The sequence below is a fragment of the Phoenix dactylifera genome, chromosome 12, assembly GCF_051530095.1.
Source record: "Phoenix dactylifera cultivar Ajwa chromosome 12, Ajwa_hap1_PhDact_Kaust_v1.1, whole genome shotgun sequence".
NCBI classification, from domain to species: domain Eukaryota; kingdom Viridiplantae; phylum Streptophyta; class Magnoliopsida; order Arecales; family Arecaceae; genus Phoenix; species Phoenix dactylifera.
The window spans coordinates 10,083-81,510 of record NC_143201.1 but is presented as its reverse complement, the minus strand read 5'-3'; the positions used below and the strand labels follow the sequence as shown (position 1 = coordinate 81,510).

The 71,428-nt window shown below is 40.7% G+C and overlaps 4 protein-coding genes across 11 annotated transcripts in view; 1 reads left to right on the top strand and 3 right to left on the bottom strand.

Annotated features, from left to right (window-relative positions):
* LOC103696817 (guanine nucleotide-binding protein subunit gamma 2-like) overlaps window positions 1-5,461 on the bottom strand; it is a 5,756-nt gene extending 295 nt beyond the window's left edge. The window contains exons 1-4 of the mRNA XM_008778535.6: window positions 5,130-5,461; window positions 310-362; window positions 163-207; window positions 1-60 (exon numbers count right to left, since the gene is read on the bottom strand). The exon at window positions 1-60 is cut by the window's left edge and continues 295 nt beyond it. Of these exons, the coding sequence (XP_008776757.1) occupies window positions 1-60; window positions 163-207; window positions 310-362; window positions 5,130-5,318 (347 nt within the window). The 5' untranslated portion in view covers window positions 5,319-5,461. The remainder of the gene's footprint in view (window positions 61-162; window positions 208-309; window positions 363-5,129) is intronic.
* A 2,378-nt stretch (window positions 5,462-7,839) lies between these two features.
* On the bottom strand, window positions 7,840-15,927 carry HCF173 (high chlorophyll fluorescence phenotype 173). Its single transcript, XM_008778534.6, has 13 exons — window positions 15,044-15,927; window positions 14,602-14,814; window positions 14,275-14,479; window positions 13,930-14,005; window positions 13,654-13,789; window positions 13,435-13,539; window positions 13,212-13,292; window positions 11,944-12,033; window positions 11,774-11,839; window positions 8,580-8,636; window positions 8,424-8,501; window positions 8,286-8,333; window positions 7,840-8,180 (listed from the first exon to the last, which is right to left on the bottom strand). Exons 1-13 carry the CDS (start codon window positions 15,731-15,733, stop codon window positions 8,109-8,111), a joined length of 1,917 nt encoding a protein of 638 aa, XP_008776756.3. The 5' UTR covers window positions 15,734-15,927; the 3' UTR covers window positions 7,840-8,108.
* A 13,665-nt stretch (window positions 15,928-29,592) lies between these two features.
* On the bottom strand, window positions 29,593-56,449 carry HAC1 (histone acetyltransferase of the CBP family 1). Of its 8 annotated transcripts, none has more exons than XM_088709155.2 (17): window positions 55,729-56,449; window positions 54,656-55,042; window positions 52,372-52,483; window positions 51,892-52,186; window positions 51,308-51,805; window positions 49,169-51,045; window positions 43,345-43,641; window positions 42,912-43,190; window positions 39,402-39,530; window positions 39,043-39,243; window positions 38,717-38,859; window positions 38,304-38,607; window positions 37,917-38,056; window positions 33,425-33,503; window positions 32,929-33,321; window positions 30,297-30,514; window positions 29,593-30,221 (listed from the first exon to the last, which is right to left on the bottom strand). In XM_088709155.2, the coding sequence occupies exons 2-17, from the start codon at window positions 54,823-54,825 to the stop codon at window positions 30,107-30,109; spliced, it is 5,250 nt and encodes a 1,749-aa protein (XP_088565281.2). In that variant the 5' UTR covers window positions 54,826-55,042; window positions 55,729-56,449; the 3' UTR covers window positions 29,593-30,106. The 8 variants fall into 8 exon arrangements, with proteins under 8 accessions (XP_088565281.2, XP_088565283.2, XP_038973517.3 ...); XM_088709157.2 differs by having other exon boundaries at window positions 49,169-51,060; window positions 55,729-56,272; XM_039117589.3 differs by having other exon boundaries at window positions 43,345-43,665; window positions 49,169-51,060; window positions 55,729-56,234.
* Window positions 56,450-59,571: 3,122 nt separating this feature from the next.
* Window positions 59,572-66,785, top strand: LOC149751487 (uncharacterized). Its single transcript, XM_089926708.1, has one exon. It carries the CDS (start codon window positions 59,998-60,000, stop codon window positions 60,607-60,609), a length of 612 nt encoding a protein of 203 aa, XP_089782834.1. The 5' UTR covers window positions 59,572-59,997; the 3' UTR covers window positions 60,610-66,785.
* Window positions 66,786-71,428: the final 4,643 nt, after the last annotated feature.

Here is a 71,428-nt window from a genome sequence, read left to right as displayed (position 1 = left end):
TGAGAGCTACGGACCCTTTCAAACCACCGGTTCCAGGCAACGATCTCTGGGCCGCTGGTGCTGAAAATAGGCAAGCGGAACAAAGAACATCACCAAGTTACACGTAAGAAAACATCACCGTGATGCATAATCAACTATCTGATGATTTACAGCAACACTCACACAGGAAGGAGGGCGTCAGGTATGCCTTCCGTGCTGACGAGAACCCTGCAGAATACTCACGGACATAAAACACAGGCGACCAGACATTGGATTGAACTTATGGAAAGGAGCAAAACGCAAGACCACAAAACCATAATATTCACTTACTCCTTGCATGCTGCGGAGGAAGGCTCTGTTGAATCGAGTTTGTCTAGTTCCTCCTGCATGCATAGAAAAAGCAAACAAAATATACAGTTATCTTAGAATCAACTGATCCATCATTTCCCTAGTTCTAAATCAAAGGTAAGTTCATCCAAAGAAATCTCTTCCAGTATCTGTTCCCTGCTGTAAAAGATTGCCGAACCCATTTCAAGCACAGAGACAGTTTCACGACATTCCATAGATACGCAGGCTGCTTTATGTGTCAGGTTACACAGTTTGGTATTCTGGAGAGCAAGGGAACCATGTAATGCTGTGCCCAATTATTCATGGCTCTCTTTTTGCATCACTCATCCAATTTTCTTTCCTCTTTTTTTTTTCTTTTTTTTTTTTTGAAGCAGAAAGGTTGGACTCAGTCCAATCTCAATTCATTATGAGTGGCAATGCTGATGCCTGAGCTACAATTAGGCAAGCTTATAAGAGCTGACCGCTTCAGATGTTACTCATATGTTGCCTCAGAATGCTAGTTTTGTCAGGTCTATGAAAGTGGAACGTTCAGGGTAAACACCCTGCCGCAGCATCACATGGAAAATGAGCATTCTGGAACTATTACACGTCACACAAGCCTATGCACCGAAAGATGGAAGAACAAGGGCCGTCTTACTGTATCTGAAATTCTGAATAGGTATTAACGGTAGTGAAAAAAAGTTTCTTCCAAAGAAGTTTGTTATTATAAATTTAATGGGTTATGAGAGAGAGGAATTCCCGGATCTTTGACTATGATTGACATAGTATAAAACAGTAGCAGCGAAATAGAAGAAGAAATCTTTAATGTTTTAATATGGTAATTTGTGATATAGTATCAAACAGTAGCAGCGAAAAGAAAAATGAAATCTTTGATATTTTAATATTGTTTTTTTAAAAAGAATTACGATATCAATTTAGACAAATTGGTAGAGAAACGTTAGAATGAACTCTCAAGCACTTATACATTTATAGCACATCTCTCCTGTTGCTAATTCTCCAATTTGCTTTCAAAACTCTAATAGCACCAATAGTAGAAGGAAAGAAGTGTTGTTTCCCTACACCTCCCCTCCCACAATCTCTTACCATTGTAATAAACCTATGCTAAATTCACAATAGGAAGCTTCCTTCCTGCATCACATCCCTCTAACAGATTAATTCTTTGAGGAATATTAACATGATAGGGTACTTGTTAAATCAAATATTCATTTTCTAACTCATAGGTGAATTATCTGATGGATACCAGCTACACAAATTAATAGAAGCATGCAGATTGGGGTTTTAAAGAAAAGCAATTACTATGTCTTTGTTGAAACTTATGTGGCTCCTTCAACATGGCATAAATATCAGCAGAAGAGTCTACACCTAGTCTTGACATATGACTAAACTAACATCGAACTATTAGGCCCAAGCTTGACACCATTTCACGACCATAAGAAGCTATGAGGCCAAAAAAGAGCTCGAGCTAGAGGAAGATGGCGATAAGAAATCCGTATATATATAGAGAGAGGGACTATTAGTCCATTATCATCGTAGGAGAAGAACAAGCTGTGCATGTATATCGGGAGGCCAACGGGGCGGCAGACTGGGTGGCGGCGTATGTTGCGAGCCACTCAGACGGCTCCCTATGGGTTGGTGAGGATGAGTTGCCTGATGCATTCCGGGATATTTCGTATGCAGACTCTACTAGGTGTATTCGTACCCGTATAGTATGAATCATCGCTTTTAGCCAAAAAAAAAAAAAAGAACAAGCTGTACAAGGAAATAACCTATTACTTAATAAAAGGAAATTTTCACCAGTTTAATGTTGCACTCTTGCCATCCATAGCATCAGACAACTTAAGGTAGATGGGTATAGAACAACGTGTAGCTGATGAATGACACCAAAAACATAGGATAATGTTATTGACTGGGTTTCTTTTAAGATAAGGACTCTGGGAGTGGCTAGTCACAAAAAAGAGAGGCAAAGCAAGATGATATAAAGTATGGCATCATAGATGTAACTTATAGACATAATTATGCCTGCACTATATAAATTTGTGCATGAAATGCATACTAAAACATGTAGGCGCATGCGATAGGCATGTATATGAGTATATGTTTGTACGCATGTATTTATGCGCACATAGAGACACATTTAAACAGATATACACATACGCATCTGTCTGTGAGAGCATTATAACTTTTTGTGGGGTCAGCATTGTTTCAGTCGTAGATCTGTGCATTAGGGCTAGTGCCTACAAGGTTGTATACCTGTATTCTTTTAGAAGAATTAGGTATGGGTCATTAAATCATTTGCACCAAATCTATGGCCAGAAGTGAGAAAATCTCGACTCCAAAGTCACATCCTGTGCAGGGTGGCGCACTTTTCTGTTAAAGTCTTCAAAGCACTTGTTGTTAGACATGGACCCTGTCTAGCTCTAGCCAAGATAGCTAGTACCACATCCCTAAGTGGATATGATTTTGGTCTCCTACATGTCACCTGGGAAACTCGCCTAAATAAAGGCACTCTCCACTCCATTATATACAACCCTTATGATTTTATTTTACAAAAGATAGAAGCTTATCAATCAGAAGTGGAGGTGTATGATATACCTCATAATTTGCATGAATAAAAAACCAAGGGAAAATGTTTTAACAGTTGATTGGATCACATCTATGCATCAAACACTCCTTATCGAATGCGTAACATGCATGAACTCTACAATATCTTCTCATAAACGCATAGCCATGGCCACCAAAATTGCTTCACTCGGGCATACGTCCATGCGCAGCATGGCTAACAGAACCTAATTGTCCAGTGACACCCTGCCCACACCCACCCTTTCAATAAAAACCCTTGACAGTCGGCGCCTTATTCTCCTCCCTTCACTGCCAAGCCATGGCCAAGACATTGATAAATTCAAAAGGCAATTGGTTTTCAGTTAGTTATGCTATATGCATATATGTATGTTGGCATGCATCCGCCTGCTTGGCGTGTGCCCGTGTCCACACTTCTACATAATTATATACATATGCTGCACGGGCGAACACCCGTAAAAGCAACAGTTTCAAATCCAAGTGTTAAAACCAAGCAACTCAGTGCATGCACCTGAACAAATATGAGGCAAGTGGGATGGATAAGGTCTAGGTCCTGCATGTCTTCCAACCGATACAAATCAATTTCATGCTAAGGATTTGAAGATAGACATAACCCACATGCGTGCCAACCAGCCTCTCGGCCAGCCATCTCCACCTCCTCCAGTCCTCTCCGCCCGCACCCCCTCCCCTGTTACGCTCATTCCTGCCCACCCCCTTCACCCTCGCTCCATCCCCACCTCTGCAGCCTACTATCTCCACCCCCTTCCCTTCACTTTCCCCTCCCCGCCCCAGCCCCATCCAATCCTTCTATATAGAGCTTTTCTAACTGCAGGGCCAGAAAGAATCAAAGAATGGCCAGAATTTACTCTCTGTATTTAGGATTCCACCTGCACTAGCACCACCCATAACACACAATCAAGAACTGATGCCTCTCCGAGGCCTAAGAAAGAGTCTGGTTGAAGATCTAATGTCGCATAATTCTCCATTGCTGGTTGAAATTCCAAAAAAGGTACTGTACGACATGGATAAGAAATCAGACAATGTCATCTCTCTTTTTTTCTTTTCTTCTCTTTCATATTGCATCAAGATCAATGGCCTGCAGTTGTGACTACCCTCTTGAGGAACCAGAATAGGATAACGAAACAATTCAGGACTTCAAAGTTTCATTTCTAATCCCATTTGCTCGAGTTAGTTGTTTCCTTCTATGAAGTATGATCCAAAAAGTCCGGGCGTTCTTGGATCCAAACCCAGATACCTCAGATATGCACAACGCTAGCTCCACCTCACCAACTATGCGGGCTATCTCAATCAACACTGCCTTCCGAAACCTACATTCTTCTCCCACTAATCCAACGCTATTGGGCTTCGACTCGAAAATGGAGTGGGCTATCTTTCGAACCAATCATGTGATTGTTCATTGGTCTGTGTTCCGGAAGATTCGAGGGAGTGAGAGTTATTTTATCAGCACAAGAAAGTATTAGCGTCGATGAAGGCGATTCATCGGTGTGGCTATTATATATGATGCTGTCTTGCACAGTCATAATCAAGCCAAGGAACCCTATGATCCGTATTTAGATAGTTCAGAATGCATCTCCGATGGTTCAGAAGGCTCGAGACTGGTCACATGACGGAATTTGCTATGGACGGTGAGTTTGCGGGGATAGCGATCCAAGTCCCACACGCTTCGGACAAGAAAATTGGTAGGTTTCTTTTAGATTGGCTTCAAAATAGGAACAGGCGAGCTTTTAGTTGAGGGGCCAACGATCTTCTTGCAGGTTCGCTTAGCATACTTGCTTGGTGCTTGGTTCAGCAAAGGGGGGAAGGCTCTGACAGCTGATTGGAAGCAAAGTACATGGTTCTATTCAAACATGGTGGAGGCTGGTAGCCGAGAAATATAACGAATGATGAGGACGAAAGATGCATACCGTTATGCAATCAAAAATTGGATCTGATTCTTCAAACCAGAGACACGTGGTGGATCGATCCAGCGGGGAAGTGCGTGCGTGCGGAGCGCGCGCGCAACAGGTCCCATGTGGCTGCGGGAGGAGAAAGAAGAAACAAGGAAGGAAGGAAGGAAGGAAGGAAAGAAAGAAACAGGCAGGGACTGATCTCACACCCAAGCCAACAATACATGATCCTCCCAAGATTCGTATCTAGGGGCGGGACAGAAGTAGAAGAAAGAAGTCGGTCGGCCAGGGTAAGCAGGTGGAAGAGAGAGAACGGACCTGGAGGGAGTGGATCTCTTGATTGAGGCGGTTTATGGCGGCAGACAGGCGGTGCCTCCCCAAAAAATCTCCTGTCCTCGGGGTCGGAAGCCGAGAAGACGGCCGCGCCTCCCCTTCTCCCAGACTCCCGCCCTCCTTCACGGCCGTCGCCTCCACCTCCTCTTCGCATCTCATTCTCCTCGTCGTCATCGTCGGTTCTCTCTATCTCATCTGGATCAATATGTTCTGTTCCTCGCACGTCTGCCTTTCGACCGTTCTCCGTGCCGAGTTATAGCAATAATAGCAATGGTAAAAGGATGAAAGAAGGCGAGGTGGGTGAAGGGCGAGAACTCGTGCGCCCATCATTATCATGATCTATGGGAGAAAGAGGGAGAATTGAGAGAGTAGGGTAAAAGTAGGTGAAACAGACACAGTCCAGTCAAGAAAACGCGCGCAAGTTGTTCGAGCATATTTATTGGACGCTAAACGTAGCGGGACCGCAGACAAAAACAATTCATCCATTTCATTTGCAATTTTTTATTGCCCGCGCGAATGCTGAGTGGGTTGCTGACTCGACTCTTGACGGACTGCGCGTTCGAGGAATTTTTTTTTTGTTTTTTTCGCATTTCCTTTGATTAGAGCCAGCAGGGCGGCCGACGCGGTTTGCTGATGAACATTTTCGTGGAATTCTTTTTTGTCAAAGACGAATGGGTGCGGCATGCCCAGATGGATCATCCCCCTCCTCCTCTCCTCCTCCTCCTCCTCCTCCTCCTGTTTTTTTTTTTTATTAGATTGAATGGATATAGATATATTTAATAAAATTAAAAAATACAAAAAAAATTAGGAGAGGAGAAATAGTTTCGTAGCTATTCTATAGGAAGCCACCAGCATGCAGAGCAACAAAAGAAGCAACTCAGTCAGCTATCTTATTTGCCTTCATATAAATATGAGCTGTCCAAAAATACTGTGCAATCCCTCATCAGCCTCAAAATTTCCTGCAACAACGGAGGCCCATGGTTCACCCTGCAGTGATTTTAAATCTATCCGATAACCATAGCAGAATTTTTTTAAGCTTAATGCACTATGCCCCTAAGGTGTGCCTTGCATAGGTAATGCCCTCCCAAATAATCACCAACTCTGCACCGGGAACAAAGGCATTAAAGATGCGACTGTCTCCGGCTACCACCAATCTAGAGTCAAGGTCTATGATCACAAATCCAGCTCCGCTTCTACTTCCACCATCTGATATGCTACCATCAAAGTTTATTTTGAGAAAGTTTGGAGGTGAGGACTCCCAGCAGATGAAAATCGTCCGGATTGCTGCAAGAGCTGAATGAAAGTCCCAGATGTCCCTCACAGTCACAGTATCTCCGACGGATGAATTTGGATGATCTCGGCCGCACGAAGTATTCTAATATGCCCTTCTTTGTGACGGTGAAAACAATAGATGTTTCTGCATTTTGACTTTGATCTAGACTTATGGAACTCCTACTACTCCTACCTGTAGCAATCAAGCTTTCCCCTTCATTCTTCACATAACTCTTAGATGCCTTTTTTCTTCACCTCTCAAGATTGCAAGGCATCTTTCGTATCATTAATTGAAAGAGACTCTCTATCATATATCATAGTATAAATGAAGATCTCGTAGGAGGATGGTAGTGAGCACAGTAGAACAAAAGCATGATCTTCATCATCAATTGGAGCATTGATGTCCCTTAAATCCAAGATAGCTTTATTGAATTCATCTATATAATCTTTCATGGCATATTTTCTTCCATATGTAGATGGTAGAGCCAATGCTGTAAGTACAATTTATTTGTGACTGACTTGGTCATATATCTACTCTCCAATTTTAATTATAGTTTAGTCACCATATTCTCTTCAATAACCTCTTTAAGCACCTTGTTTTGCTAAACACAACCAAATAGTAGTATATGCCTTCACCAACAGTTTCTTCTTATCTTTACTGGATGTATTATCTAGCAACTTCTCTTTACTTTTCAATGCCTTCCATAGCTCTTGTCGCACCAAAAGGGCTCGCATCTAATCTGCCCGTTGCCAAAATCGCTTGTATTATTGAACTTTTCAATTTCTAATTTTGCAGTCATTATTGCGAAACCCTAATTGAAAAGCCAGATACCAATTATTGTAGTAGGCGGAGAGAATAATGAAATAAAAAACAAAAGGAAACAATAATAAGAACACACACTATTTATGAGATGCAGTCTATCAACCTACATTCACGGAAAGCGACGATACAAAAGTTTTAATATAAAAAATTAGAGGGCAAGGCTTTTTCCTTCTACCCTACTGGCTTCGCTCACCATGCTCCACTCTATTCGCTTCGCTCACTCTACTTCTGGAAAAGATCCCTTTTATCTCTCTAGTAATTCTAAACTCAAGATATACTCAATATATTATTGATAATTTTAAATTTAAATTTCCTCTTACCTCTTATCTTAGTAGCATAGGAAGATGAAAGGCCTATTTTGTTCGAGTGCAACTAACATACTTGTGACATTCCTGATACCTCTTATAGTGTTACACATCATCGTTTTTCTAACATAAACTCAGTTGCAAATATTTTATCAATTTACCAATCAAACCTAGCCACAGAAGTGCATATCACAGTCACAAACTATATTGGCTTTGTTTTCACATTGAGGTGGACTCATCCAACTTGTTTTCACATTGTTTCCCTCCGCCCCTTCAAAAAAAAATACCAACCACCTTCCTCTGAATTGATTTTGCACTTTCTTTCGATAGTTCTGTTATTAATTTTGTGCACAGAAGAGGAAGGGTCAATCCTCTAACACAAACCACCATATCCTTCTTCCATATGCCACTAATTCTTCCCCCTACACTACCAAAATCATTGACAAGGACCATGCACATAATTACACGTAGAAATTACAGATGATTGCTTAGTAGGCAAAAATTGCCGTATCTATACAAAGGAATGGGCGTGTAGCATCAATTAAGTTTATATAATTCTTGATATCAGGTGTTCTTCTCTAGAACAGATAGAGCTGGCGCGAGATAGTTATTTGCTTTGTCAGGCAAATGTGCAACCTGCAAGAGCAGTTTGAAAACAGATTAGGAAACCAAAAATCTGAAATACAAACCAAACTGACTTATTAAAACATAAAGATTTGAACAACTTGATTCATTCATTACCAATTCAAAAAGCTCCTTCCCTTGCTCGGCGACGTACTCATAGCATACCTGACAATGATCAAATTAATTAGTTTTGGTGCTCGATAACGAAATGATAATTGTACGGCATATAGGCAGACAGAGATGCATAAATCTCACATCGAAGCTCTTATTTCTTGCTGTCGAATCATGCAATGCCTTGACGCATATATCTGCTACATCGGCGCAACTGATGCCCTGCATTATGAAGTGATGTTAGAGAGCTGGTGTAATTGTGGAATTATCGATTTTTTGGTGCAGAGGTGTCAGTCTCACCTGAGAGATCCTGTTCCCTTGATCAAAGATCAGCGCACGCTGACCGCCAGGTTCTTCCTGGAAAATATTTTTGGAATTAGGCATAAAGGTTGATACTACAAAAGATCAAAGTTCAGGACAATTTTTGCATGTGGTGACCTTCCTAGACACATCCTAAAGCAAAACTCCAATGTACTGAGCTTAGGCTTTACAGAGAATCTAGCCCCAACCATCTACAACCATGTGACGCATGTCAGAGGAGGTCTGGTCAGGGATGGCTGTGACTAAATCCACACAAGGGGTTCGCGACAGCACATGTTGAGACATCTCCCATGTTAAAAGAGTTAAATGGGTTGCTCTCTTTTAAAGCCATGATATAGCGATAATCTCATCCAACCTCAAGATTCCTATTGAACAAGAAGTTTTATTGAATGACGACAAATATTTGAAGGCAACGGCACAGAGCTGGAAATGTTGCTAGCAATGTAATTCTCTAGGGAATTGAGGAACTCTAGCCTTCATGATCTGCAGGAAGGATGACTATATTGATAAGGTAATAATATCAAACCCTCAGGCTCTTCAATAAGGTTATGTAGAGCTCAATATTAATCGTTAATATTGCAACCACCTGTTTTCAAGACTAGCAACATCCTAATCAACCACATCGAACCACAGCAATCAGCCAAGCATCAATATGAAACCAGCACCGCATCTTTTTTATTCCATGCAGTTCTATCGTAAGTTATATCCACAGTCCAAAACAGCCCTTTCAGAATCTTTCTCAATAGCAACCATCCAGATTTTCTTATTTTTTCCATTTTGGCTTTTCCATAACTCCTGAACATCCATGTTTAACAGGCATCATCTACATAGGGGTGAACAAAATATGACCCAACCCACCAATCCGACCCGTATTCGACCCGCCATAAACAGGTTTAGGTTTGGCCTAAACAAATTTGGGTCGTAAACAGATCGACCCGTTTAACCTATTTATTAATTGGGTCGGATACATATTTTAGATATCTTACCCGTTTAATATATGGGCCTCATTGGGTCTGATTTTATTCCAAATAAAACAAATGGAGTAATATATAAATATCCTTAGGCTAATGATTCCAAGATCGAATGGCTGGGAGCGGAAGATCACCAGATGAAAACCCTAACTAAAAGAAGAGAAACCCTAAAGCCCCCGGGCTCTTTCCCTCCTCCATCACTCCCTCTCTTCCCCCGGTTGCCGAGCCGCCGAAGGTCTCCCTCCAGCCGTCGCCCTTCCGTCGGAGACCGGAGCCGGCCATTGCCTCCCTCTGCCGATTGCTGGTACTCGCGTCCCCTCAGATCTGACCTTTTCGTGGGATTTGACCTCGGTCCCCTCAGATTTGGTGAACAAATGAGCGAAACAGAGGAAGAGAAGATATGGGATCTCCCTAGGTTTTGAGAGGAGGATGGGACGAAGGAGAAGCAAAAGATCCGGGGACGCCAGGCCTTCGATGATGCCAAGGAGGTCGGTGAGGAGGGACTCGACGACGACGACGGTGCCGCTGGTGTCGGGGTCGGAGGAAGGGGCCAAGGGTCGGAAGATTTCATCGAGATCCAGAGGGTCGTTGGAGAAGCGGAGGAGGGAGTGGTGGTCGCAGAGGAAGACGCTGGGGTCGACGGCCCAAGGCTTGCCGCGGTTGGGGTCGTGGAACCTTCCGAGGCGGGGCTTCCAAGAGGTGGGCGGCGGCCGCCGCCGGCGGACAGAGGGGGAGGTGGATGAAGTGGAAAAGGCGGCGTCTTTGGGGCTGGAAGGGTGAGGAAGGAGGTCTTGGAGGAGAGGGGTGAGGAAAAACAGAGAGGGAAGGGGGTCGGGTCGGGTCGGGTAAGGGTTACCTGTTTATTAAATAGGTTAAACAGGTCGGGTCAGGTTACCTGTTTAATAAACATGTTGGATTCAGGTTGTAATTTCTGACTTGTTTAATAAATAGGTCGGGTTCAGGTTTATAATTTTCTGATCCGACCTACATCTGACCTGATCTGTTTATGTCCGACCCGACCCAATTGCCACCCCTACATCTACATCATATTGGTTGACGAAACAAATTCCAGTCAATTTTTCCAATTTATCTTTCACTAGCGCTGCTCCTTATCTTTTGTTTACCACATCCTATCCAAGTAATAAGCCAGATTTGGAATCATGAGTATCTTCAAGTGTGAAGTTTCAAGAGGAAGAAAGCATTAACTGTTGGAAATGAAACTGAAAATGTAGTATTAAAGGAACTCGGAAACCTAAAGATGGAAGTAAAAGCATGCCTTTATTAGCTTGCATGGTTAAAAGACTGTGCTAGGTATTTGGTCAAGCTCCAATATAATTTAATTAATATGTTAGTGCTAGCAAAATAGAAGGTATTCCTTGAGATAGTTCCCGTGCTGATTGACTCAAAAGCACAATACTATCCCTTTTATCCATTCTGGAGCTGCCAAATAACACATCTTACAACTCATTTTATCCAGTCGCAAAGACAAGAATTATCATAGTATCTTGAAAACCCAAATAACCATTTCTAACAGCAACTTACCGTCATCCAAACCACATCCCTCTGGTAACATCTCAACCATCCACAAACATCATGAATCATACACTTATTCTCAACTATAACCTATCCTAGGATAACATGTGGAGCCTATATAACCATGGATCACATTCTAGAAGCAGTGCTCCTAGCCCTTGGATTCACCTTTTTATGAGAACCATCCATTATCTCTAATCATTGTAAAACCTAGTGAATTGAAGTGTTTAGAATCTTTATGATAAAGCAATATTTTGCAAGTTTCACGTGGGATTTAAAACATTTATGTTACTTATAATTGTTCCACTATCTCCGCACTTTTCTCTCCATGCAGGTCACAAGTTAAATGTCCAACTGCAGTGCCTCATAGCTATATAAGCACAAGAATAAGTTGGATTAAATTATATTTTGAACATGGAAGATTAACCATACCAGATTAGATTTCAATCGCGGTGTTTTTTATTTCTTTTTTTTTCATCATTATTCAAATGCTGTAGAATTATAATTCAAATGCTGTAGAATTATAATTCAAAAGTCATATGATTTTAATCAATGCTATGCAAACGCAGCCTGAATTTGCAAGTCATAAAGCAGTTATATTATATGCAATCACTAATGCTAGATCCTTTAGTGACAAGAATAGAAACACAACCATCAGTCTGATAGTACCTGCAATGGACCGGGACGAATAATGGTATATCCGAGGCCTGATCTTCTTAATGAATCCTCTCCAGCCTGAAAGAAGATAAAAAAGATTTTTTAAAAAAAACAAGATTACTTCAAGCATCAATTGGAGGACATGACATGGCTGATAAGTTACATGATTGATAAAGAAATACCTTCTTGGCTTTAAGAACCTGCTCCCTTCTGCTACGTTCAATTCCAGATCCAGTACATGAAACCAATATAAAGTCCGTTTCCTGGCCAGTCTGCAAATATCCAACATATAAAGCTGATGAGTATGATGATAAAGAGCCTCTAATTCTTTATTCTTTATATAAGTTTCATTTTCACAAAATCATTCCCCTCATAAAATCACAATAGAAGCGAATGCAAAATTGCATGAACCCAAGAAAAACAGGTCATAAAACACTGTTTTACATGCTTACATATCTTGAGATATACAAATTTTCCTAAGATGCCGATTTTGGAAGAAGTTCAAATCATGCAACATGCCATGCCCTAGAAGGTGCCCCTTTACTCTACAATTATTATTTCTAGAATCTGTCTATTTTTTTTTCAGATACTATATATGTCATCTCGATGATCCAAGAAGAAAACCAGATCTTTCATGGACTAATTTGGCCATTTTGGATAGGATTGAATGGGATTCTGGAGCAATGTTTACAAAATCCAACTATGAATCTTTTCTTCCAGATGGTATAATTTTTTCTTATATAATGTCTGCTTGCAGAATTCTCCAAGCACTAAAATGGAGCTCTATTCAAGTACTACTAGGATGTGCCCACCTCCAAGGGATTTGTCACACCTAGCTACATAATGGTTCAAGAACATTTGGGGCCCGAAAAGGCCAATCAAAGTAAACTTTCCTTTTTGGTAGGAAATTGACTGAGCATATCTTTTAATCTGGAAGTAATTAAACAATGCTATAGAAGTCAAAATTGATGTACCGGTCGAGATCTAACTCTTGGACAGATTCTTTTTCTTAACATAATGTCCTACTATTTTGGAAAACTTTTCATCTCTTTCAACTATAAGAGGAATTTGACTCAAATTCCAAACATGACTAGTACAATTAGAGGCTTTATGTATCAGTTCATAATCAATTGATGAAAGCAAAAAGGGTTAGGACCTTACTTTCAAAATTTTATTATTTTATTATTGTTGTTATCATTTTCAGTGAGAGGTTTGAGTGGAGCGGATTGACGGGATTGCTTCATTCTCTCTCCAATTGGATCACCCGTATATAGTTTTTATAACTACAGCCACAAGGCCGGTTGTAGAATTTAATGCTAAATTTCAGCATTTTCAAACTTGGAGGTTACAGATAAGTGGCAAGTTAGACAATGGGATTGACAGACAAATAACTGTTCCACTTTATCAAAGGATTGTACAAAACAAGTAATCAACTGCCAGAACAACTTACAGGCAATGCTTTTATGTATTCAATTATCAATTTGAAGCTTCTAGGGTCCTGCTTATTTCCTCCAGGTCCTTCAACAGGCCTCTGCAGCAAGCATAAGAATGTAGGAGTTACAAGATATATTAGATGCCTGATGCATCACCTGATTTTGGAGAGAAATTAATAACATTTGACACCCAAACATAATTCACAACTCTAGTTTCATCTCACTAGGAGGAGGATGAACCTGTCGTCTTGGTTCAAAACGAATGGTCAATGTATGTACAAGAAAAGGGTCTAATGGAGGATCATCTGGTTTCACTGGACGGAAAGATGAAAATGGTACTCTTACCTGCAAAAAACAGTTACAACAAGGCAGCGAGTCTTCACAAGCAGATAAGCACTATTACCAAGTTTGATGGAAATAAAAAAGATCCAATGGCTGTGGAGGTAAGGTATTCCTGACCCTGCAAAAGCCGACTTTTGTGGTCATTCGAGCAAAATACATTTTGCTTTGAGAAGTATCAGCTAGTGGGCCAGCCTCAAGTATTAAAACATATGACCTTCCATTTCCACCAACTGAGAGAAGCAAACCATCATACCTAGCCGCGATCATGTCACATATTTATGTAAATGAATAGCTTGCATTTATGAGTATGCAAAAGACAAAGCATAAGACATTGAACCTGCAACTAGCAGTGTAATGCATTTTGAACCCATTCATAGAGCAAGCAACTGGTACCTGTCGAGCGTGGAACCCAATGAAAGAGAGAGCTTTTTGGAAAGTTCCACATATCCACCTCTAGTAAAGACATATCCTGCCGGAGATAAGAGAGTACTTCAGATTACTCTACAGTCTCCTACACATGAAGCATAATTCAAACCCCATGTTGCAGAAACATCAGTTTGTTTCTGCTCAGGGTACCTTACTCATCTGATAATATGCATATAGCCGCCAAAGCGAGAATTTCTTTACAGTGTTTGCAACTCTGACAACTAAGGAATGAGGCGGACGGGCAGTTTATTTATCTATTTATTTATTTATTTATTCGAAAGTAACTCGAAGAGTTAGCAGCACGAGCATTACCTGAGAAGATAGCATCACCAGATTCTGTATACTCAAACTTTGCATCCATCCCCCCATCATACTTGGCAGCAACAACATCCTGAAAGTAAGTTCCCTGGCGAACTTCCCAGCCTTCCAATGATTCAGAAGATTTAAATTTCGCAAGCACGAGCTTGCTCTTGCTACTCTTGCCAGCCCTCAGCTGTGCTAGCTGATTGTTGTAATCCTGAAAATAAAAACAGAGCTCAGATCAGCCACCTACAGCCTGTTTGCCTGTTTGTCATAAGATCAAAAGCAACCCCCAGATCCTGGGCATGCCAGTGCATTCTTCAGAGGTCAATAGATGACCTGAAATGCCTTGGTGACGTTGCGCACCCCTTGGTAATCGACTCTGTTGAGGTCCCCCGTGATAGCAGAGCGTGCAGTGGCGCAGTAGATGATCTTGTTGCAGCCCTCGACGGCAGCTTTGAGAGTCGAAGGTTCGCCCACATCACCAACCACTATGGCCACCGATCTCGGCAGCGCATCTAGCACTTCTGGATCAGCTCTTCTCACTAGCGCCTGATTGGTGGATCAACAATGTTTCATTCAGGACCAGTAAGTTTCTTAATTATTTTCTGTTAATTGCAATAAATGTTATCAGAAAAAGCAAAAAGCCTTTTTCCCCCGTCTTCTTCATCATCTTCTTCTTCTTCTTCTTCTAACCACTAGATACCAATACACAGGAGAAGAAGGGACTAATGTTAGGATTCAGGGGCGTAGCTTGGGGGACAGAGACGGAATCGCTTACCTTGACCTTGTATCCCCTCAGCATGAGCTTGCGGACGACGATTCGTCCGATCCGGCTGGTAGCCCCGACGACGAGCACGGTGGTGTCCTGCGCGCCGGGGATGGTGAACTCGCACATGGGCCCACGGATGAGGACCGCGTCGAGGAGGCGGTCGTCGGCGGTGGGGGTCCGCGAGATCTGGCCCAGCCCCGAGAATTTGCGCCACACCTCGTCGAAGAGCTGTCGGGATCTCCGCCCCAGCCCCACCGGGTTCACGTCCTCCAGCGTGAGCGAGACCGAGGGGCCCTGCTGCTGCTTGCTGCTGCTGCTTGTCGGGGCCTCCCCTTCCTTCGCGCCGTCGCCGTTTCTCTTCTCTTCTGCTGCGACCCTTCTCTGATCCCTCGCAGTCGGATCGCTGCTGCTGCTGCTGCTGCCGTTTCGATGGGCCTTCTTCTGCTCGTCTCCGTCGCCGTCGCCGTTGATGTTGCCACCACCCAGCTGGCTCCTCCGATTTGCCAGCGCCAACGGTAAGCGTCTTGATGCGATAGGAGTGGCGCCACGAGGGATGTGGTGGTCGTGGACCTTGGGACTTGAGAGACGGAGCCCGAGGAAATTGGAGGAGGAGGAGGAGAACTGGGGATTCCGTTTCTGGTAGGTCAGTCCATGTGGACATGCTGCTGCAGCAATCCCGCCGCCGTGCCGTAGAGCCATGCGAGAGAAAATGGGTCGTAGCACCGAATAAAGGGAATCCGTTCTTGTTCTGCCGCAAGCTTCTCCTCCTCCTCCGTCTTCATGCCTCTATGGGTTGCAGCCATAGAAATGCGAGGGAGGGGGGCGACCGAGTGCGCGCGTGGCTGGAGATTGCCCGCGCTTTGCCACGACCACCAGATGTTGGTTCGGAGGACGTGGCTACCGACGGTCCACGTGCTACTTGTATACATCCCAAAACATAATCAAAACTAACTAAAAAAATAAAACTATCCATTTCAGCATCATGTCTTTTTTTCAGTATAATTAGTTATAATTAAAAATAAATAAACTTAATTGTGCATCTAATCAATATGACATTGAGACGTTTGTGTTTTCAAGAGATGTTTGCCAACCAAACGAGCTCGTATATAGTATCATGTAAAATTCTTTACTTGAGTCATTTCATAATGAAGAGAGTTAAAAAAATTTAATATAAAGTAAAGTTTTCTTCATTTCTAACAAAAAATACGATATCCTTCTTCTCCTCCGGACTCCATCCACCTCTCCAGTCACGATGAACTTTGCCATTCGTACCCACGGTTCGCGGATGGCCACCTGGATCGTTGAAAGTGGAAGGAGTCAAAAGAATCAATCTCAGGCAGCCTTCTTCACCGCCACGGTGATGGTGGTGGTGTTGGTGTTGTTGTTGGTAGTTATCATCATAGCCGCGCGGCCGGCGTGTGTTGTTGCTCCGCCCACCACCTCATCCCATGCCTGTCGCCGTCCTGCCGTCCGCCGGGAACGGGGATGGCATTTGTGGCAAGGTGGTCGGGCGCTCGCCACTGTCGCTGCTGCTGGCAGTTCCGGGGGCCGAATTCGACCGGCGCTACGCGGACGCCACAGGGTCCACGCCCACATGCCCGTCATGCTGGGCGAGGTGCTCGACGTCTTCCGCCGCTTCCACCTCTGCTCCGTCGTCGACTGCACCCTTGGCGCTGCATGCCGCTTCTTTTCATCATCGTAGCCGGCTATCTCATCATCGTAGCCGTGCTGTTCAATATATTTCCCTACGGACTATAGAGGCGCATAGAGAACTGGAGCTCCATGTCGGTTTGGATGTGCATCCTGTCGCCCATGACTAGGCTTGAGCTCGGATCGAAGACAAATGATGATTCTCCCGGCGGCAGCTTGAAAGCATACACCCACGTCCGGAATTTCAACTACAAGAAGTCCGTGCTCGGGGGCATCAATGAGAACCGGCCTGGACGGTGTAGTAGAAGGAGATGCAATCCATGCAGGTATTTTATTTTTTATTTTTATTTTTTTTGATACAACAGCGCGTCACAAAAACACAATGTATGTGGGTGCAGCCTATAAGGTCTGAAAGGATAAGGAGGTGAATGATGGAACTAAAGTGGGGTTATCTCAAATAAAACTTTCGAAATGCTAAGCGTCACTTAGTCAGTCACACTGTTTGCACTGTTTGCCTCTGCAGGCATGAGTAGCCTAATGAGAAATACGCTCATTTAAAAATAGTCAGATGCCATGAATCACCCACATCCCGCCGGCTGCAGGTATAATCCTTCCTCGTCACAAAAAAGCACGTACAGCCCGTTGGCGTGGGGGGTTGGTATTGGGGTTTTTAGGAGTCGTTCTACTTGTATCGTATTGCTAGGACCAGGAGGGCATGGTTGATTTTTCGCTTCTCTCCTGTTTGAGAGATTGCCGCCGTAAATCAAATGCCGCGCGTCCCCTGTATGGAGCAGGTGAACCATTCCGACAGGGGAGGGAGGGTGCTTGGCGTGGGCCTCTGGATATTGGATGAACCCTCTGGTGAGAGCTGCCTCTAAATTCTCTCTCTCTCCCTCTCTTCTTGATTCTGATTCGGTGCCTTTGGCGTTTGCAGCCCTTGGAGAAGCATTGACCGATGAAGCTGTGGATATGTTTTTGGGATCCAGTCAATAAGATTAAGCTCTCTCTTCTTTGCTACTTGCGCGAGTGGGTTTTGCATGGCTTGTGCCACCATTTAAATCCGTGGCCTTGGATATTGCTGTAATACTTTTCTGTGCTTATAACATGCTAATTTCATTAGATGGCTAAATAGTGTTTGCCTTCTTCTTTTTCATTGAATTGATGTACTACTGATTGTATAGTCATCTTATCTGTAATCGGATTGATTTTTCCATTAGTCTCGAATGAAGATAACCTCCCAGTTCTCATCTAAGCTTTTGTGATATAGAAAGATTTTGTAATGTTTGACCGATTGGAGCAGGATATTATGCCGGGCGACCTTGAAAGCTTAGGGCATCTTGAATTCTTGGCCTGATTAAGTGGGACGGATATTGCGTGATTGTGGAGAAGAAAGCAACTGGCCTTTACTTCGAAAACAAATTGCGGATGCTCGTGCAAATGGGTGATTGCATTCTCCAGGTCATCTAGAAGATTTCGTGAGAAGTACATCAGCCAGGTCAGGAGGTAGGTAATTTTTTATTTGGTGATTGGTAGGTTGGTAATTTGACACTGGACACATGCTAAGGTGGCATACACATATAGCAGTTACACAGAAAACACAAATGCAAACTGGATTGGATAATGGTTATCATCTGAGCAACATGACTGCAATTGAAAGAATGGATGCCCGGCGTAATCCAATAGTAACAGGCAATCTTTTTATTTTCCTTTTTCGGATTTGTATCAGATATCCAGCATGTGCTCACACTGAAGATAGTGAACTTTTAGTTAAGGATGAAAGTTATTTTTGTTGCAAATTTAGACAATGAAGAATATTTATTGCAGTATTTCATTAACAAATAGTCTATATTACATGACAAAAATATTAAAGCCACCGCTTAGTAAATATCTAGGGATAAAATATTATCCTCGCCAAAAAAAATAAAGATCCTTTTACAATGAAATATAATTTGTCACCAAATATAAAACTATCAGTGATAAAACTAATTTATCACAAAAATTATAAAACGATGTAACATACGACAAAATCCAATTAGTATTCTGCAGCAAAATTATATAAGTTGCAAATAAATTTATAATTAAAGATGAAAATATTTTCATCATTCAAAATCATATTGATAATTACCAACAAAAGCTATTTTTACCATAAATTTATACAATGAAGAAATGCATCATGATACACTATTTTGTTATTAAATCATCTGCATTATGCGATAAAAATATAAATATCATTAATAAATGAATATTTATAGATGAAATATTATTCTTGTCGAAAAAATAAAGATCCATTTACAATAAAATATGATTTTATTACCAAATATAAAACAATTAATGATGAAATTAATTCATCATAAAAATTATAAAATGATGTATACATGACAAATTCTGATTTGTTGTTAAATAATTAGTATTCTACGACAAAAATAAATTTGTTGCTAATAAATATATAATTATAGATGAGAATATCACTGTTGCTAAAAATAATATTAATAATAAGCAACCAATTTTATTTTTGTCGTTAATTTAGACTATTGTCGCAGGATTCGGACCGAGGTCGGAGCGCTACTTGGATGATTCTGGGTCAGCTGGAGTCGAGCTGAGCAGGCTGGTTGAGGCATCGGGTGCCAGTCTTCTTCGTTGGTGGCCTGTAAGAAGTTCTCTTGTTGGAAAGTTTATTTGGTGAAAAAAAGGTAGCATCGAAATAGTATTTCATCACTAAAACTGTTAAGTAAGAGATATTTTACAACATGCATTTTATTTCACTCTCTTAAGGCAATTACTAGTGACAAATTGTACTTCGTAGAAAAATGTTTTAATGCTGATTGAGTGCTTTGCTGTAGTGCCTAGACCCTAAACCCCAAATCCTCAACTCTAAACCATTAACAGTAAACCATATATCCTAAACCTTAAATCCCAAATCCTAAAATCCTAAAACCATAAATCCTAAACCTTAGACCCTAAAAATCCTAAATCCTAAAAACCTAAATTCTAAACCCTCATTCCTAAATCCTAAACTGAAAACTCGAAACATCAAAACTTTAAACCTTAAAACCATAAACACTAAAATCCTAAAACCTGAAGCCTAAACCCTAAATGCTAAACCATAAAATTCTAAACCCTAAAGCTCCAAACCCTGAACTTCAAATTCTAAACACTAAACCCTGAATGCAAAATCCCAAACTACAAACCTTGCACCCTAAACACTAAATCATAAACCCTAAATCTTAAATCCTAATCTCTATGCCCTAAACCCTAAATCCCTAAAACCCAAAAGTCTAAAACCTTGGACCCTAAAAGCCCAAAACTGTAAACCCCAAATAGTAAATTCTAAATCCTAAACTAGAATCCTAAAGTCCTAAATCCTAAAATAAAATTTGTCATCTCGGTACCAAACCATATACCAATACTATCCTACTATAATGTCGGTACATAAAATGGCCCAAGAGGATGAGACATACTAAGCATCGATAGCCTATGACATATGTACCAATTCAGTATCAGTATCTTAAAGTACGCTCATTATAGTATGGTACCGAGGGTATGGCAATCTTTGCCCTAAATCCTAAAACCTAAATCCTAAATCCCGAACCCTAAACCTTAACCCTTAAACCCTAAAACCCAAACATCAAATCTCAAAACCCTAAATCCTAAATCCTAAACCTTAAACCTAAATCCGAATACCCTAAATCCTAAAGCCCTAATCTCTATGCCCAAAACCCTATACCCTAAATCCTAAATCCCTAAAATCCTAGACCCTAAAAATCCAAAATTGTAAACCCCGAATAGTAAAACATAATCCCTAAACTTAGAATCCTAAAATTCAAAACCCTAAATCAAGGTTTGCTATCTCGGAATAGAACCTCATATAGGTACTATTCTATTATAGTGTCGATACATAAAACTGTCCAAGAGGACGAGATGTACCAAGCATCGATACAGTATGAGACTACGTATCGATTCGGTACTAGTATGTTACGGTACGTCCGTTACAGTATAGTACTGACCGGTATAGCAATCTATGCCTTATACCCTAATATCTAAATTATACATCCAAAACCCTAAATCTTAAACCATAAACTTTAAACCCTAACCCTAAACTCGAGACACAAAACCCCAAACCTCAAACTCCAAAATCCTAAACCTTAAACCCTAAACCCTAAATCGTGAACCCCAAACCTCAAACGTCCATTATCGAACCATGAACCTCGAACCTTGAACCCCTAAAACCTGAACTTTGGACTTTGAACCTTGGACCTTGAACCCTAAATCCTGAACCTTAAATCCTAAAACCCTAAACCCTAACCCCTAAGCTTTTATGTTGGGAATTGTATCCTAAATGTCAATCGTCAGCATGTTGATGATTAAATGAATTGACAAATCAATAAAGTATTTTTTGGCATTATTCATCATTTTACATCTTCAAATGAACTCTTATATGATGAAGTCCTTAGGACTTATTAATGATAAAGGAGGATTTATCTTCGAGTCCTTAAACTAGTTCGTGACCAAATGATATGTTGTTACAAAGACGACAGCATTATCAAGATTAGGTCGTTGTCTGACATATACGTTGGTTGTCCTCTTAACCAAGGAGTGTGGAGAGACTGGTATGCCACACAGGTGAAGTATGTAGGAGTACATTTCACTGAACGTGACCAATTTTGGAACGCTCTACTGTCAAGAGATGTTCCGAGTGGATATGGGTATAAGTTTGGCCCTCTGACCTGAGACCGCAACTTGTGACTAGCAAGCAACTCATTGTACTTGGTACCGGACTACCTGGATTTCTAATTCAGTGACGGAAGGTCACTGGGTGCAGTCAAGTACTTGCGTAGTCAGTTGTGAATCGAGATGGAATTGACTCCTCCTGAAAATAGGAGATAATGTCTTGTGATTAATTTAGCAAAACCTTGGCCAGGGTAATTCCAGTGAGGAGTCACGGGATATCTAAAGTTAATCACATAATGGATGTACTAATTATAGGATTGACAGTGAGCTCTAAGTCATCCTGGCATTAGGAGTCAAAGGGATTGAATTATACAGTAACCATAGTTCAGGGTTCCAGAATATTTGCTTCGCATATATTCGGCCTATCCGGACGTCGGGTACCATTGCTAGATGGTCACATCGATTAGTGTAGGAAGTCGTTCCTATACTACCGGCTTAGGTTCAAACCTATGAGGTCACACGCATGGAAGATTCCTGATTGATCAAGAAGGCTGATGAATGATTAAGAATCATTCAGGGGTAATTTGGTTAATTCGATTGGCAAATTATCTTATAAAATAATTAAAGTAATTATCGGAGGATTAATTAGTAATTAGATTGCTAATGAACTCAATTGTATTGAGTAATTAGACTAAGAATGAGCCAAATTTAATTAGATTCAATTCTGGGCTCAATCAGGGTTTTTGACCTGATTGGATTAGGTCTGAATCAAGAGGACTTAGGTTGACCAAATTAAATTAGATTAAATTTGTGCTTAATTAGGGATTGACCTAATTGGATTAGGTTCAACCCATGGTAATTGGATCATTCTAATTGTTAGGATTTAATTAAATTAAATGGGTTTGATCTGAAAATGTTCGGATCTTGAAATCCACTTGTCACATATCCATGCATAGCACCATAAATTGATTTTTAATATGATTAAAAATTAATTTAATTTATTTAATGGTGCCATGGGATACTTGGCAACATCAGAGACTTCTTTCATCATTAGATGGGTCGAAATGGAGAGATAAATTCATGAAAAGAATTGGATAAGATCAAATTCTCTCTCTTCATGGCATATGTCATCCTTATCTTTATCTCACTTCTAATTAAGGTTGAATTTCGAATTTAATCACCACAAAATCACCACGTGATCCTCTAATCTGATTGGGGGCATGGGAATTTCGAAATTGAAAGAGAAAAGTGGCAACATGATGAATGGTTTAGATTAGATCAAGCTTCATCATGTAATGGCACATGAACTTGAATTTTGAATTCAAAATTCAAAACCCCACAAAATCCTCCACAAATATGGGATGGTTGGCATGAAGTTAGAGGGGATAGCAACAATAAAAGGACCTCCATCAGCTGGTGGTCGAATTCAAGGAAAAAAGAGAGAAAAAGAAGAAGAAAAAAGGGAAAAGAAAAGAGAGGAACCCTAGTTCATGCATGGAAAAATTCTGCATTCAATCTAGCTGACTTCTTCCTCCTCTAAGTCCATCGCGCCATTAGTGTTAGGGGTCCCTGATAAGAGTCTTTAGATCAGATCTAAGTCCTCTTCAATCCCTTTAAACCTTTCCTTCAAGTTCTTCCAAGAAGGCGGATCAAAAGTTGATAGCGTTGGGAAGATTAAATTTCAGCCTCAAGAAATTCTGCGCAAGCTAGCACTTCCGCAGGATTGGATCTCTTCAGGAACTTCGCGTGGACTTCTCGTAGAGGCCATTCGTGTGCATGGCTGCGAAGTCGAGGATCAGATCCACAAGTTTCATCCATCATAAAAGGTATTAATCCTACATTAATCTTTTATTATGGTGTCAAGATCTAGGTCCGATTCCCCGAGGTTTTACCCTCTTTTGGGCTCCTCACGGAGATATCTCCAGAATCCATTCAATGGATATTTGGAGATTAATTGGAATAGAGTTTTTAAGTTTCAGATCTGATAGTTAATCATGCATGAAAGTTTTAGCATAATTGTTTAAACAATTCCGGCATAATCCTATGTGTTCTTAAGGTGCTGATTTCTAGATTTGATCTTGTAAGCATGCATGAATTAAATTGTTTGATTCGATTTTTCCGCTGCGTTTTAAAACTTAAAAAGAACTGCGTATGGCTTGATCCCCTTTATGAAGGGGTACGTAGGCAACCCGATCAGGTTCAGCCATGATTTTTTTAAAAAAAAATCAGCAAGCTTAACACCGAAGAACCTAGGATTCACTTTCATTTTAATCCTAACACTTAGACCCTAAACCCTAAACTCTAAATTCTAAACCCTAAACACTAAAATTTGGAATCCTAAAACCCCAAACCCTAAAACCCTGAACCCCTGAACCCTAAACCTTGAATCCTAAACCCTGAACTCTTAACCCTCTGAACTCTAAACTCTAAACCTCCTAAACCTTAAACCCTGAACCATGAACCTTGAACTTCTATACCTTAAACTTCGAACCCTAGACCCCTGAACCCTAAACCTCAATTCTAAACCCTAAACTCTAAATTCTAAAATCCTAAATCCTAAAACCCCAATCTTAATGGCCTAAATCCTATACCCTAAACCCTAAATCCCTAAAACCCAAATATCTAAAACCATGGACCTTACAAACCCAAAACTGTAAACCCCAAACAATTAATCTTAAACTCTAAACCTAGAACCCTAAAATCCTAAACCTTAAATCAAGATTTGTCATCTCGGTATTTAACCTTCTGTAGTTGAACTAGCGCCTCTAACCACAGCACCTAGGGTGTTCCCTTCTTGCTAGAGGTGTGGATCGCTAGGACTACTAGATGGAGGTGGCGCTAGGGTTTTTGGATGACGATGTACGTGCATGAGAGGAAGAGAAGAAAAGAGAATAAGGTTTCAGGGAGAAAGAATTTTTTTTAATGATTTCATCCCACCATACACAAAATATATGAGTGTATATATACACGGTCAATCATGAACCAAATCCAAAAACTCTTCTAGGCTAAACCATATGAGAAATCACTCAACCCAAGTTCATGTACGCGCATGACTTATATGCTCTCTCTCCCTGTGAGCCTAAACTCAGCTTAATGATCGTTAACTCCCTCAAGACCTAAATTACCTGAGCCAATTTAGGTCGGCTCAGGCATCAACAGGGTCCGAGGTCAGCCTAGCCTCTGGTCGAGGTCGGCTCGGCCTTTGGCAAGGTCAAGATCGGCTTGGCCTTCCGAGGTTGAGTCGACCCCTCTGCTATTTTCATTGTTGTTCCTTGCATTCCTTGCTTTGGATGTGCCACAGTTGTGTCTACAATCTCCACTTTGGTGCTCCAAAGCCTCTGCAAGCTTCACCTAATTCATCAACCCCATCGGCCTCACACATGAGAGAAAACTATCCCACAGAAGAATCTTTGTAAGTGCATCTGACTGGTTCTTCTTCGTATGAACTTTAACCAGCACCACCTCAACTTCGTCCACTAGCTCTCTGATCCTATAGTATCTCACATCTATATGCTTTGTACGTGCATGATAGACTGGATTCTGAACCAACTGCAGAGCACTCTGACTATCACTATGCAGCACCACTGTAATCTGCTTCACCCCCATCTCCTTAATGAGTCTCTTTAGCTAAAGTGACTCCTTGGCAGCCTTTGTAAGCTCTATATATTTGGTCTCTGTAGTGGATAAGGCCGTGATAGGTTGAAGGGTTGATCTCCAAGAAACAGATCCACCATATATGCAGAAAATATAATCTGTAGTAGACCTTCTTGTATCTAGATCACATGCAAAGTTGGCATCAACAAACCCTTCTAATGGACCTGAAAACTCACTTGAGACATTGGAGTTACTCCTAGGTTCATCTTGCTGCCCAAAAATCAGACCAAGCCTTTGAGTTTCTTGAAGATATCGAAAGATCCACTTCAATGCCTTCCAGTGCTCCTTTTCAGAATTTGCCATGTACCTGCTTACCTGGCTTACTACATGTGCTATGTCTGGCCTACAACACACTATAGTATACATCATGCTACCTACTACACTGGCATATGGAATTCTCTCCATGTACTCTTTCTCTTCATCTGTTTGGGGGGATTGTAACTTAGAAAGAGATATATGGCTTGCTAAAGGTGTTCCAACTGGTTTGGCCTTATTCATCCCAAACCTCTCTAATACCTTCTGAATGTATCCTCCCAATGACAAGTGAAGAATATCCTTTCTTCTATCTCTGCAAATTTTCATCCCAAGTATCTTTCTGGATGGACCCAAGTCCTTCATCTCAAACTCTGAAGACAATGCAATTTTCAGCCTATTCACTGCTTTGGCACTCCTACTGGCAATAAGCATATCATCCACATACAGTAGCAGATACAATGCATCATCCTCATTCATATCTTTCACATACACATAGCTGTCATGTTCACATCTAGAAAAACCAAGGCTCAAAACAAAGGCATCAAACCTTTTATACCACTGAAGGGGTGACTGCTTCAAACCATAAAGAGATCTCTTGAGTAGACAAACCTTTTCTTCCAATCCAGATTGCCTAAAACCAGCTGGTTGCTTCATATAGATTCTCTCCTCTAGGCTCCCATGTAAGAATGTCGTCTTCACATCCATCTACTTCAATTTCATATCATGTTGAGCTACAAGAGACAGCAACACCCGAATTGAAGCATGACGCACCACCGAAAAGAATACCTCTATGTAGTCCACTCCCTCTCTCTGTGAGTGTCCCTTGGCAACAAGCCTTGCCTTGTATCTGACTCTAACTTACTCTGAAGGTGCCTCCTTCCTTGTGAACACCCATTTTGAACCAATGGCCCGAGCATCTTTTGGTAGATTCACTAGCTGTCATGTCTTGTTCTTTTCCAGTGACTCTATCTCGTCCATCATGGCCTGCATCCAGGATTTCCATTCTGAAAATAAGAAAATAAGAAAATAAGAAAAGGTTATCGCATTACCCCAAAAGAACTTAGGAAGTGATGCTTGCAGCCTCAAACTTCTGGTCTTCTCTGTCAATGTCTGGTTCATCATTTTGGCTACACTGTTCTTTTGGGGAGTCATCTTCACTGTGAAATGGCGTTTGATTCAATTCTCCTCGTAGTAGTTCCTGAATTCGCTACTGGTATACTCCCCTCCATTATCAGATCTAAGGCAATCTACTGGCTTTTCCGTCTCCTTTTCAACTTCAGCTCTCCAAGCTTTGAACCGGGCAAATACCTCTAATTGTTATCTTATCAGATACACCGACACTTTTTTGGAGAAGTCATCAATGAGGGTCAAAAAATACTTGGCCCCACCTCTGGCTGAAACAGGAGCCGGTCTCCATACATCTGAGTGAACTAGCTCAAGTATGCCTTCACTCCGCTTGGTACTGCTGGCAAACTTCATCCTATGCTGTTTGCCATAGATGCAAGGCTCACACGGATCGTTCCCCTCCTTTTCAAGTACTAGAATCGGACCTCTTTTACTGAGTTCAATAAGCCCCCTGTTGCTCATGTGCCCCATCCAATAGTGCCATAGTTGATATGCTAATTGTCCCCTACCGCAAACATCTCTACACCATCTGTCACCACTAAGCCCTCCATCTCATAGAGATTATTACTCAATCTTCTCCCCTTCATCACCACCAAGGCCCCCTTGGTTATCCTCAAACACCCGCTGCTCGGCTGGCTTCCAAATGCATAACCATGCTTCTCCAAGTAGACCAAAGAAATCAGATTTTTCTTTAACTCCGAGACATGTTTGACATTGGTCAATATCCTTATGACCCCATCATACATTCTCACCCTTATGGTACCAACACCAGCAAGCTTACAAGTGATCATCACCAAGGCTTACACTCCCTCCATCGATTTTTTCATAGGATGCAAACTACTCTCGATGTGAGGTGTAGTGGTGAGAACATGTTGAATCCATTGTCCAATGGCTGTCATATTTCATGGTCCCATCTGAAACTACCAGTAGATTATCCCCACTATCTTCAGATGAATTTGCACCACCATTGCTGATTGAACTACCCTTTGATAAACACTTCCCCTTCTCATTTTTCAGTAGTAGACAATTCCTCTTAAAGTGACCAACTTGATGACACTTGTAACACTTCCATGCTTTCACCTTACCCTGAGACTTAGATCTACTCTTAGACTTGCCTCTAACTCTTTGCCTGGGTCTCTCTTGCCTCTCATTCACAGCAAGAATCTCTGAATTAGAACTCCCCTTGCAGATCTTTTCTCTTTGCTCATTCGACTGAAGAACACCAATAACCTCTTCATAGTTCAGGGATTCTTTTTCATAAACTGAAGTTGTAATCAGACCATCATATGACCCTGGAAGTGAACACAACAATAAAAGAGTCCTATCCTCCTCATCTATCCTCACATCAAGGCTCATGACTTCCGAGCACACTTAATTGAATTTTTGGATATGTGCGATAAGGTCTCCTCCTTCCGGCATCCTCAAGCTGTACAACTGTTTTTTCAACCATAACTTGTTTGTCATGTTCTTGCCCATGCATGTGTTCTCCAACGTCTCCTAGAGCCCTTTCGCCATGGTCTCTGAACAAATCTCTGGCATGACTTGATCAGCCAAGCACATCCTAATAGTGCTAAAGGCTATCTCCTCTAACTCTTCCCAATCTTCAACACCGATCTTCTTAGGTCTTTCCCTTACCAAGACCTTATAGATCCTCTGCTGAACCAGCAAGTCCTTCACCCTTTGCTGCCACAGGGTGAAGTTCTTCTTGCCATCAAACTTCTCAAAATCTGCCTTTAGATTACCAGATGCCATACGAAAAAACAGAAATAACATAAAGCAGAAATTCCGTTTTGAAACCTTACCAAGATCTGGGCCAGATTTCAAACTTTCCTCCACCAAATCAGCCAACCAATGCTCTGATACAAAATTGTAGTTGAACTAGCGCCTCATACCACAACACCTAAGGCGTTCCCTTGCTGCTAGAGGCGTGGATTGCTTGGACTATTAGGTGGAGGCGGCGCTAGAGTTTTTGGATGATGGTGTACGTGCATGAGAGGAAGAGAAGAAAAGAGAATAGGGTTTTAGGGAGAAAGAATTTTTTTTAATGATTTCATCCCACCATACACAAAATACATGAGTGTATATATACATGGTCAATCATGACCCAAACCCAAAAACTTTCCTAGGCTGAACCACATGAAAAAGCACTCAAGCCAAGCCCATGTACGCCCATGACTTGCATGCTCTCTCTCTCCCTTTGAGCCTAAACCCAGCTCAGTGATGGTTAGCTCCCTCAAGACCCAAATTATCTGAGCCAGTTTAGGTCGGTCGGCCTTCAACGGGGTCCAAGATTGGCTCGGCCTGACCTCTGGCTAAGGTCGGCTCAGCCTTCCGAGGTTGAGTTGACCCCTCTACTATTCCCACTGTTGTTCCTTGCATTTCTTGCTTTGGATGCGACACACTTGTGCCTATACCTTGCATTAATATTGTCCCATTATAGTGTCGGTACACAAAATAGTCCAAGAGGATAAGACGTGCCAAGCATTGATGTAGTATGAGATTACGCACCAATTCAATACTGATATGGCATGGTACATTCGTTCCAGTACAGTGCCGACTGGTACAGCAATCGTTGTCCTAAACTCTAAAACCTAATTCCTAAATCTTAAACCTTAAAACCCTAAACCCTTAAACTCTTAACATTAAGCCCGTAACCCTAAACACTTAGCCCTGAATCTTAAGCTATGAACCTTGAATCCTGAACCCTCAACCCTATACCCTAAATCTTAAGCCCTAACCTCTAACCCCTAGACCCCTAGACCCTAAAATACTAGGACCCTAAACCTCGAACTTTAAACCCCAAACCCTGATCCCCAACTAAAATCTTGGACCCTAAAACCCAAGCCCTAAACCTGAACGCTCAAAACCTAAAACCCTTAGACCTCGAAACCTAGGAACCCGAACCCTAAAACCCGATACAGTGAAAACCCAAACCTCAAACCCATAACCCCATACCCTAAGCATACTGAAAACCATCTTGCCTGCACAAAAATAAAAGAATTGCAATCCTTTAGAAAATGAGGCTGGAGATGGCAGAGCTTATGATGTAAAATTGTAACTCTCATGCAAATCTCACATAACATGTCCCAAACCGATCAAGTGGCTTTTACTGCAAATTGCCGGTCCATGAAAGCAATCAGGTTTAGAAACTTAAAGCCCAATAAAACCCCCAAAAAAGACAGTTAAAGATGCCACATGCCTCGTAATGCTGCTGAAACAGATTATTTTTTTCATTTTCAAACAGACATACATTCTACAAAATGGGACAGGCGTAACAACTGCATGGGCTGTCCATCTGTTCTCCCTCCCTCCAGATGAAGACATAAATAAAGGGATGGAAACAAAAACAACCCTCACTTTTACTGATTATTGACATATTTGGACATCTATTATACAACCATCACCAACAGATGATGGGATTCATATAAGACCAATTAAAGAATTACCCCGGTCGGGATGAGACTGACCAATAACCTTAAAAAGTTCAGCTCAATATGGTTAGCTTTGAAGACGATGCCAAGTCATCAATCCATCTCTGGATCACAGAAAAGCTGGTGGAAGACCAAATTCCCATAATTGTGTTTGATCCATGTGTTTCCACCAATTCATAGCTCTGCTGCCTCCCTATCAGCTGCTTGTCCAGACCAGTCAAATGTTTGGGGTGAGCAACCAGCAGTCTCCTTCCAACTTCCAACTAGAGAAGCCCATCTGTACGGTAGGTCATCCATTGTTCTCAGCAACTTCAGCAGCCCGTTGCCTCATCATCTCCATCACTGCAGCCCTCCGCCTGGAATCAGACTGCTGCTGCAACCTTCGCAAATGTTCTTTCAAATCCCTGGAACAATAAGAACAATTGATAACAATGGACACCGAGGCTTTGTGTATCACAAACATGGATTGATCTACATACCGGCACCGTGGTACACTACATTCTGATTCCTTACAAGCTCGAGCATGGAGTTGAAGAAGATACCACATTTTCTTGCACAGAACACAGCCTCCTGAAGCACGTGTCTTGCAGTACATACCATGACGGAAAAGTCCCTTGACTTTACGGCAATTTGGATATTGACAGTGTGGAAAACGACACTGTGAAGCATGCACCAAAAGATCTAGCATTTTCCTAAGCTGTGGAAACCAGAAAATGGGTAAGGATACCATAAATAAGCAGAAACCCATAAATAACCAGAACATTTCAGTTCACAGAATACTTTGGAATATGAACGATATGCATTATCAAGATAGAATTTTACATTGATTGTACAGCAATCACAGAATATTTCGCAGCAGTGAAACGCAGAAGAGCATGAGAATGAAGGTCACATGAGGAGATTGGGAAACCCTACATTTCTACTCTCTTGACTTTCATCTTTTACACCAACATTTTGAAAGCATACATCTCTTGATAACAAGTGCACAAACAGATTTTTGAATTGTACAAACTACAAACATATTACAAGCACTAGGAACACATAGCTCTGATGATACCGATGGTACTAAGAGAACATTGTAGGTAAGTAAAAACATTAAACTCCACACAGTAACAAGGGCTACCAAATGAATTGCAGGGCATAGTAAGCAACTGATTTTATTAAAAAGATGAATATTCACATAAATTTTCCTTAGTGACTTCTCCAAACAGAATAATTTCTACTTCAACTTAGAAGATAAACCTGGACTCTCTGAATATGCTGGTAGACCAATCCCATTTGAGGCCCACAAAGGTCTGCCGTGGAAAAAGAACCACGCATTTATAGCCATATACCCTACACATCAGATTTCATAACTGAAAAGCTAGTTTCCTCTACCCTAGATTTGATCTTATATGTACCCTGGAAAGTTCCTCTCTTAAGTTGCATTGAACAGGACTTGTTAGTTTTGCACATTGTCCACAGTGATTAAAAAAAACATAACTTCTATCTCAATGAGTAAAGCAATAAGGCATAAAAAAATCCATATCCCTGTTACTTCTCAATTAACTCTATAGATTTTCATCTCCATTTGCTATCTAAAAAATATTTCCTTTATTCTTAGTGTCTCCAAATCAATTCAATACCTTCGTAAGTCCACCATAAAAGATTCTACCTAAATTCAACTTTACTCCTTGTAAGGGATGTTATCATTCATTGCTCAATTCCAAGTCATCTTGATTGTTTGCTCATCGCATCATTTGCAACTAGCAGTTACATTATGCCTTTCACCAATCTTTGTTACCTTATATTAAACAATGTTTTTTTACTAAATAACTTTTCTGGACTCAACATTGACTTCTTCAATTCTAACTGCACTGCAAAATGAACCATAGATATTACAAAGGTCTAATGTAGTAATGCTGGAATGACATGGTTAATGAAGTGAAAGCCATTAACGAATAGAATATGAATGAACCAATAGTTATGGCTTGCCCTGCTCCTATATAAATAGATGTAAGGAAGAAAAATAAAATAAAAATTTAAACGAAAATAGATTTATCCTATTCCTTTTCTCCTTGATTTCATCAAATCAACTTTATGGGAGAACTGTGACTGGTTGATCATAATAACAAAGATCCAGCTGAAGCTTAGCGAACATCTTGTTGTAAACTACAAAATGCCTCAGCAAAGGGCATTTTGCACTCTGATCAATCTCACTGTTTTCCTCATTGATGATGATAACAAAGAAACATGGCTGTGACCCTGCTGTGACTTTTAGCATCAAAATTTGATAACTGTACTTCCATCTTATATGAGCATCTCTCATCCACCCTTCACATATATAGAACACTAATTTCAGGAAATAAAAAATTAGATTGCTTTTCCTATTCAACAAATTTCGGGCTCCAGAACCTAAATGTTTTGCATTTAGACATTGTAACAGATACTTAATAAAATGATTGATTTTACCAAACTAAAATGTAGTTCATCAAACAAAAAAGCAATATTAGATCTCAAAGGAGAAAACAAGCAGAAACTAAATGACAAGAATCAAGCCAGATGTTCATTATTATTAATGAGAATGTTTCATATGTTTTTTCCTGGTTTAACCGGGCTAACCAACAAAGGAAAGACATGCTATAAACCTCATAGGTCAAGAATATTGTCCACCATGTCTTTTGAACAAAAATTGCTGTTAAAATGTATAAAAATAACTCCTAGAAAAGATAGATAAATGAAAATGATTTTCAAATGTCACCCATTAAAAGTTCAGGATAAAATTCCTTATGTTCGACTGAAGCAATGTAGGAAAACTCTGAATCCATTTGTAACACAAAAATTTACGTTTTAACATGTGCAAGGACCAGAGTGATATTTATTAGGCTAGATATATGCCCATTCCCTCCAACCATGTTTGGCTGACGCAAGGATCAACAAAAGAAGCCAATTAATTTTAATTAAAATATATGTAAATAAACCAGGACTTCTAAAAATGCCCTGAAACAAAATGAAACGAATTGAGCCAAATCTCTGGATAAATTCGACAACATGCTAACTTGTGGGAAAATGGACAACATTAAAAAAATCATTGTTATTCTATCAAATGCAAATTCTCCATTACTAAGATACCTGCAAAACCCGTTGCTGTCGAGCTTCTTTATTTTGAGCATTCTGATCTACCATTGATGGATGATTTGTCAATTTATGGGGATGATCAATACCTACTTCCTTCTGATAACAAGTATTGCATACATCAAAATCAGGACAAATTTCGCATCGCCAGCCCTGACCAGCTTCGATGTCATGATGGCAGACATTGCATGTGGTGACGAAGGCGGGTGCAGTAGGATTATGAAGGTGATATAAGACCATCATTGAAGAATGCTTGGCTCGGCGTAGAGTGTCATATTGATAATGGTTTCCCTGACAAAGGCTCAAGAATGCCTGCCTGGTGTCGAAAAACTCACTTTCTAGGATCTCATCTTTGTCCTTGGTATCCAGGGGAACATCATTAATTTCAACCTAAAGGGAGTACATAAATTTATTGATGTTAGTTGGTAAATAGAAATGCACAAAGTTTAGATGAAAAGAGTATTTGAGACGGGTTATTAAACAAGAGACTCACTGGACAGAGCACATGCTTCTCCCTACTATTAATTGGATGCTTCTCCCTCTCCTCAAGCCTTTGCTCTGCATCATGACACCTACGAGGAAATAGAAACCAATCAGTTATAGATTCCAACAATTTAGGTAAGCTTGCTCCTGTTGAAAACTATACACGAGTGTTTTCTCAGCATAAACTTCTTCTCTCAATAGGCCCTTGAGTTCAAATAGAAATCCATACTAAGTAGTAGTTTAGGGTAATACTAATGAGATGCTCCAAGTCAGTGCTATCAGCAATGACATATAAAGAACTGTTCGTTGATTAACTGCTGTCGTTTTGTAATGAGTGAAAATATATACAAATGGAGGGAACAATGGCCCTCAACTTGACTTTTATGATATTGACAAACATCAACCATACCTCATCACCCTATATTTCTGGTTCAGTTCTACATATTTAAGTCTAACATCTCCTATGTAACACTAATTAAAAAAAATGATAGCTGTTCTCTGATAATTAAGGAATCAGCCTGAGGATTACAATGCCATACTTAATTATTATCACCAATACAATATGAAATTTCAAGATCTATCACTTATTAGATGTCAACTAGAGTTGATGAGCTGCAATGCTTGTCAACTAGAGTGCCATTGCTTGCAGCAAGATTCCTTTAGAAGGATAGTCCAAAAATTATTGCAAGTCTCAGCACTTCCAGTTGAAGCATCAAACTCCACTTTCAAAGGGAAAAAAGTCCTGTTAGATGCATAGGTTCCCAAAATCATCAAAAACTACAAAGTCGTATTTTAAACAAACTATTGTCTGTTTAACATTTCTTACATTCTTATGTTTGAGAGAAAGTAAAGGCCCCATGTACTTAAAATACTACAGATGTTAAATTTCCCCTCAAGTTTTTGGTCATACCCACAATTTACACATTCATCATGACCTTCCAAGAAAAGTATGGTAACAAAGAATAACGAATGAAATGAGACATAAGAATAAGGATCCTATTAATATTTGAACTAGAGAAACAAGTAGCTGAAGCAATGATGCAACAATTTTATTAGGGTACCAAATGGTTCAGATCAAATACAGGTCAGGTAGAATATGGTTCAGGTGGGATACAAGTCAGCACGAATGTGGCTTGGGTTAGAAATCTATCCACCCGAACACTAAACAGGTCAAAAAAACCAAAATTGAACCCAACCTTTATTAAACAAGTAACCCAAACCAACTTGCATAACCCATTTGATAAACAGGTTGGATTAGTTCAAATGGGTTAAGTAGGTTTCAAGCAGGTTAAACAAATCTTAAACAAATATAACAGGTTGGGTCTTAACCAAGGAATGCTGAACCGGCCCATACCAGCCTATATCTGACCGGTCTGGTTCGACGTTAAAAAATGGTACCGGCCCATATCGGTCCGAACCGGCCCGTCCTTGCCCGGTACCAGCTAGGCCAATTTTTTTTTGGACTTTTGGAGGCCAAACCAGTGGTACTGGTTCGAACCGGTACCGAACCGGTCTGATGGCTATCGATACTGGTTCGGCGATCCTTAGTCTTAACCAAGATCCGCCGGACCAACCATAACAACATACCGGTGGGCACCGGTACGGTACCGAACCGGAGACGCGCGGAAAAAAAAAAAGCACGTCCGCACGTGGACGCGGAAAAAAAAAAACAATGCATCCGCGCAGGGACGCGTTAATGCCATAGATTAGCATTTAATGCCACTCTGTGGCATTAAAAAAGCGAGGTGTCCGAGCGAGTCAGGGAAGGAAATTACTTGTTGTTTATATACGATAAAAGTGGTCTTCCCCGGGGTGAGAAAGAAAGGGATTTCGACCTTCGTTTTTCGGGAGAATGAAATAGGTAGGGCTGTCAACGGACCGAGCTGCTCAGGCTCGGCTCGGGCCCGGCTCGGTAAAAGCCCGGCTCGAGCTCGGCTCGTTAGTCAAACGAGCCCGAGCCCGAGCCCAAAATGAGGCCCGTTTAAATCTGAGCCCGAGCCCGAGCTCGAGCCCGAGCAGCTCGCGAGCCCAAACGAGCCCAAAAGAGGGCTCCAAAATTGAATTGGATTGGTTTGGGTTCGGACTTAGCCCGTTAACCCAAACCCAATCCGTTAATCACTTAATCCTTCCCTCCCACAGTCCCACGGTCCCACCTCCTCTTTCTTTTTTTTTTTTTTCTCTTCTCCTTTCGGACCTTTCTTCTGGGTTTCTCCAGAAGCGTCCGGGTGTCCGATGTCCCTCCCCTCCCCTCTTCCGGATGTCCCTCCCCTCCTCCCCTCCGGGTGTCCCTCCCCTCCCCTCTCGCCTTTCTCCTCCGCCGCCGATGCCTCGCTGCCTCCCTCCGCCGCCGATGCCGAGCTCGGTTCCGGAGGTTTCGATCGGAGACTGGATAGGGTTGTCCCTCCCCCTCTTTCTTCTCCGTTTCTCCCTCTCTCTTTTCCCCTCTTTGCCGACTCCTCCACCGGCGACGGCGGCGAGACTGCGACAGAGGCGGGGAGTCCCTCGCACGGGATGGTCGGGCCGCGGCCGGCGACGCCCGCGGCCGAGCCCGCGGCGCCCGTGGCGTCCTCGGCCGTGCCTGCGGCAGAAGCCCGTGCCGGCGGTGCTCGCGGCCGAAGCCGGCGGCTGCCGCACGCGACGAGGTGAGTCATTCTTCTCTTTTTTTTATTATTTCTTTCTTTCTATCCTTCTTTCTTCTCTTCTTCTTCTTTTCTTTCTTTCCTTCATTCTTCTCCGACGAACCGTCGGAACCGAGCTCGGCTGGCGGCTGCTCGTTCTTCTCTCCGACGGTCGACGGAGACAGGAACGAGGATGAGGATGGGGCGGGCTCGGGCTCGGGCTCGGGCTCGCCGCTCGGGCTCGGGCTCGGGCAAACGAGCTTCACGAGCCCAAGCCCGAGCCTGAGCTGTGCCGCCCGAGCCCGAGCCCGAGCCCAATACTGGGCTCGGTACCGAGCCCGAGCCCGAGCCCGAGCCGGGGAGTTGGTGAAACGAGCCGAGCCGAGCCTGCGGAGGCTCGGGCTCGGCTCGGCTCGTTAACAGCCCTAGAAATAGGGGATCTTTGACTTTCCGGTAAGGAAAGATATGGGAACTCATTCATTCTTCAGGGGGGAATAGGAGGTAATTAAACTAGACGAAAGGCCGGGGGGCCCACCCGGATCTATAAATTCCAGTTTTGAGCATAAAAAATTTTCGATCTGGTAAAATAAAATTAGTAGTAAATGAATCATACATTTATATTGTAGACACCAGACGAAGCAGTGGTTTATCAAAATTTTAAGAATCAATATATTTCTAAATCTGTTCATGAGAAAGGTCCAAGAGACCCTATGAATCAATTGAAACCTCAGATTCATACTAGAACCACGATGATTTAATCAAGCAAAGCCTCAAGCTAAACTCAAAGGTTCTCTGAGTAAGAACCGTTTGATGATCAATTACCTCCTTTTTCGGAACCGTGCGCGGGCATGATTCCCTGCTGGGAAACGCAGTTCCCTGCACGGCGAATCGCGCGTAGGCTCGCGATTCTCTGCTCGCGCATCCGCGCGTGATTCCCACAACAAAAAAAAACTACGCGCCCACGCGCTTCCGCGGACGCATTAAATGCCACAGAGTGGCATTAAATGGCCCACGCGGCCAGCCCGCGTGGGTTTGAGCCGATGCGAACCGACCCGGTTCGCACTAGTACTGGCTTGTACCGGTGCGTACCGAGGTACGCACTGGGACAAGTACGGAATCGGTTCTGGCCCAATTTGGGTTGGAACCGAATTTATATGTTGTACCGTACCGGTGCCTGTCGGCACTGGTTCGGTACGGTCCGGTCGGTTCAGCATACCATAGTCTTAACCATGTCGACCAAACTCAAACTATTAAACAAGTGGGTTTATCAGTTAGGACTCTAACCTAAACCCAACCCATTTAATTAATGGGGCAAGTCAGGTCAACCCATTTACAAACCAAACTTGTTCATGCCCAACCTAAACCCGCTTGACTCAGGTAGGTTGCAGGTCCTGGCGGGGTCAAGTCATAAATTGCCACATTTATTATTGGTTTAGTAGTCTAATAAACAGTAGTCTTTGTAAAAGGCCAAGGCTCTCTTGAATAACATGTGAATAGAAAAAAATAACAAGTGTATGTACATCCACTCAACAATAGCGTAGCCATTAGTGTTTGCAATAATCCCAAAGTCTCTGGTTACAAAAAAAAAACCCATAGTCTCCATCACTTTTCAAACTCATATTAGGTAAAACTGATATTTTAGCCATTAAATGTCATAAAATTCTTCCATGTTGTCCTTTGTGAAGACCCATGAGCTAGCAAGTTGTCTAAATGCATGATATTGACAAAATAATAGAAGAGCGTGAGAAGAAGTGGTCATCAATCTTGATGTGCTTCGTTTGCTCATGAGAAAAGGTTAGATAACTAGCAGTATTTAAAACAATGTGGTTATCAAGATATAGAGGAGTGCAAGTCATATAAATGATTTAGTAGCAAAATACTTACTTATCACAAAGTTGGAAATTTTTGCATTGGTTGCAAACCCAACGTGTCCCAGACACCATAAGTAGGCAACAATGAGTGCAACAATGCTGCAAATGAACCATGATAAAATCTTCCTTCATAGGACAGATAGTTTCACCAAGCTGTGCAAGGAAAAAATCATGATTTAAGGGATATCATCATAGAGAGTTAAATTTGCATATAAAATATAATTCTAAAAACAAGAAGCGTAGAGAAAAGAGTAACCAAAAGTCAGGTCTGATAAGCAACAAGTCAACTCTCCAGTTAACATGAATTGCAAATGACTTCCAACATATAATGCTTGGAAGACAATTCCTGGACCCCTTGACAATAAAACCAGCAAATGAAAATTAAAGTATGAAAACATACTTTTTGCATTAACAAAGCATCCTTAGAACTGAGATCAGCCTGACCGGCAGCTTTTAAAGCCCTTTTTGTGATACTCTTCTTAATTTTTCCTTTCTTCTGTTGTTTTCTATCATCTTCTTCTTGGCGAAGTTGATTTATCATATCCTCTGCTGCACCTGGCCAATAGTCTCCATCAAAATATGGCAAACGAGCTGCAGTTACTTTAGCCTTACATTCCCCCAGAGTAACAAAAAAATGATCATATAAATTAGTGAGATCAACAACAAGATTTTCCTTTGCAGCTTTCCGAAGCATAGATAAATACCTGACAAAACATATCAAGAAATCCATGCATGAAATTTAGAAGTGCTAGGCATATATGCAATATCAGATATTAAAGAATAGATATACAAGAACAACATCTTAGCACTCACCACTCCCGAAGCTTGTCAGATTTTGGGGTCTTCTGAATCTCCGGATGGCAATATAAGATATAGTCTTCACCTTTCAAAGGAGGACAAGCCCAAATGTAGCAGCTTGTGAAGCCCCGTTTCTTGCAGTATTCAAGATATCCTATCTGGATCCATATAACAATTTAAGTTCAAATTCAAGTCATAATCAATTTTGGAATCAGAAAAAAAAGGCAGATCATCATTAATAAACAAAACCTCAAAGGTTTATGTGTCTAAAGAGACAATCTCAAGATAATAAATTGTTGTAACAGCCAGTAAGCTCAGCAGTTGTGAGTAGTCCTAAGTACCAGAATTTCATGATAAACAAAAGTGCGTAGAGCTTCCCCAGTCACTGTTTTTATCTCAGGCCTGAAGTATTTGACAGAGTCCAGATATGAAAGATAAACACGCCTCTGGTTGGGGAAAGGGCATTCTGAACCAAATTCTTGAACATACATGCCAAAAAGGCATACTTCTACACCTTCTATCTTCTGAAACAACAATATAGACTGCACAACAAAAATTGGTGAGTCTACAATCTGCAGGTTGTGGAACCCAACACATCTTTGTAGTTAGATAGATATTGTTGGTGTCAACTGCAACTATTTTAGGACAATAAAAGTATTTACCCAGTACTGAATTCATCAGAATTATGATTTTTTTTTACCTTGGACTTATAAGAAAATTCTGTTGGGTAATTCTCATCCTGGAATATTTCCAAAAATCGTTGCTTCACTTCCAATTTTTTGTCAACTGATGATACAACTCTAATCACAAGTCCTTCTGCCCCAGGAACCTGAAATATAAATCATCAATGTTAAGTATGACTATAACAAGAAATTATAATTAACATCTGGTATCAAAATACAAAAGACAAAATAGGAACAGGAAAGCAATCAAAGTCAGACCCTCTTTCATCATTCAAAAAGGAAACATTTTTGATGTATATTGGGATAAATAAAAGGAAATCAAACATAAAAATGAGAGCACATACCTCATATAATGTTGTGTTAATTTATTGAGGGCAAACTCAAAGTACGGTTTCCCAATTGCCAACTTCAGATATAGTTGTCTAAAAGTATTGTAGCATGGTAGTGAAAATATATATGTACAACTCAAGCAAGCAACAATAGAGAAACAGATGCCCCAGTCAATTAACATCAGTTATTGCTGATAAATCATCTGTGCATGAATATGTTCATTACTGGAGCTACAATGCCATTTGTAGCAGTCATTAGGTGATATGTTGAACATACAAAAGGCCACTATGCATGACCAAAACACATTACTAATCAATCAGATGCAGAATGCAGATAGGCTTTGCGAACATGACCTTTTTAGGTATTTGACTGGACAGTCCCACCTAGAGATCAAAAGTTGAGATATTCATTACTAAACTACTATGGCATGGCAATAAAGGTTGAAGTAGATAAGAGCGTTGACCAAGGTTCGCCGGACCGACCGTACCGACGTACCAGTGAGCACCGGTACCGGTTAAAACCGATACCGAACCGGAGACGCGCGCACGAATGCAACCGCGCGCGGACGTCAAAAAAAAAAAAAAAAAACAACGCGTCCGCAACGCGCGGACGCGTTAAATGCCACAGAGAAAATGCGCTCGGTACAAGTATGGAACAGAACCAATCGGTTCCGACCCAGTTTGGGTCGGAACCGTTTTTATATGCGGGCCGGTCGGTTCAGCATACCTTAGTCTTGACAGTGATGAAATTGCTCTTCATACTTGTGAGAACAACTCTAATAGTTCCCAGTTGGTACTCTAGGTACCAAAAGAAGAATCTTACAGCCACAGTCGCCTGATATCAATAACAAGAGCATATTCAGCATGACTGCAGCTTGGTCACGATCAGAGTCTAATTTGTCTCCTTTTCAGTTTTCTTGAGTCTTTTTGTTTCCAATCCCCCTATTTGCAATGATTTTATTAGTAGGGTGTTTTGCAAATTTGATAAGTTGTCACATGGCAATGTTTCAGTTCTTTCAAAGGATAGACTTAAACAGCCAAGATTTACCCTTATTCAATAGCAGAAATTGTTTTATAGGAAGCAATGGAGATAAAAGTTCCTTAAGAAGGAAGTGAAGAGATGGCCACTTTATGAGAGATGATCTTTATTCAACGTCCAAAGAAGGTACTTGATATAGAAGATGATGTACGATCACCAAACAAAGACACTACTTCAAACTCCAAATATGAAGATGAAGGAGAGAAATAAGCCTCATTAAATGCATACTAGAAAGTAATTAAACTAAGCCTCACAAAAGAAGAATAAAGAGTAAAAAAGGATTACATAAATTTTGGTTGAATTCCATTGCCAAAACTTCTAAATACAACAGGTCTTCCCCTGCTTAGAGACTAAAACCATGAAAACTTTCCTTGCTACTAGGAATGAAATTGGTACCTCCTAAAAGTATCTAATTATGAGCTTCTGAAGTGGATACTTTCGACCCAAACTCCAAGCCTAACCTTGACCATTAAGGACAAAATTATCATGCAACTGTGAAGCAAAAGCCAGGGAAGAAAAGGTCAGCCTTTTCTTTAAGGGGTACCAAACTAAAAGTTAGCTTTGAAACTGATATTCTCAAGCTAACAAGTGTCTGCCACTCTGCCTTTATCTATATTCTAATGCCCATCTAAAGCACAGATGGTGTCAATTCCCATCCACCTAGGGGTACTACCTAGGGGCACTGCAACTTTTTTACTTTAAAAAATGGCGTAATTTCAGTGACAAAATAATGATATATAGACAATGAATTCGCAACTGAACGTAAGTCTTTCATATTCTAAAATCAAATTCTTATATTTCATTTGCTAAATCTGTTGAAACCTTTGTAACTTCATATTACTGCATCTCTAAATAACTTGTTGCATATATATATATATATACATATATATATACATATATATATATATATATATATATATATATATATATAATTAAGTGCATTTTATGTAGCTTTCTTATTTAAATTGCATTAAAAAAAAAATCATTCCATTCATAAAATTAGAATCAAGATATATATTCCGCTCAAACACAATAGCCGTAATTGTCCCTATTTATGCAAAAATAGACATTTATCTGCTTGTTTTGCTTAAATTCCAATACAATTGAGTACATGAGGATCTAATTATTTAGTTTTAAAGATGTTAAATGTTTTCTTCAATTATTGAGAGAGGAAAGAACGAATCTTGATCTTGTAATATTTATTACAAACCAAATGCTCTAACCATCTGCACCATTGAACCAGGATTCAGGAACAAAGGAAATTTTTTTATTTTTTATCTTTATTCTTTAATTTTTGATTTTCATTTGTTCAGTTTTATATTTAATTTTCTCAACTACGTCAAACGAAAGTAAATGACCAGCAATGTAGAGAAATCATAAAATTTTTCGACGCTAACATGAAGTAAGCACTTAAAAAAGGGCAAAGAGAGGGAAACGAGGACTACTGACGCTTTCCGGGACAAAATAAGGAATATTACACTTATTTTGTTGAATAAAAACTCAAGGGCCTGCTTGGATAATCCTATTGGAATCATGGGATTAGGAATGGAATTTCTCATATAGTATATTAGGCCCAGCCCGGCTTAGCCAAACCTCCCCCAGTCCATTTCCGAAACGAGCGAAAAAAAAAAAAAAAAGACCTCCACAGGTTTTTTATCCTACAAAGTCCAGGTCTCTCACCCCACCAACCCCTTGCCCATTTTCTCTCCCTCCCCTTCCCTCCTTTCTTCCCACCTTCTCTCTCTCCCCCCGATTTGGTGATCCCATCCCATGAATCTAGAGGGATTCCAATAGGATTATCCAAACAAGCCCAAATTAGTATTACAAAGTGCAGATCAAAGAGTTATGAGAGGCATATGATAAACCCTATACTTTAGAGCCATTAGAGAATCCTGCAGATTTCTCTAATTCAATGAAAGTTTATTTCAGATGTCAAAATCAATAAAAGGAGGGAGGGAAAAAATATTTTATAAGAATTAAAAATGAAAAAAACTGCTTTTGAATATGAGATCATCACTAAATTCAATTGCACTCTCTACCATATAAAATTCAATCCAAATTTCAATTACTACTCCTACAAATATCATTCCTTTCAAATCGGATTATAATTTTCAAAATCAAAAATCAGGAAATCATATGGTCCCTTTTATCACACTAACCTCATCAACATTTTTTCCAAGATGCCGTGCTCTCTCTTGCCTCTCTTGCTTCAGACACCTAAAAAGCCTTTGTTCTATGTGATCACTAAGTATAGTTCTTGGCAGATCTTTGGCACCCAGAACAGCACTCTGTGGCAAGGGCTTGCGCTCACCTCTTTCAATCTCCTCTATGTAGCAATTAGGGCAAGTGTATTCTGCCAGTCCACCATCATTTCTACGGCCATTAAAAAGAGCACATATCTGATGTTGCCAAGCTTCACATTTATCACACTGAACCCACTGCAGCAAATCAAATCATAAAACAATATTCACTTAAGCTTTTAAGCGCAGTTTTTGGATGCCCATCTCCCACTCCAATTTATTGAGAGAGGGCCGGGGGGGGGGGGGGGGGGGGGGGGGGGATAAAGAAAAGATGAATCAGAAAAAACTTTACCCATTCTTCAGCTTCCTCATCATTTCTCTTCTTCTCAAGCTTTGCCTTCTGGAGTTGTGAACCATCCACCTCAATAGTTTCACCACGAGCCTCATTATAGCATGGAATACAGAAGTAATGTCGGGTTTCACCACTTCCAATGGTATAATACATTGCATTCCGCTTTATGCGAGCACCACATGGTGTACAATATATTGGAGGAGGTTCAAAGTTAAGCTTTTCCACTGCACACAGCTGGCATGAGTTCTCACTCATTGAATGTTCCATTGCTTGATTCTTTTCAGCCTTGGCCTTACTCTGCAAGCAAAAATTCAACGAGTTCTAGCATGTGCAATGAACAAAACATCACACAAGTCAGGAAAAAATTCAATCATCATCTTAACTACTGCTGGATAGTGTCACTAATGCTGAGAGAGGGCTAGTGATGATACAATCAACACAATCAGAAACAATAGTTGAATGTTTATATTCGCGACTAGTTTAGCAATTCAAACAAAATAAGCATAAAAAGCAATTTTCAGCACACAACCAGAGCATAAGATTATGAATGACTTGCTTATACACTCTAGCTTCCAAAAAGCACTTTGATAGATAAATTTATAATATGTTGCACTTAAACCCTAGCTTCTGTTGTTAACAAATACACACACAGATCCTCTCCATCAGATTGTCTAAATCCCAATTGCTACAATTAAAACACGTGCTCATTTCCAATTAACATAAACCACAGGCTATATTCCAAATGTTTAGAAGTTGTTAACAAATATCCAAAACCCAAATGTAAGCATCTTCGGATCCTTCTCGCTACTATCATTTAGACGTACTTGGTCTTTCTTCTGTCCTGACTTTTGCACCTAAATTTGAGACCTATCCACATGATGGTCATTTCTAACCTATGCTGCACAAAGCCCATCTTAAATTGTATCTTCTTGATCAAGGTTAGCGGAACCGTCCCGAACTGGGCAATTCGGAGAGTACCGAGCCGTTTCGGTGGCGGACCGGCATGGTTCCGACAATCGAAACGAAAAGCATCCGACGGAGGAGAAAGAGAAGGAAAGAGAGAGAGCAGGGGGAGAGAGAGGGAGAGGAAAGAAGAGCGGAGGCCAGTAGAGGGTCGGCGAGCGCGTGGAGGGGGAGAAGGAGAAGGAAAGAGAAGAAAAGAGAGAGAGAGCATGGGAGGGAGAGGAAGGAAGAGCGGAGGCCAACGAGCACGCGGAAGGCCGTAGAGGAAGGGCTCCGCCTCCGATCTCCTGTTTCGTTCGAAACAGGGGCCCTGAAGGGTCTCCTTTTTAAATTTGGCAATTTTTAAGTGAAGTCGGCAGGCTCTCCCATTCTCTCTCTACCACGCCTCCTCTAGTGTATCGGTACGGGCCCGTCACAAAATGGTACGAAGGCGTACCAACCCATGCCTCCAAGCAACCGGTCTGGGTCCGATTCTGGCACAATAGACGTTATTCTTGATAGCACCATTCTTATGTTCAAGAACCTTTAAATGGTGCTTTTCTCTCATTTTTGAATAAGACTGGGCTAAGAGCCAAACCAACTTCATTAAAATATTGATTTCGATGGCGAATGTTATATTCTACCAAACAAAAGAAACCTTTTACTTCAATATTTCTTTCAAATATGTGTGTTTGGCAAATGCAGATTATGCCAAGGCATATCTCTACTTCACCTATGCTACTCTAATCTTGTTTGATAATCATTTCTCCCTTCATCCTATTCAACTGACAATATTCAGGCAATATATATGACTTGCTTAGGGAGCCTCTCATCACCAGTGTTGCATGCATAACAATGAGAATCAAATTCAAACACATCTCTAGGTGTCTAACTTGGCAAGAGAAAACAAGATATGTAAAAAACAATTTTAATTAAATATAAGTTTAAATATCAATATAAAAGTAAATATTAAAAGATATATTTCTAAAGGACTTCCAATATGTATTTTTCTTATCCAAACTTCCCAATTAGCTTAAGAATTTTAGAAAATTAACAATTTGCAAATTATTATATGTAAATCCTTAACCGATCTCCAAAAGAGAACGAAACCTCTCTTTAAACATCATTATAGTGGGCCAAGATCCACCGTCCCAACTATACCGACGTATTGGTAGAGACTGATACCGGTACAATACGGTTCAGTACCCGTTGGAACCGATACTGAACCGGCCAACCGCGGACCCAAAAAAAAACAGCGCGTCTCGTTAAATGCCACTTTATAGCATTAAATGGCCCACGCGGACTGCCATGCGTGGGCGCGATGCCCCACGCGCGGTTCATCCCGCAGGGGCGCGCTGCCTCGCATGGGCGCAGTTCCTAGCGCGGGGTACCGCGCGCGGACCTTTTTTTTCTTTTCTTTTTTTTTCTTCTTCTCTTCCTCCTTCCCGAACCTTCACTCCTTTCTTCTCCGCTCTCCTCCCCTCTTCTCCTCTTTTTACCCCCTTCTCCTGCGAGCAAGGAAGGAAGGAATTGACCCAGAGGGGGTGATCCTCGTCGCCATCGTCGAGGTGCTTGAGAGGGGGTCGGCCCGAGGCTAGATGCGAACCGGTACTCTTCTTCTCTTCTTCTTCTCCTCTTTCTCTTCTTCTTCCTCTTCTTTCTTCCTTTTCTTTCCTCTTCTTCTTTCCTACCGGTGCGAACCGTTTTTTAAGGCTGTACCGTACCGGTGACGGTCGGTACCAGTACGGTATGGAGACCTTGTAGTGGACAAACTTTTTTTGCTAGAGTCAACACTTTACCAATTTGTAAAAACTTCAATTAATAAATTTTGATAAGTATCCAAGTGTCTTACACATATCTGACTCAGATACGTATGCAACATAGATTATAGGAGCTGGACAAGAGTGACAAAGTAACACAGTTCATCACTTGAATTTAGTCGCATCCCCACACCATAAATATTCTCTGAAGTTAAAATCAAGATTACTCATTTTGATCAAAATAATTTCAAATAGACATGCTCGAAAATTTTTCCTAGTTCACTATTCAAATTTATTTAGCTTATTGTATTGCATAAGCTAAAGGGCCTCTGCTTGCAAATATCGGTGTTTCTCCGTATGGTGTTATAAGTGTAAAGGCTTAAAGCCGTTCCTCCAATAAGCTTATTAGCACCACAAATTCCAAAATTGAGTAAAGCATATAGAGAAGAAATCAATTATAGGTTGAATTGGAAGGAGATGGAAACTGAAATACTACAATATTTAACAAGTAACTTGAAAACAAAATACACCCCTTTCCTCATGCATCATTCACTGCCAAACACCCTTCTTCCTACTTCTTCCCTACCCCTTCATCCTCCAATTATCTTCATTCACGGAGTGACCTAAGGTTCTTTATATCCAAAGATTTATTGTAGAAATCAACAAACAAGAAAGATCCAATGGATCTGTGCCTATATCATGCCTTCTGGTAACATATTGCAAGGGTACATAACTACATACCCTTTATAGTGTCTATGTGTCAACCTGTGCAGTTGTGCATGAGCCTACATGGATGTATATCAAAGCAATATATACCAATACAGTTTGATACACAGCAGAATGAGCTTGTACCTTTTCCAATTTAAACAATGCCTAACTATCTTTTACAAATGATTTTTTCATTCCTTTGGCTTTTATTTTAAGCATAAAGAGGGCCTAATCCACAAATTGGACATGCTAATGATTAAAAAAATGTGTTCATTCTATATGGAACAAGTGATTAGAAATAAAGGTAGCCCATAGTCCATAAACTTCCACAGTACCACCAGTATATGAGCTTTCCATAATGCTATCTGTAGTACAGCAGCAGCAATGTGTTATAATGTGTAACTGCAGTCGCATACCACTCTAATTTCATTGTTATCATAATTCCATAGATGCTGAGATTATTTTGTTGTTGTTAAGCTAGCATAATTTTGTGGTGTTCCGACAAAAGTACTCAAACCTATACAATTTGCATATTTAAATATTTCTAGAATGATCAATAACCCAGGGTTTTAATGATTACTTGATATATTCATGTGTTTAAAATATATCTACAAATTAATCTAAAGCAACTAAAAATTTGTCTGTCTTCAAAAAAATGAATAAATCACTAAATGAAACTATTACACTTTACAAACTTGGATATCATTTGGTGTCAAGGTTACACCAAATGTCAACTTTGCACTACATGGTAGAAATATCATGCTAGACATTAGCACAGGCATGATATGCAATAATTTGAAAATAATCTGCCTCATGATCAACCAGTATAAAATCAATAGATCTATGTGGATTGCCCATGATCTGAAACTAACCAGGATCAAATGTCGTTTCCATCTTTGCATTTATAGTTGGATATTGGCAAAAAAAAATTAAAATTAAAAAAGCATCATTGACTCTTTTGGCACTAGGTGAATAGTGTAATCCTCAAGTTGGTGAAGTTATGCACTCTACACCAACCAGAGCATCTGACAATGCCTATTTATGATCAAGAATGATGTATTCTTGACCAAGTTGGTGTAATCCTCAAGTTGTTATTATACAGTTAGAATACATGCTACTCCTACAAAGAATGATCAAGAATACCCCTACAATTTCTGTAGCATAAGTTTCTATATGTGCAGCAATGTGGTTTCTAAATAGTGCACTACAACTATGTAGTTATATACTATATATTCACCAGCGTGCAGTATAGGGACCCCATCAACCTAGGATCTAAAGTTTAAAATCTAGAGATATGAAAAGTATGTAAAATCTAGAGATATGAAAAGTAATTTTCCTAAACAACTGGTGAATATGTAAAATATTCCTAAAGTCTATGGACCCTATCAACCAGCATGCAGTATATGGACCTCCTTAGGTAATGAAAAATATAATATTCCTAATGAATAAGTTAACTGACAATCAAAAAGTTATAATAGATCCTATATACACCACATGTAGCCCCATAGTTTTCATTTCAAATCAATAACTAAAAAATAAGCAAAGATATGAACAAGTGTTTGAACCATATTGAGCATCTAAAGATTAGTACCTCTAGGTCTAACCTCATCCATCATTGCATTTCAAATCCAATAGTCAAAAGGTTTGTAAAGCAATGAATAGTATCAGATTCGTTCAAACCTTATTCACTTAATATTCTAAAGGAGATGCTTAGAATGTAAAAAAATTACACTTGTAGCATAAACAAAAATACACTATTAGTAAAACAGCTAAATAGTGTGCATCATGTATGGATCAAAAGGTGTGTCAACAATCAATAAGGTATATTTCTACTTACCAAAAGAAAGAAAAGAATTTAACAAAAAGCACGAGAAAATTTAAGTAACTTCTTTATCATCAATTGTCTAAGAAAAAACTAATAATCGCTTAACATCTACTTTATGAGTCAAATGTTGATTCATTGATTTTGAAGTCCGAGCCTATGGAGAGTAGGCAAGCAACCTCTTCCCATCTTTCTTCAAAATCCCACTGCTCCACTTCTTCCTTACCATTACCGGCACTATCTGGCCTTTGTGGAAGCTAGGCCCTTCAATCCCATTTCGCATTCTTTAAATTTTGGTACCTCTCAAGAAAGTAGGTTGTTTGGGTGCCTACCTCTCAAAGAGAAGATTCAGTGATCTCTTCTAACAAGAAAAGCGGGATAGTTGCACTTAGCTGCACAATGGCTCCAAAATGGCCATCAAATGAGACAGTATTTTATGGTCCATTTGCATGGAATTACTATCCATGACTCAATGAGAATTACCGAGCTAGCAAATCTTTACTAATTAAAAATGCATGAACCTGATGCTAATAATAAATATGCTGCATGTTACAAAAGTAATCTAGAAATATTTTAAAGTGCAAAAGCTAACCTGACCAATCCATTGCCTCAGACTAACAATATGCTTCCTAACTTGTTCTGGAGTGAACAGCTCAGTTAATGAAACACCTTTTATCTTTGGCTTCCCTGATTTAGTTCCAGCCATTGGATCTGTTTGTGGATCATTTGCTTCCTGCTTAACTTCAGTCTTAGCTTGGTCAACCTCTTTTAGAACCACCAAAGCTTCTTGCTTGGCATGACCATCAACATCATTTGAGACACCATGATCTATATCAGGTCTCATAGTACGCACATTCCCATTGATACCATTGCCAAACATGGATGAATCTTCATGCACAGAGCCCATTAATGTATCCATTTTCCCTCCTATAACCTCAGAATTAGTAGACATTGTCACATCAGTCTGTTCACATTCTTGTGCCTGTTCTACTTGCGAGGCATGGGGTTGGTTTGGAGGAACACAAATAGGAGAAAATTCACTCTTAGGAACAACAGAAGGGGATATATGTTGCACTCTCATGCGTTTCAGCAAAGAATGGTGATCATCGGAAGTTTCAACAGCTGTTTTGTCTCTCTTCATTCTCTCAGCTTCTGACACATTGATACCTTTACATGAGCCATGAGTCTGGCTCACCAAACCAGAATCAGGTAGAGAATGAGCACGTGCCTGTCGATTTGATACTATATATTCACGTACAGGAATACAGACAGGACAATTTGTTGCTTCACAATTACGGAAATGATTAGCAAGTCTCTTAGAAACTGAGCAGCGTGGGTATGGACATTCTTTCCTATCACATTTATCCATATGCTTCACTAGATCTTGAGCTTTTATGCAGTAAGGTTCTTGACATTTTCCTTGCGGAGCTGAACACCAACGAGCATGGTACAAAAACAACAGCCACCTCAGCTGGTTGAGATAATTTCGTTTTTGTGTAAAGTTTTCAGGTCCACAGGTCACTCCTCTCGAATATTGTGGCACTGTAGCACTTACTGCTGGAGCAGCAAAACTGGCGAGACACCCCTCTGATGATATATGAGGTCGTTGAGCTTCATCTTGTCCCGCTGATCTCTGCTGAAGTTCCTCCTGGATGTGTTGTTCAACTGAAGACTTATCCGGCATGTGGTTTATCATCAATGATCGGGGTTGCCATTGAACCGGCACGAGCACCTCTGGTTGTGATCTACCAGAAAGGCAACTAATCTCATTCTGAAACTTATCATCCTGCTGGTGTGGATGCAATAATTGCTGTGAACCCTGTGACAATGAGGCATGAAGACCCTGAGAGCCAGATAAACGACCTGGCCATTGAGCACTTTTCAGATGATCATCAGCAGACTGCAGGTTTTGACTCTCTAACTCTGGAAGGTGAATTTGTTCCGTGCCTTGTGGAAGCAATGATTCATTAAGGGATACAACTGCATGTTTGGGCATTAGCTGTCCATAGAGATCGGAAGGCATTGAAAACTGCCTCAAGGTATCATTCTTTAGCACAAGCTGTTGCTGCTGCTGGCTTTCTTGATGCTGTTGTAGCTGATGTTGATTTTGAGCAAACTGTGCATAAGGCTGATTAGGCTGTTGCTTAATTTGCTGCATTTGTTGTTGTGATTGCAGTAAATTTTCATGTGTGGGCTGATTGGACTGGAAGTTCACCTTTTGTGAATGATCCAACATTTGAGGTCTTATATGTGGAAGCTGTTGCATTGACTGCAAACTTGCATGATTGGTTAGCAAAGCTGAATTTATTCTTGACTTCGAGTGCAAGCCTGCAGTATTCATATTCAGGTTATTTGTGGCAGATGAAGTGGATGACCTAGGTCCATAAATGCTCCCAGAACCAGCTAAATCAGTTCCCTTCACTGCATAACCATCCCCTGCCATTGGTAACATACGCTGGGACAATGATGCTGTACACAAAGACACTGCAACATCATCACAATTAATGACAACTAATTAGCCAACAGGCCACAAATGATGAATGTACATGAAAGGTGGACACACATGCAGACCTGTAGACTACAAAAATAGTAAATCAGCATGAAACTCAAAAAATAGAGGCAGATAACTTAAATTGCACATATAAAAGCAAGAATGCACATGAAATACACACCACAGACAGAATGATGCTGTAACTTTAATAAAAAATTTAAAAAAAGTGGATATAATTACTTGGGATCCTTTGTCGGTGATGTTGCTGATCAAAGTGCTGCGGTATAGGTTTTGGAGAGCTACCATGATGAGCTGTACTAATGTGGCCCTCTGATGCCACGAGCCCATTTCCCAGCTGCATGTTACTCCCAATTAACCCTAACCCACCATTCACAAGTCCATTTGTAAACCCATACACTGAAGGCTTCTGCTGCAAATTAGACCTCACTGCAGCACCAATTTGGCCTCCAATACTATGCAATATATGGCTGTTTTGACTTCCAACATACTGCTTCGGTTGTTGTGACAGTGGAGCCACACTGGACTCAATGCTGGAAAGCCCAATTCCACTGGAGCATCCAGAGTTCATGGACACTGCCTGTAGATTACTAAACCCAGGAGATGGTACCATTTGACTTAGTTGTCGTGGGATACCCATTGAAGCCATTGATATACTGTTTCCACCAGAACCAAAGGCAGCATTGGCAGGTGGGTGCTGGTACCCATTAGATATTGGTCCTAAACAAAAAGGACACAGTCATTGTCGCTGCAAAAAGAACAAAAAAATGAATAAGGTAATCAAAGAAACAAACAACTAGAATTACCTCTGGATGCATTGAAGGAGGCACTATCAGTTAAGCCATTTCCAGTTGGTAGTAAGTTACCCATGTTGGCAATGCCTATACCAGCACTACTGGCTGTAATAGCAGAGTTTTCTGCTGCACAAGAAACTCCAGAATTTGTGCCGCCATTATGGGGTGTACCAGGTGTTGGAACCATTGTATTGAGAGAAGAGGAAGAAGTGAAATTATGCAACAAAGGGCTGTGGTTTGGTAAACTCCTCATTATCAATTGCAAATGGTGCTCAACTGGCTCCATCACCATACTCATGTAATCTTCCTGATCACAAAGATATGCATGTTTAGAGGCAGTGACAGAAGTTAGCAAGGCAGTCAGCAGAAATAGTGCAAATAAATTAAGATTATATAGGTCTTAAAACAAAAAGACATGGGTTAAAAACACTTGACTTTATAAAATAATTGTTTCACCAAAGCAAAGAAATATTGATACAAGAACAAGAATACCTTTGTAGCAGCATCCTTGAATATGCACTCTTCCAACCGCCTTGCAAGTTCTGGTAATCTATGCAGCCAATCACCGGAAGAGGGATGATTTCTTCTTCCAAGGTAATCGTAACTGTGTGCACTCGATCATTTAGGGTGGTCAAGACAAATAGTAAAAAAATCACTCTTTCATTATCCATAGCACTAGATATTTGGCAGCAGATTAACAGTAAAGGCTCTAGATATCAAACCTTGACTTCTTCAAAGTTTGTCTAGAGTGTTACCGATTCTAGGAGAACTTTGGAGGGCCATTCCAGAAAGCATATGAAACTAGTTTAGTGAACAATAACATAAGCTCCCTTCTCAATTCATCTTCTACCTTTCACGATAATCCATTCTCTTGCCCAAAGTTGAGTTAACCAGGGATTTCACACCACAGTACTGAGAATTGACTCAAGTCCAGTAGCATTTAGTCTGGGTGGTTTATGTCAAGCTTTATAAATATGAAAATGCCTTGCAGATTAAGGTTTCACAGGTACATTTATCTTATCAATTAATGTATCACTACTTTCTGTTTATCCCAAAGACTAGCATGGAATACTATAATAGAAAAGGCAAGAATTTGAAAGGAAAGTTATAGTAGAAGTAATATACACAAATAGAGGCATACCCCCTGCAGAAAAATTACTTATAAACAATGATAGACATGACAATTTTTATGTGCATGAAGTTTCCATCTCAGATAAAGTGGCTTGTTATTGCAAGTTGTCATTCCAAACAATGCAGCAACTCAGCAACTCAGCTAATGGCAACAATTAGTGAAACAAGACAGGAATAGTGGCAAAATCAATCACTTCTCTCATAATGGTAGGTAGAACCAACTATGATGCAATATTCATATTGGCAAGACTCTACTGTTGACAGAAGCATGCTGATGAGGAATCTTTGATCAGGCCACAACCTGTTGGTGACAAAGATGCAATAATGTCACCTAAGGATGGGCGAGAGAGAGAGGGAAGGAAAGGAGAGAGCATAAGAGGGGGAAAGACCACGACAAGGGGTGGCAAGCATCCCATGTGAAAAAAGGCCTCGAGAAGTGTTTTTTTCATCCCACGAGGATCGGGGCCCTGTATTTCAGCTCTTCTTTTCCCTCTCTTGCTCTAACCTTCTTCTCCAGCCCCCTTGCCAAATACTGCCAGAACTGACAGGATTAGGGTCTGCTGTGCCGTATCGGGCACCGTACTAGTTGCCGGACAGCACGAGTCGGTACGAGCTTGCGCCATGCCGTGTTGGACCTGTACCGACACAGAAGACCATAGGAGAGAGAAAAATAGAGAGAGCAAGAGGGGGAGGGAGAAAGAGGGAGAGGGAGAGGGAGAGGGAGGGAGGCCGGCGGAGGGCCGGCGCTGGTGCAGGTAGCGGAGGCTACGGCCGAATCCCTGTTTCGTTCGAAATAGGAGTCCAGCTATAAAAATTTTGCAATTTTTAAATGAAGTCAGCAAATTGCTTGCCGACTTCACTTAAAAATCACCAAATTTTTTACTTGCACCAGTGTCGGTCTCTCTCCCTCTCCCTCGCCCTCCCCTGCTCGCTCTCTTTTCTTCTCTTTCCTTCTTCTTGTCCTCCTTCGGCGACGGTATTTCAGTTTTTTTGCTAGAACCGTCCCGATAAGCCGCCAGTATGGTTCGGAACGTCCCGAACCGGACGGTTCGGGAGGGTTCCACCAACCTTGGACAGAATATTCCCAAAGAGGCCCTTATGACTGAAATCCTATCTCGGCATTGTACATGGTACTTCACAATAGGTGTAGGACCGACCAAGCTGCCATATATAGTTGAATGGTGATAGGGACAATCTAAAATTTCTGGCATGAGCTATAGTGACATTATGGTGGCTAGGTCAATATAGTGGGCAGAGGATTCAGATAGGGCAAAGGTTTAATTGCTAAGTACAAATGCAGATTTTGCCTATCACAGGGTTGAGACAATCCAACTCCATTTTTGTTTACATAAATGACATATCATGAAAGCTAACAGTTTCATGTATTTGGATCTAACAAGTACTTAAATCTTGAGTATCGCTCCAGCAAACAGTCAAGCAGGTTCATGTGTTCAGACCTATCACCATATTGGTGGAAACCTAACAAAATCAGATGGAGCTTCAGGTTGAAAATTAAGCTATTTTAGGCACATGCAAATAAATAAATGCAGCTTGTTTGTATACGATATAAAATGAATGCTCTTAGTATTCAGGGAATAATATAAAATACAATGAATTTAAAGCAGTAGCCTAATGACCAGCTTACATCTTGTCACGCATAGCTTTGCGTCCTGCCAGAAGTTCGGGATCCATGCTAAGAGGTCCTAGATTCTGTATCTGGGAATGTAAAGGGTTGCCATTGTGCTGGGACAAACCAGACAATTGTGATCTTGCTTGATTTGTCATCTGTCCTGAAATATGCGCACGTACATTCATCGTCTTCCCCTGTATCTATAGAGAATGTGTGTCGACACTTATGGCTTGAGAATCCAAACTTCAAGAACCCCGCACCAATCATAGCATATTAAATGGAAGCAAACCAGAGAGGATCAGCCTCATGATTCCAGTCACCAAAAGCGAAGCCTATCACCTTTTCTTTCTCATGTCATCTAGCTCTTTTGGACAAGGAAATGTAATCTGATCGATGTCCCGACTAGTAGAAGGAAGATAAAGAGGTAAAACGAGTAAAGAATTAACGGGAAAAGAAAAGGAAGAAATCACAAAGATCTCTTTTTTCTTCTTGCCTCCTCCTCCTCCTCCTCCTCCTCCTTCTGTTCTCAAGTATTTTAAGTCCACTTGCAACTTAGGACATTGACCGGCTGTTTTCAGGACGATTACGATCATCAAATACCCTCAATTCAACAGTCTAATGACTGACTCCTACCATCAGTTATCATGTCAGCGAAGGAAACAACGCGATAGCAAAAAGCAGTTGTAGCAAATAGGAAGTGAAAAACAATAGTCAGGAATAAACTAAGGCACGAGAACAAGGGCTTGGGAAGGTGATGATCACCTAACCATCTAAGGCCGCAGTTGGATGTCAAAGTGACCGTATTCAAGTACATGGAAAATAGAAGGGAGATCAAAATTCGGCGTAAAAAGAGGAAGAGGGAGAAAGATAAAGTGGAAGAGCCCAAACCCTAGCCGGAGATAGACCGAACGCCCTCTCCACGTTCTGGCAGTTCCCAATCGAGGAGCGAAACCCAACCCCTAGAAGAAAGCAGAACCACCGGGGGAAGAGGAGGAAGAGGAGGATAGGGTGCTTTATGAGCGCCGCAGCAAAGGAGGAGAAAGCGATGAGCAGGAGGAGGATAGACGAGACCCAACCGACCGACACACCTTTGCTCCTCTCTCGCAGTAGCAGCTACGGCCTGCTGGCGGGCGGGGTGTGGAGACCGCCTGATGACGACCGCGGAGAGACCAAGAGGGAGAGAGAAAACCCGAGGTTCGCCAACCCCGGACCAATCACGGATCCCGCAGGCACGACAGGGGATCCACGAGACGAGGGGAATTCTTCCAAAAGAAAAGAGAAACGAATGGCTCCGCCCGCCCTCCGACACCGACCAAGAGATTATTACGTGAAGGAAAGAAGGCGGCCTTCCTTTCCTCTCTTCTTCTCACTTCGACAGCGTCGGCGGCTCCGATTTGATTGATTTCCCGCCGGACGGACGGACGGTTCTGAGTTTCTTGATTGATTTCCCTAATCTTTCTTTTTCTTGTTGCCGACCGCCGATTTGAATCCTATCACGATTCAGGCCAACACCGGAAGCGCACGAGCGCAATTGGGAACTGGGATTATCATGCGACGCGGGATGTAGTGGGATGCGATGCAAAGTACCCGAAACGGCAACACAATTTCCCCCCTAAAACTATATTATTCCATTTTGACCCTTGCCTCTAGGACATGCCCATGTCCCAGTTTCCTTGGTGACGCCGACTTTGCTCCAGCTGGCCAAAATGCAAGTTTGGGAATCCAGATCGGGATATTGCACGACCACTGAAGACGCAATTGATTCTAAATGAAACACCAACTGCCCCAGCCGCTTCAAACTGTTGTTCTAAGTGATCGTTGGTCTACCGTGACAACTTATTCATTCATATACGCTTTCTGGTTTAGCTTATAATTGTTACTACAAAGACCTATATGATGCCTCTAGTTATGATTAAATAACCTTTATTTCTATGTCCAACATGTTTGAACATGATAATTGTCTTTAAGCAACTAGTAGAAACGTGCCAACTCAGCTGTATCAATGGTGAGGTAAATGTTTTATTGACGCCCTCATCATCCCTGGCGGCGAGAGCAGCACCATGGCCAAACTCACCCGATTGCCACAGCCTCATACGTCGCTTTCTATCCCTTGTGATCTCCCTTGTGTCAATAAACCTCTTTCAGCGCAAGAAAATTTGTCTGCTTTTCCTTCTTTCCTTGTTTTGAGGAGGTTACTGATCGGTTGTTGTTAAAATGCCTTTATGCATATGTTTCTTTAATCTAGCGCACTTTTTCATTTTGTCATCTCTTTCTAATTTTTTTGTCTATGCTTAAACTAATGTGCAAACAAGAAACATGCTGCTTTTGTTGATATATGCCTTCGTTTTACTCACAGGGGGCGTTTGGTAACCCCAACAGGATCACCACGGTGATCTAAGATCCTCGGTGATCTAAGATCGATGTGTTTGGTGGTCATGGTTCAGTGATTAAAAATTTCCGGATATCCATGAGTAACTTGTTTGGTATGGTATGGGGATCCAAGATCACTGACCACATAATACCACAAATACTCTTGATATATCTTATATGGTTTTTTTTATGTATTTTTAATTCTCATGAATTAAAAATGTAAGTCAATATACTAATTCCTATAATACCTCATAATTTTGTCACATATTCTATAGCCCTTATCATATATTTATTAATCATATAAAATATATTTATAATAAAATATTAATATATTTATCAATATATTAATTATTAATATATTCTATAAAAATATATTTATTACTCCTATAAATTATTAATCTTATAAAAATATGTTATTTTTCATTATAGAATTAATATTTTTATTTATAGTTATAATAGATTTTTTTAATATTCATAATTATTTTGATTAGAAAAATAAGGTAAATAGAAGTAATATTGTAATATATTAAATATTTTCATTATATAAATATAAAAATAATAATATATTTCTACTAGAATTTAAAATTATCATTAACAATATGATTAGTAATATATTATAATATAATATATATCATTAATATAATATATAATATCAACATAATTTATATATATATTGACATGATATATTGCTGGTATATTGATATATCAATTTTTCTGCTAACTTGAGAAGTATTTTTGTATTTAATTTTCAACCCAGGATCACTGCCCTGGGGTGATCTTGGATTTCCGACCTCAAGGACGCGTATCCCATCACCGAGTTGGGGGATGATTTGAGAAGTGGAGGTGATTTAAGATCACCGCCACGTAGGATCATCGTGGTGCAACCAAACACAGTGATCTCATCACCTCCACCCACATCACCCTTGATTCTAGGACAATCATCCCATACCAAACGCCCCCACAAGCTTTCGTTTATCAATCTGTTCTTGTATTTTCTTTTTTTCTTTTCTTTTTCTGCATCGTGGGTTGCAACCAGGCTGACCCAAGCCTTAGGCGACCTAGGCGGTTGCCCAAGCCCCAACCCAAAGAAAGGCCCCGCCCGACTCCTGTCTCATAGCTACAATAGTCCGTAGAGGTTGAGGTGCAGAGCCAACAACTACCTCGACAAGACGACTCCCAATCCCATCGCGGCATCGCCCATCATCCCTTTCTTTAAAATCCTCATTGTCCTCCACTCCTCCTCAATCCTCATCGTCCTCCTAACTCTTGAGCTCCTCTTCTGCACATCTGCTTCAATCTTCGCCGACCGCTTGCCGGCGCGGTCGTCTTCTAGGGTTAACTTGACTTCTTTAGAAGTCGACTCATGATTCACTAGGGCCAAGATTGCTTGCGTCGACTTGTGATCCACAGGGGATGACTTGTAAAAGGGCTAGCTTTTTATTGCTATTTGGATTCTATATGCTGCCGTTTGGGGTAGACTCAACTTATTCATAGGTCAACTCATGATCTTTAGGGGTTAACTCAAGAAAGTGCTTGTTTTTACTGCGCTCTACCTTTCGAATGGGCCCTAGACAGAGATCTGATAACCTGGCGCACGTTTCTCATGAGTTGAGAATATAAGACTATAACGTTGCTTAGTTAGACGGAGCCGTATTATCAGCCATAGGACACTTCTCAAAGTCAGAGCTTTAGTGAGAGATCCGTAAGTACTTATCATCCGGCGCACGTTCCTCATGGATTGAGAATACAAGACTACAAATGTTACTTAGTTAGAGGGATGGGTTGATATGCTTAGAATTTTGAAATTACTTTTTTGTCTTCCATCATGATCGTCTATACATGTTTCTTTTTACACATCTACCCATTAAAGGTGTGTCAGTCATTTTAATTTAAAACCACTAATTTTTTAACGGTCTTAGATGGTGTGGGTACATGCAAAAAAACAAGGATAAAAAAGGGGCAAAATAATAAAATAAGTGTTTTGCGAAGGTATACATGCAAATATCATTTTTGGAAGGGTATTCATGTAAAATTTGATATTTATAAGGATATTTATGTAAAAAACATTTTTTTTAAGATCTGATATGAATAATTTTTAAACAAGACATATAGATTCCAATTAATCCAATAATTATTATGTACGGATGTCAAACTATTTTGACCACTTTATGAAACCCTAATTTGATCAAGCAGCCCAATCATAACAAACGTCTACCACCAGATGGTTCTATGCCTCCTGTCTATAGCGTCCTGTCCACCATTCATTCATCATCGCATATTAATCTGCATGTGCGAATGCCAACAAATCAAACCATCATGCCGCTTCCGAAACCTCTCATCTCATCGCTCTCCCGTTCCCACGCACGTGAGTTTATTTCACGCAAATTCGAAATGTGGTCTGGCTACCGCGTACTCCCGTTCCCGCCCAAGCGGCTTTCTACCTTATCATGTGTGGGAAAGGCTTCGTGCATCCTGATCCGGTTTTCTGCGGGCCGCCAGGGGCTAAACGGGCAATAAAACCACCCTCCCTTTCGGTAATTTCCCCCCTTCCTCCCCTTCATCCCTTTTAGCCAAACCCTCTCCGTTCGGAACCCTAGAAATCTCTCCCGTCCCAATGGCTCCCAAGAGACGAGTCGTCAAAACCGTCCGCAAATCCACCCCCAAATCCAAAACCCCCGGCTCCAAATCCAAATCCCCCGCTGCCGCCGCTGCAGAAACGCCCGTCTCCGAAGTCTCCCCTCCCTCCTTTGTGGCCGCGGAGACCCCCACCTCCCAATTTACCCCCTCCGCCACCCCAACGCCGGCCGACGCCGAAACCCCCGTGAAGGAGCCCGCCACCACTCCGGAACCCGCCTCCACTGAAACTCCGGCCTCAGAGCCGGCGGCCCCCTCGAGGCCACTCCGGGGGCCTCCGGACCGTCTGCCGCTGAACACCCCCCACAACCCCCCCCCCTGCGGAACCCGCCGTTTCGCCGGAGAATGTCTCTATGCAGGCCTTTGAATTCGAGGCCACTCCGGAGGCGTCCGGACCGGCTGCCGCTGAAACCCCCACGGCGGAACCCGCCGTCGCGCCGGAGAATGTTTCCATGGAGGCCTCTGAACCTGCGGCATCGGAAACTCCTGCAGTGGGACCCCTGGAAACTGCCACGAAACCCACCAGAAAGACCACCCGGGTGGTAAAGGTGGTGAAGAAGAAGATCATCAAGAAAAGAGTTCCAAAGGCATCGCCTGCGGCCAAAGAGGAGGAGAAAGCCCAAGAAGCAGCAGGAGACTTACTGGCGGCGGCAGCAGAAGAAACCCCTGCCCAGCAGCCTGAATCCGAAAATCCTAGTTCTGATGCGGCAGCTGTCGAGGCTCCTGCTCGGCAGGAGGATGCAATGGAGACGGAGAATCTTGATTCTAGAGAGGAGAACAAGAATCTTCCAGCAGAAAAGGATGGGGGAGAGGGAGTGGAGGCGGCAACGGTAGCTGCTCCTAGAGATGAGGAAGCAGGGATATCACAGCGGCAACAGCGGACGAAGATGGAGATCTTCATTGGAGGGCTGGATAGAGATGCGAAGGAGGAAGACATAAGAAAGGTGTTTGGGAAGGTTGGATAGCTTGTGGAGGTGCGGATGATGATGGATGGACAAACAGGAAAGAACAAAGGGTATTGTTTCTTGAGGTACAAGGAGGCAGCTCAGGCTAAGAAGGCTGTTGCGGAGTTTGCCAAAGTGGAGGTATTTGCAGTCTTTGTTCTTTGCTGCCGTGATTTTTGTTTGTAGGCTTAGATTCTGGTTTCTCTCTACTTTCAGTTTTGCCCCCTCCATCTAAACTATTTTGGAGCTTACATAATAGGTTAAGAATGCCATATTGTGCAATCATATGTCCATTTACCTCTATACAGCTAATATGTTGAAGTTCAAACTTCAAATTGCTTTCTTGCTTACTTTTGTTCCCATTGATATATTGGAGTTGTTATAACAACTTATTAATTTCCTCAAAGGAATTTGAACTCTTAAATTGATATGTGATTGATGAATGCGGTAAAGCAATTGCTTTAATATCCAATATCATGACTAAAGTAGTTTTACTTGAATTGATTTTAATGGCACTTGCAAGAACACTTCTAGAAAACTATCATCATATAGATGAACAAGCCTGTCAATTTTTGTCTATATACTTTAAGCAGCACTGCTTCTTAAGACCCACCTATCTTCATGGTCCAAAAATAAAATTGAGTATAAAATTTGTAATTCCTGCCATGATGGCCACACATATCCAAGGTTAAATGGTGTTCTAGGCCAACTTTAAATGAGTTATACCACTTACCATCATGAAACATAAACCAAAAACATTAACAATCCGTTCTTTATGGGAAGGGATAAAGACAATACGAAATCTAAGCAAGGTTTGTTGTACTGGTTGGTACTGTACCATACTTGATATACTGTACCGTACTGGTACCAAACTGGTATGTTGTACCATATCGTACCAACATTCGGTAGACTGAACCTTACTGTATCGTATCGCATACCAATATTGTCAGAGGATGGTAGTGGTACGGTATTTGTACCGAGACGGCGAACCTTAACTCCTAAGCATATATAGTATGACCTTTGGAGTATGCCACACTGGTAATGCAGCCAAAAGAAGGACGAGGAGATTAGTTAAGTCCATAAATGTGCTTGCATAGCTTGCTGGACTTGTTCTGAAGTTGTAGACCAATGGATATGATCATAATATGTACCTCCTCATTAAGATAATCTTGGAGTGCCTAATTCGCAATTTTGAGTGAGCGAGTATTGGAGTGAATTCAGGTATGGGAGCAAGGAAGTAGAGCTCTCTCTCTCTCTATCTCAAAAAAAAAGAAAGAGAGAGCAAATATGGGTACAGATTCCAAAGAGATTTCAAAGCAGTTGCTTCAAGAATTGGAGTACAATATTTGTGGATTGATGCGGATTGGTTGTACCATATTAGTAAGGTACTAGGTCTATCACACACCTTGGTTCATTATTATACCAACACATGGTATGTTCCTAATAGATCTGTTCAACAGGTGGGCCAGGTTGGGTTCGAGTCGAGCTAAGTCTAAGATATAACTAAAATAAGTCGGATCCACACCCTACTTGGCCCGGCCTTTGGGCTTACTTTCTAGGCTTGAGCTCGGTACTTACTCGGCTTTGGGCTAGACCTTGGGCTTCCGCCATCTTGTTTGTGCCTTAAGTCTCCAGGAGGTCTTTATGGTCTCGAAGAGCCATCATATCTCATCCTCGATGGTGCAGATGCTGGCAAGGCCGCACTCCTCGTAGTGGAGCTCGATCTCGCAATCATATTGGCATCTTTGGCAAGGTTGAGGTGGTAGACAGGGTGGGACATGAGGTCATAGAGATTGCTAGAGAGGTGGAGGTGGTAGAGGATTGGAGGAGATGGGGGTCGGCGTTTGTAGAGTTAGAGGGTATGGGACTGGATGAGGCGATGGGGGTCGATGATCTCCTGGTGAGCACGACGGAGGAAGGGATGGGACTGGATGAGGTTTAGGGTTTAGGATTTAGGGTTTAGGGTTTAGGGTTCTGGGTTTTGGTTTTTGGGTTTTTGGGTTTTGGGTTTTGGGTTTTGGGTTTTGGGTTTTGGGTTTAGGGTTTTGGGTTTGGGTTTTGGGTTTTGGGTTTTGGGTTTTGGGTTTTGGGTTTTGGTTTTTGGGTTTTGGGTTTAGGGTTTAGGGTTTAGGGTTTAGGGTTTAGGGTTTAGGGTTTAGGGTTTTAGGTTTTAGGTTTTAGGTTTTAGGTTTTAGGTTTTAGGTTTTAGGTTTTAGGGTTTTAGGGTTTTAGGGTTTAGGGTTTAGGGTTTAGGGTTTAGGGTTTAGGGTTTTGGGGTTTGGGGTTTGGGGTTTGGAGTTTGGGGTTTTAGGGTTTTAGGGTTTAGAGAAAAGGTTACCTGGAAGAAACAGAATTAGAAAAAATCTTCAAAAAAAGAGCAAAGTCCTATTTAGATTCTGCAAAGTAACTATTAATTGTGCTCCATAATAATGTAAGCATCCACAGTTAAGAATTGCCGAACCAGTATCGAGTGTTATATCAATCGGCGCTCGGACCAGTTCAGACCAGACCAAATCGATCGCCAAATATGTCACAGCGCGGCACGCTGTGGCCAAACATGCCACAATGCGCGCGGTGCGCCGTGGCAAATCTAATCGGACTTGGTGGGAACCGATTGGTTCGCACCGAGTTCTAGCCGAATCGGACGGGGCCGGAACCATTTTCTATGCCTGAACTGATCCGATCAGAGGCCGGACCGATTCGGTCCAAGCTGAACCAGCTGGTGCAGATCGGTTCAGCATTCCTTGTCCACAGTCATAGATAGAGTGACCCTCAAAACAAAGATAAGGGATGATGGAAATGGAAGTCATACATGGCTAACTCAAGTCATCCAAAAGACTGCACAGATAAACTAGGAACATACCAAAGTAGTTGCATCACTGGAATATGTAAGGAGAGAGTGTGGAGCCACAATCTTTAATTCATCTCTATACATAGCTGCATCTTGAAGAATTTTCACATAACAAAGGGGAAAAAGGGAAGAAAACAAAAAGAACAATTGAAGGTAAGCTTTGATTTCTCTGATTTGAGCATCTAGGGAGAGAATCATTTACATAACTAAGATGATCAACTACATCCAAGCATGAATATACATATATCCTTGATATACAATATGTACAACAAAGAATTTGTTATCAAGTTATGATCCAAACAAAATTACAAAATCAAAATCATGCACCAGATTAGAAGATTAAGAAATAATAATAGTACATGCATAGAAGGTAGGGGAGGGAGGGAGATCGGAGAGATGAAAATATTTAGATATGCTAATGAGAAAAGTGAAAAGTAGAACCATCTTTAGCCATTTGCCTTCATAAAATGTAGGGGAACTACATATCGATAACCTAAGAGGCAATTATTGGTCTAAATTCCCCACTACCTTTTAAGTATCTTTCAAGAGACTGATTTTATATCATGCTTATTCTTCAACCTCCTCCTTGGACTGACTAAGGGTTTCACCTTGTTACTTTGAGGATGAAGCGGAGAGCTTGTAGATGATTGAACAGGTTCCTTAGTCCACTGCGATCATTATGTATAGTCTATATTCAGTTATTTTTCTTCCCTTATTATTATATTTTATTTTCCCAAGAAGTTTGTTATTGCTGGCTTTGGTGTCTTGCTGTGTTAATTATTTTGCAGGAGTATTTTTTAACTTTGAAGTTCAAGCTTATTATTCATTATTTCGTTGATATAAATTATCATAACTCTTAATATTCATTTTTTGAAAATCTTCTTTTACCTGGAGAGTGCCACAAAATGGAAGTAATAAGTACAACAACGAAAAAAGTTAGTCTTGCAACTGGATCGATTACCGACTAGGTTAGAGATGACTCATAAGCAACCTGATTTTATTTCATGTCTTGATTGTTGTCCCATAACTGACCCGCTGACTAAGTGGATCAGGTCAGTTTGTCTCCATGCAGAATTTTTGCAAACCCATGGGGTCATTCAGGTTTGGCTAGGTCAAGCTTGATCTGAACCAAACTGAAATCATTTAGGTTTGGGTTGTCAGGTCCAGGTTCAGGTCTACTATAATATAAAAATAAATTTGTGCTATTAATTTTATATTTATTCAAAAATTAATAAAGACATAGGTGGTGGATATGGATTGCTATCAGAAATGTAGTTGACGAGAATAAGGTTTGGCCTTAATTGAGTCTTCAACTTACAAGTAAGTAGCATTAATATTTGATCCACAAACCTAAACATTGGGATTGAGGGTAGGGAGGATTATAGATTTCAAAGTTATGCATTCTTGGCATTGTTTTAAAATGTGGCTATGGCATGCAAGCAGTCAACGACTACATAGTGCATATACATTGTGTAGGCTGCGTATACAGACAATATGCAATTTGTATCAACATCCATGTAGTGCCCCAGCATGAAATCCATCAAAGGCCAGCCTTCTTGAGTCCTTCCTTCAACATGCATATACATACGTTGTAGTCAAGTCACGTAGTCAAGTATTTCTCACCCAGATATTTTAATATCTGGCAAACTACTTCCATGCTACAACATCTCCACTTGAATACCTAGTACTTAGGCCTTAGTAGTACTGTTAAGATAATTAGCATATTGACATTAGTAGTGTAATGTATATAGCCTATTTGAAATCCACATTCAACACAATCATTAGCTTGAACTTGTTAGTTCGCATTGGCCTGCATAAGAGTGGACCATTATGTGCTTGCACAATGCTAAAAGGCATACATATGCTGTTGCACAATGGTAAGTAGATTGACATGTAGTGGCACAATGCTAATCTTGCTGTGCTTTTGAAATGCTGAGGAGACCATATTTTTGGCCCTATAACAAATATATGGTTGCACAATGCTAAAAGGCTCACAAATACTATTGCTCAATGGTAGGTAGGCTACGGCTAGGGATAGCAATTTACTTTGCCTCATCGGTTACCTGACCCGATCCGATCCAAATGGGGCAGGTTTTACCTGACCCACAGTAGATCCGGGGTGGGTACGAGTAATGGTATTTTTGTATGGAAAAAAAAAATATTTTTGTAACTTTACCCAACCTGCCTTGTCCAACCCACTCTATTTAACTCTACCGCCCTGCCTCGCCCTGCTCTGAAACAACTATGGGGTGGGTATAAGTAATGGTCTATCCGATCAGTTGCCATCCCTAGCTGCAGCACAATGCTAAAAGGCTCACAAATGTTGCTGCTTCATGGTAAATAGGCTGCATGTGAAGCTGCACAATGCTAATCCTGCTGCATATGTGTCCTTAAGTGTCAAGTGGACCATCTTTTTGGCCCATGTATGGCCTAACTACATATGTAGCAACCACATATTGAATGTGCAGCATGGTCTAGGGACCGCATATGCATACCCAGCCGCACAATGCAACATCATGTATTGCATTTTGAGACACTGATTTTTGGATTGAGTTGGATTAGGTAGGGTTGGGCCATATGATGTTTGACCTATTTTAGACCTGGCTAGTACATGGGTGTTGGGTCTAGGTCAGGTAGGAAAGCATGATCTAGACCAAGGTTTGCTAAACCAGTATCGGGGCTCATATCGGCTGGTGAAGTTGATCGATCAAGAGAGGGCAGAGGAAGTTTGAGTCGTCACAAGGGAGCTTCGAGAGCTCTAGATATGGCGACGAGGATCAAGAGCGAGCGAGAGAAAAAGAGTGACTTGCCTAGCCAAGGTCATTCTTGTTGTCGTCTTTGGTGACTTGATGGGGACATAGGGTTTTAGGGATTAGGACTTCGAAATTGAGCAAGGGGAGCTTCAAATGGAAAAAAATTGAGTGGGGGAGGGCTTCGCCCTTTGTATACCGAATCGACTTGTTGAACCATATCGTTAACTGAGCAGTCTGGTTCGACACACTCCGAACTTGCTGATTCAGCATGGTTCGGCTAATCTTGATCCAAATTGGATCCAATTTTTCAAATGGATCACTTTTTCAGACCCAAACTTAACCTATGGGTCTAATAAATGAGATCTAAATGGACCAAACTTGATTTGGTCCAAATGACGTATTTGCAGACTTAAAAATGATGAAATATATCATCTATATGTTAACAATGATAAAATGCATGCAGAGATGGTTGTTTAAGAACAAGTATAAAAAATCTTGAGGAACACAAATAACTTTAATATAAGAAATCCCATGCATGCAGACATCCACTTGCAAAGCATGTTAATATAATAAAATGAATAAATATATAAAAATAAGAGAAGCTAAAAATAATAAGCCAAAGTTATCCTTGAATGTGAAATTATATTAATAGCATCTAGGATGATTTTGTCAAATAAAATATAAAAGTGGAAAAAACATAAATGCAAACCATGAAAGACCTCAAGGTGGATTTGTGTAATAGTTTGAACACAATTTAACTAACATAGGCTCTAGCCGTCTCCTCCTTTTTCTTGATCTGTCCCAATGAGGAAAAATTTTCTGCCCACAAGTAGTTGATATTCTTAATTGTGATGGGACCAACCTGGATAGTGGAGGGAGCTTGAGATGGATAACTACGAGAGGATCGAGAGATGTCTCTGTTTTGTAAATAATAGGAGGGGGGAGGTTCAAGTAAATTTTGAATTCTGTTTTTGTTGGGTTGATGAATTCCTATTTGCAAGGGATTGTAGTTGATACTCATGGTGGTTGCTAAGTGTAACAATGAGAAAGAATGCTACATGAGATTTACTTTCCAGAATTCTCTTAACAAATTTGAGCGGACAAATTATTTCCATCTAAGGCAAATTTCATAGAAGACCCCAACTCACTCTTTTTAGTATTGTATAAATATGTAGACAGTGACAGTCCTTTTAGAACAGATTTGGGAATTCTTCAGGTCTATAACATCCGTCCCAGTTTTGTATAGACTAAAACATGTCTATTACAACCTCACATACTGTACAAACCAAATGATGCCTAGTTAATATCTTGGTTGTGATTGTCAAATAGCAATCAAAGTTAAACTTTCCAGCACTTTGCCAGTAATGCTCAATTGTTTTTCTGGTTTTAGCATGGTAAACATTTAAGATTTTAAGAGTGTTATTTATGGTTCTGGAGTTGAGCCACTTTAAGCGAAGTGGTATTTAAAAATAATGAAGTGATGAGTATACTTCTTGTCTGATTGGAACTATACTGTTACCTTATGCTTGTTTCGCATAATTAAGGAAGAACTGGTATGGGAATCAGAAATTGATAAGATGGAAAATAAAGGATCAGAATCAGTATTCTTGTTCTATTGTTTGGGCAATGAATGTAAGACTGCACAAGTAAGGAATGATAATTCCATTTTAACTTTTGATTTAGCCAGAAACATTCTAGAATGGAATCGATATCATATGTATTTTTTTGAACGTGTCCTCGAATAAAATAGCTAAAAAGTTTAAGAAGACTTTGCAGTACAAATCTTAATTAAATCATTTATTTTAATTTTGTACTGTAATTGTCACTAATTATTTCATATCATAGATATCATTCATTCACATTTTAAGCCATAAGTACTGCTCATCAAAATACATTTAAAAGTAGAATTACAATTTCTCTATTTAAGGGAATGGCAATTCCAAAGAAATGTGATTTTTCTTGTTGCACAAACCTGACATCAGAGTGGAGGCAAATTTGGAATTCTCATTCCACTACAGCCTTTTCGTTAACCAGACATAATGAGGTGAGAGGAAGAATATCGACAAATGCAAGCAAAAGATGATGACAAAGATGAAGAGAAGGGAGGTGTGTGTGTGTGGGGGTGTTTTCCATGCTAATGGTTGGATTTAATGAGAAGCATAAAATAGTTAATTAAAGATAAAATAGAAACAGATTAAATAAAATGGAAAAGAATAGGGAGAAAGGAGGTGAAAGGAATGTAGTGATGTTCCCCCATTCAGTTGGGCAACTGGAGGTAGGAGGAAGCCTTCTTGACTGAATTGCTTTGGGCTTTGGTATATTTAGGGGCAAAGACCACTTAACAATCTTGCTGCTGAATCACTTGTTATCTGTGTGTAGGTGGGCCTCAAGAAAAGATTAAGAAAAAAGAAAAGTTAGAGGGAAATAAGAATTAGAGAGAGAAGTGTTTAGAGGGAACAAAAGGCTGAACGTGGTCTCTATAGTTCAGTCCTTTAACAAATAAAGCTATCATAGCAGCGTTTTCAGCTGGCCCATATAGGTCTTTATATATATTTAGCTAACCTTCTAAATTTGACCAACTTTAGCTGTTGTAGAATAAAATCCCTTGGCAATGGAGTTTTGTTAGGACTCTTTAAAACATAGTAGGTAGTCTTCCTCATAAGCATCCATATCCTCCCCTAGATTACAAATTTTATGTTTTATGGAACCACATTTATAATGCTCCTTTGCCAAAGTTGAATCCTAAGGGCTTCAGAAGTTCCCCAACCCAATAGATGTCTAAAGTAGGAAGTCTATGCATTAGGCCTACTCAAAATAGGACATTAGGACGATTATTAATAATTATGTATTGAGAAGATCCCACATTATGGTAAGAACCTTCCTTGTGGCTTTGCTTAATCTAAGCCATCTAGTACTTCTGAAAATTCGATATGCTCTGTTACACTCTTTGCATATAGATATGAAATGGAATCAACATGTATTGTTTCATGTGATCTCAGCCCCTGACTTCATCAATTCTTCTCTAGATGCCTAGGTATACTTACATGTGAGAGTTCTTGGTTATGCAATGGCTTGAACAAAAGCAACATTGTAGTGTTTAAATTGTCACGATCATGAAAATAACTAAGTAGTTTGAAGTTGTTTGAAGTAGTTTGAAAATAACTAACTATGCTTAGATTTTTCATCACACATAGCTATTTAAGTTGTTGCATAAGCATCTAAATGGCTGTTTTAATAACCATTATCTTGAGCTATTCCCCTCTATCCATTTCCGCTATAATTTCATGTGAGCAATAGTAATTTAGAAGCCCAAACATATACACTTGCATGGCATTGCTTCATGACAGGTAGATGCATCATTGATGCATCTCTGATGGGCTATTTTTCAAATGTAATTAAAGGTCCAAGTCCTTTGTATCAGTTTTTTTTTAAATCAATACTCTTATTGTATATTTAACAATACAGTGAAATAAGAGTTTTTTTAACAATACTCTTATTCTATTAGGGTTTAGGGTTTAGGGTTTAGGGTTTAAGGTTTTAGGTTTTAGGGTTTAGGTTTTAGGTTTTAGGTTTTAGGTTTTAGGTTTTAGGTTTTAGGATTTAGGTTTTAGGGTTTTAGGGTTTAGGGTTTAGGGTTTAGGGTTTAGGGTTTAGGGTTTAGGTTTTAGGGTTTAGGTTTTAGGGTTTAGGGTTTAGGTTTTAGGGTTTAGGTTTTAGGGTTTAGGGTTTAGGGTTTAGGGTTTAGGGTTTAGGGTTTAGGGTTGAGGGTTGAGGGTTGAGGGTTGAGGGTTTAGGGTTGAGGGTTTCGGGTTTTGGGTGTTTCGGGTTTTGGGTGTTTCGGGTTTCGTGTTTCGGGTTTCGGGTTTCGGGTTTCGGGTTTCGGGTTTAGGGTTTCGGGTTTAGGGTTTAGGGTTTAGGGTTTAGGGTTTAGGGTTTAGGATTTGGGGTTTAGGGTTTAGGGTTTAGGGTTTAGGGTTTAGGGTTTAGGGTTTAGGTTTTTGGGTTTAGGGTTTAGGGTTTAGGGTTTAGGTTTTTGGGTTTAGGTTTTTGGGTTTAGGTTTTTGGGTTTTGGGTTTTGGGTTTTGGGTTTTTGGGTTAGGGTTTTGGTTTTAGGGTTTTTGTTTTAGGGTTTTAGGTTTTAGGGTTTTAGGTTTTAGGTTTTAGGTTTTAGGTTTTAGGTTTTAGGTTTTAGGTTTTTAGGTTTTAGGTTTTTAGGTTTTAGGGTTTTAGGTTTTAGGGTTTTAGGGTTTGGGGTTTAGGGTTTGGGGTTTAGGGTTTGGGGTTTGGGGTTTGGGGTTTTGGGTTTTGGGTTTGGGGTTTTGGATTTTAGGGTTTTGGTTTTAGGGTTTTGGTTTTAGGGTTTTGGTTTTAGGGTTTTGGTTTTAGGTTTTAGGGTTTAGGGTTTAGGGTTTAGGGTTTAGGGTTTAGGGTTTAGGGTTTAGGGTTTAGGTTTTAGGTTTTAGGTTTTAGGTTTTAGGTTTTAGGTTTTAGGTTTTAGGTTTTAGGTTTTAGGTTTTAGGGTTTAGGTTTTAGGTTTTTAGGTTTTAGGTTTTTAGGTTTTAGGTTTTTAGGTTTTAGGTTTTTAGGTTTTAGGTTTTTAGGTTTTAGGGTTTTGGTTTTAGGGTTTTTAGGGTTTAGGTTTTTAGGGTTTAGGTTTTTAGGGTTTAGGTTTTAGGGTTTAGGTTTTAGGGTTTAGGTTTTAGGGTTTAGGTTTTAGGGTTTAGGGTTTAGGGTTAAGGGTTTAGGGTTTAGGGTTTTGGGTTATGGGTTTTGGGTTTATGGGGTTTGGGTTTTTGGGTTTTTGGGTTTTGGGGTTTAGGGTTTTGGGTTTAGGGTTTTGGGTTTAGGGTTTAGGGTTTAGGGTTTAGGGTTTTAGGGTTTAGGTTTTAGGTTTTAGGTTTTAGGTTTTAGGTTTTAGGTTTTAGGTTTTAGGTTTTAGGTTTTAGGTTTTAGGTTTTAGGTTTTAGGGTTTAGGGTTTTAGGGTTTAGGGTTTTAGGGTTTAGGGTTTTAGGGTTTAGGGTTTAGGGTTTAGGGTTTAGGGTTTAGGGTTTAGGGTTTAGGGTTTAGGGTTTAGGGTTTAGGGTTTTAGGGTTTAGGGTTTAGGGTTTTAGGGTTTGGGGTTTAGGTTTTTAGGGTTTGGGGTTTAGGTTTTTAGGGTTTGGGGTTTAGGTTTTTAGGGTTTGGGGTTTAGGTTTTTAGGGTTTGGGGTTTAGGTTTTTAGGGTTTGGGGTTTAG

What these genes read in the sequence shown, in the direction of transcription:
- HCF173 (XM_008778534.6), bottom strand. Translation starts at nt 15,733, where the DNA reads ATGGCTCTACGGCACGGCGGCGGGATTGCTGCAGCAGCATGTCCACAT. An exon ending in TGAGGGGATACAAGGTCAAG is followed by an intron (nt 14,815 to 15,043) that starts GTAAGCGATTCC and finishes TCCACCAATCAG; the next exon opens with GCGCTAGTGAGAAGAGCTGA. An exon ending in AGGTTCTTAAAGCCAAGAAG is followed by an intron (nt 11,840 to 11,943) that starts GTATTTCTTTAT and finishes ATCTTCTTTCAG; the next exon opens with GCTGGAGAGGATTCATTAAG.
- HAC1 (XM_088709154.2), bottom strand. Translation starts at nt 54,825, where the DNA reads ATGAATGTACGTGCGCATATTTCAGGACAGATGACAAATCAAGCAAGA. An exon ending in AAAGCTATGCGTGACAAGAT is followed by an intron (nt 52,484 to 54,655) that starts GTAAGCTGGTCA and finishes GAGTGCACACAG; the next exon opens with TTACGATTACCTTGGAAGAA. An exon ending in ATGAGGAAGCTGAAGAATGG is followed by an intron (nt 43,191 to 43,344) that starts GTAAAGTTTTTT and finishes GATTTGCTGCAG; the next exon opens with TGGGTTCAGTGTGATAAATG.
- LOC149751487 (XM_089926708.1), top strand. Translation starts at nt 59,998, where the DNA reads ATGCAGGCCTTTGAATTCGAGGCCACTCCGGAGGCGTCCGGACCGGCT.